Genomic DNA, 54487 nt, shown 5'->3' on the forward strand with positions numbered 1-54487 from the left:
GTCCGTCAAAATTAAGAAGGCGTTCGCGGTCAAAACAAGACCGAGCAAGGAGTCTTGGGCGATTTCTCTCTTACGCAAACGCAAATTGAAAATATACCGCCAAAATCAAAGAGAGAAACAAATTTCCTTTGTTTTGATATGTAAACTGTCGAACAAGGAGCAGATTGATCCTCGTCAAATGGCTAGTCAAAACAGCCACACCTTCCTCCTTTTGCTCGTTTCCTGTTTTATAAGCGTGAAAGCAGTGGGAGAAGAATCGGGTAGCTCGGAAAGCGCTTCTGGTGTTAATTTACCATCGTTTACTTACGAGATATACAAGTAAGATTTGTAAAGTTATTTTCCGAAAGAGTCGGAATAAATACATTTTTTTCAGGTTAGATTGCTGTTTTTAGACTAAACGTCGTCCAATAAATTTTTGTTGCAGCCTACTAATCTATACAATTTCGAAGGAAAATATTCAGATGCTTCACCGTCCCCGAAGGGTCTCCACTCATCGAAGCGTGTACTGTAGCCAATGTAGTGAATTTTCATTCTCTTGTTGGGTTTGTCAACCTCCGTGACTTCAACATCATACAATTTTGTATCTTTTCTCTGTGAAATGACCTTTTTAACAGGGGTGTATGCTGAGTATTCGTTGCAGAATCGCTTTGGTTCTCTTATCTCTCTCTTTCGCTTGTCCGCCATTTTGAAGATTTGCTCAGGAGGGCATCTGGGTTAGCGGCCGCGCCAGGCTGGAACCGACCAAAACAAATGTCCATCGCAGTGGGGAAACAGTTGGATATGATTTATTTATTTATTTATTTATTTATTTATTCGACTAATGTGGAGGAGTCGTTACTACCTTCATCGGGTTCAAAGCTTAACTTGGTTTATAAATTTTACCACATATGTGGTAAAAACTCTCAACGATGAGGCATGCTCCGCCATGATATGGATTGTAACTTCATATTATTCTGAAACTAATGACTTAATAAATGCATCTCTTCAAATGGAAAAAAATCGAAATTTAGTATACCCACCCGGGCTCGCCCTCCCGACATATTGGACACGACGGAATTAAAGATGCATGAGAAATCAACAGACGCAAATCAGGAACTCCAAATAAGTGATTAGCTGCTATTAAAATGGCGACTAGATTGCGTAGTGAAGTACAAATGACAAATTATATTTGAATAGAAATTTTTTATTCTTCACACACATAGAATACTTGATTCATCAAAAGATTTATTAACATAAGAATAACATTATCAAGTATATTAACTTATATTGTGCTAATATCAATATTCATTTTCATCAGCGCAGAAACTAAAATGTTACAAAAATCTAACTGAAAAAAACAACAACAAATAGGAAAAGAAAAACATCTAATAATGAAATAATATATATGCTAAACATTTGTCAAAAATACAAAATATATTGTAATATACAAAACTATATCAATTAAAAATATACATAATTCACAAAAGATCCAAATCCGCATCACTTGGCCTGAACTATCTGAAATCAACATGAAGTCAAGACCATCTCTCCATAAAACAACGTTTGTCTTGTTTAGTTGTGAAAAGAACAAAAAGATTCTCATCGGTGCAGTTGGTACTAACCCCGAGGTACATCGCCTGATTGGTACTCGAGGTGTATTTGTATGTAAATTTTCCGGCGCTATTTTTCTCCTCTTTGAATAAAAAGTCATCGCTGGTTGTTGTGTCGCACGCTGACTGTTCCTACAAAACAACAAAATTTAGCACCAAAATGTATTTTTAATGAAATGGATTTCGTTGACCTGCGGATTATAATCAGGAACAGCAATATCCTCTCAGATGAGCTGTACTCTACGCAATTTCAGAAGTCTGCGTTTGCTTTTAGAGACATAAAAATTGTTATTGATATTGTACCACAACTTGCTTATCATCATCATCATCATCATCGTAGTTGTCGTCGTGATTATCAGTTTAATTCATAGTATTTATTTGATTTATAATTTTTTCTTTTTCCATAACCTTACGTTAATTTGCTTATAAGTAGAGCAAGAAAATAAGGGAAAAACAAGGACTTGCGCGATTAAAATAAATCTAAACGATCAACCTAAGTCGGTTTTCTTTTCCGCTTTTGCATTAGCGTACTAAATTTACCTCAAAAACTACGTTCGTCCCATTTATGACTTTCAACGAATATTTGTTGCTTCCGTCTTTAAATTGAATACACTTCTTGCCATTGTACTTTACAATCTGAAATCCTGCAATGGAATAAACATATTAATGAAAAAAAAGAATTTGGAAGGACTTTGACTATCCGCTAATGTTATCATCATATAATCAGACAGTCGTTGAAGGAAACATCATCGTTTTTCGTGCAGATGATGTTCTGTAAATAAATAATCGCTAATACTTTGTATTTTGCAAATCTGTTTTTTATTCGTTATATGTTCTACTTTTTAGCGTAGATATATATATATATATATATATATATATATATATATATATGTATATATATATATATATATATATATATATATATATATATATATATAAGCGAAATACGCAACGTAGGATCCAGGACAGTGCTCTACAATGAAGGAGCGATTATAGAAGCAAATAGACTACTCAAGTTACGCACATATGGATTTTAATACAGCCTGTTTCGTAGACCAACAAAAGTTGATCCACTCATCAGTCAAACTCCAAACACAATGAGGCATCGTGACGGTTAACTCTAACTCAGCAACGTGATCACATGACATTGTTTAAAAAAATTCAAATCTTGAAAACCATGCGCGCGCCGATAATAGCGTTAAGAATACTTAAGTATATATTTTCGCCGATGTCTACAATTGGATATTATTACACTTCGCTTTTTTAAAGAGGCTTCATGTGGATAAGACAAGATAATAAATTTCTCAGTGAGGCAAAAATTGGCACGTTTTGTGGCATTGGAATATGCTCTAGCCCTAGCAATAATTTTCCATGAAATCGAATAGTCTTCCCTCTTCTCCTTGAGTTTCCACAGGTACTTGCTCAGCTCTGTGTCATTTCGTCGTCTCTCGTGGTTGAACGACATTCGGTGGTTGCGCCATCTAGTCTTAAAATCTGTCGCTGTGAGGCCAACGCACGTTTCAGTTTCCTCCCTGGTAGCGACTGTGGCTTGGTAGACAACCTCGCTTTGCAAACATTCCCCTCCTAAAGGGCATTCGTTTTCGTTCCTGCAGTTGCACAATCTTTGGGGGCGGCTAACATGTCACGCAATTTGTGTTTGTGGGAAAAATATTTTATCACTTGTAAACCGCAAATGACAAGTTTAAACAAAAGAAATAAGCTGACATCAGGTTGCAGACCTGTCTTGAAATCCTGTTAAAGAACGTAACGTTACGATAGCGCGTGCAGTATGTTGCGCGCACATGTACACATTGTTCTGTCTTTTAAATTTCGGTGGATTGTAACCGTTATTTCTGGCAGTTGCCTGACGATTGCTTCGCAAGAGGCATGAAACTCAGAGTCGCAGTAAAAGTTCAAGTAACCTAAATCTTGAAGTATAATTATATTTATTAAAAACTGGATCATTGGATAATGCAATTCAAGACTTTTTATTGGCTTAGCCATTATGGTATATGAGCCAATATACCATAATCTACAAATATGGTAGGCGTACGCGTCAGCTAAAAATCAAAAGGGAGCTAAAAAATCCGGTTTCTTCTTACAAAATAATAATTCCTTGGGGGCGTTTTTAATAAAACAATTATTCCACTCGCGCTTGTTGGATATGAGATGATTATAGCCAACGAGGCGCGTCGCGCCGAGTTGGCTATCTATCATCTCATATCCAACGCGCGCTCGTGGAATAATTGTTAAATATACAAGTTAAAAGGCCTCGAGCCAACAGTGACGCCGCGCCAGAAGGATCCAAAAGGATTCGCAGTCCAAACCTCGATAAATAATAGGAAAAATATTGTAGTACACGAGGACGGACAACTTCGAGCTAAGAAAGACATATACTCAAATAAAAAGTCTAAGAAAGTTTAATAAAAACGTTTCGGTCCGAAACCTTCATCAGTTGTCGATGATAGCGATAGTGCGTGCAGTATGTTGCGCGCGCATGTACACATTGTTCTGTCTTTTAAATTTCGGTGGATTGTAACCGTTATTTCTATATATATATATATATTTAGGAAAATATTGTAGTACACGAGAACGGACAACTTCGAGCTAAGAAAGACATATATTCAAATAAAAAGTCTAAGAAAGTTTAATAAAATACGTTTCGGTCCGAGACCTTCATCAGTTAGGACTGATGAAGGTCTCGGACCGAAACGTATTTTATTAAACTTTCTTAGACTTTCTATTTGAGTATATGTCTTTCTTAGTTGGAAGTTGTCCGTCCTCGTGTACTACAATATTTTTCCTACTATCTATCGAGGTTTGGACTGTGAATCCCTTTGGATCCTTCTGGCGCGGCATCACTGTTGGCTCGAGGCCTTTTAACTTGTTATATATATATATATACACATATATATTGCAAAATTTCGAATTTTTCCCAAGCTACATTTGTTGCCTTCTGCGAGAGACCAAGAAATCAGGACAGCTTTGGCCGTTAGTGACCTTACACGGCAGAATTGACGATTATGTGTTTGGAAAGTATTTAAGAGAGTCTACCATATCTAAGTCCTCTTCTTCTTTGCAAATTCTTGAACAATGAAAACGAGACGAATGTATAATCCTTAGATCTAATTTTTTCAACTAGTATATAATATAACCATGTAATATACCCACTTGTCTTTTGGTCGAAAGTGCCTCTGCCATTGCAGCGAACCGTACATTGCTCCTTTCCGTTTACAACTTGACACTGGTTTGTGTAAATCTTTATCAGATTTCCTCCACTTGAGCATGTCTCTCTTTTAAAAGACGAACCTATGCTCCTTACCAGTGAAATGTGGCTCGATTGTGTTATTTCGCGTGACAGCACAATTACAAATGCAATCTAGAAAGAGATAAATTGAAGACTCCGGGTTAGAGAACAGCTCGAGTACCTTTTACGGTCGCCACGGGGAACGTGCCAGTTGCATAAACTTTGTGTTAGAGGATCTTGATGATGTATCAAATGCGTAAATTTGATAAAAAATAGTTTGTGCATTCACCGCACTGTGAGTAGCTTTATTGTCTGCTTGACTGAGTTAGCTTATAAAAAGGATTTTTCTATCAACTGCTGCTTAACTTTGATCTATTAATATTTGTTCATTATGTGGGTTGTTGCTTCCTGGCGTCGCCCTTTTCTGATTACGCAGTTTTTTTGAAAATACCACTGTTGGTCTCTGTTCTTTTTTGCTTCTTTTTAAGTGCCTTCAGTTTACCTTCCATGATCTGGTAACTGACACCCTGATATTTCACGTGTCATTTACCTCATCATCGACTATTACTGTTTAATATGAGGAAGTTTATGTGAAAGTGCTGACAGCTGAGTGTTCAAACGTGACTGCACTATTCTAGAATGCTCTTTCCTAGGAGAACTTGGAATTGTTTCACTGTCATCGGTTTTACCCATAAAGGTAATCGTTATCTTGCATAATGCGAAACTGAATATAGCTGAAAGAACATACATGTTATTTTAGATTTAAACCTTTCGACTACGAGGGCGCCATCGCTTAAAGTGGGAGCAAAGATCTAGAAAGATCCCGTTGGTGTGACAAAAGTTCAATTGTAGACTTAAATCTAAAATTACGTCTATCTGCTTCGAACTCCATAGCAGTGTAAGCAACCAGAATTCGTGTCATTCTTGAGGCTTAAAATTTGGATCGAAATGACCAGAAACTTGGCAAGATATATTTCCATCGAGGTAAAAAAGATTTTAAACTATTCATAAAGCCATCACGTAAGAAGGGGGGGGGGGGGGGGAACGTTTGGCTGATCCTCTCTGAAAATGTCAGATCAATGCGTCATCAAGTGTCTAATCGTGACAAATCTAACTTTGATTGTAGAAGGCTTGTGTTCAACTAACGTCAAAGTAAATGTAACTGAATTATCACAGTAGAAAAGAGAATTTTAAACAGCCTTTCTTTGTAAGGTAGCAAGGGTTTTAATTTACTCTGCGTTATTACCCTTCGAAATAAGGTGTTTGGTCTTTTTTTTTGCCAAGGAAATTAATTAGGGGCAATTATTGAATTATCAATGCATCATCAAGAATCTAATCGCGACAAATCCAACGTTCCTTGAAGAAGACTTGTGTTCAACTGGTGTCAAAGCAAATAACGACTTACCGCTGTAGAAAAGAGAGTTTTAAACAGCCTTTCTTTATAAACTAGGAAGGTTTTTTATTCTCTCTCTGTTATTACCCTTCGAAATATGGTGTTTGTTTTTTCCTTTTGCTACGGAAATGAATTAAGAGGTTATGATTGAATGGCCAAACATTGGTCTTTTCAACGTGCAACTACAGGATCAGCCACGTAGGCAGAGGAACATCAAAAAAGAACTAAAAAGAACTAAATAAGATTTGTGAATTCTGAATCAGCGAATCTTTTTACAATTTACTCTAACGAGATTTCCAATACATAAGTTAAAACAGAATTAGAAACTACCTGAAAAGAACTTTTATTTAAAAAATAGCGTAGAAATGCTGTTGGAAAAAATAGCAAGAGAGCTCTGTGAACTGGGGCCGGCACACATTCAAATCGGTAAAGTGCACTAAGCAAACTCCTTCCTTTGCTGCTCAAGTTGTTAAACGATTATCTAAGCCTTTGTTTCCGAAAACACTGAAAGAAAGAACAACTAATTTCCCTGTGACCAATGTTTTAATTTTCATTCAGGAGAACTTTTAGAACAAAATTTGTGATAAAGTTTGCGAACTAATATGTACACGTGTCCAAGTTAATTGGCGATGCTTTGAGCGTCATGGGTAGTTAATGGTAATTCAATTTTGAAAGTTTTAGCTACTCTATGAAATAAACGTCAACAAATACTTTTTTTACTTACTAAAATAATCTGTTTGACGTCCATTTTACTCCACCTTCAGGAATCGATCAGAGATCTTACTTGTAACAAACCAAAGTTTGGGAATGGAAAATTTAAAGACTACACCCATTTTTATACTGTTTGGAAGCCACGTACTTTAGAGAGTCCTAATGGCTTGACTCATGCCAAAAAAATGTTAAAGAACGGATGGTGTACATATGTAGAAGGCGTGTGGACTGAAAGTAAAACCGTGAGGATAAACACTTTGCTAAATCGCCTCTTTCCTAATAAACTTTTACCGTGCTTTGACCACTTCCTAAGTGTTTTAGAGAATAATACCGAATATGCACAGCTATTTTATTCAATAACTGAATTTTTCCGAGTTTGAAAATGCTTACATTTCGTCATCTGAAAACTTTTTTTTTTTATAGTACACACAGTTTTCTACGGTAATACAGCTGAAAGGACGTAAACAGCCTTTTTGTTTTGTCGTATTCAAATTCAGTTACTTTTCGTGACTAATCACACGGCCCGCATTTAGTTTATTTCTATCGGGTGAGGGAAATCCGTTGATTGAATGGGTTGGCCAAATTATTTTTTCTATAAAACACGTCACACTGAGATATTAACCAACACAAGAAATGACAGAGCGCCTAGCGAACTGATTAAACAACAGACTTATGCTTGCCCCTACAGGAAATTACATGAATATTTAGTCCGATGAAGCTTCGGATGAAAGAAAGAAATGCAAAAAAAATAGGAACAAAAAAAAGAAAAAAATTAAAAGCAATAATTGAAAAATGCAAAACAAAACAAAACAAAACAAAACAAAGCAAAACAAACGCATATGGCGGGGATAAGTGAGGGATTAGTGAAAGCAAAACCCACTCAAGTTTTATTCAATTATGATCCTACTTAAAATATTAAATTAATTGCCTCTTCAAAATGTTTGAAGTAGCCCCGACAACACGGGTCAAAAAATATGTAACCTGCTCTTGATAATTTGCCATTCAATAAATTTTCAAACCTTTAATTTCCACGATAACTAAGATAATTTAGAAATCAATGCCTTTTTTATGTGAATGATTTGTTGGCATACATGGCAATAGGTGTCATTTCCCTGTTAATTAATATCTTCTGGTGAGGTCGCACGGAAGTTGTTTCCTTTGCCTTGCCCGTGCAACAACAGGGAGTATGATCAACAACCCCTACTTCGTTCCCGAGTGGGTGATGGGCAGTGTGGGTATGCTTTGACTTGACGGACTCAAATATCTCTGTTGTTCTCCTTGATTCTCTGCTGCAGAGGTCTTAGTCACACCCTTGTATTCGTTATGACACCCATGGGGAATTTATAAATTACATTATCTTGTTTAGACGGGTCAACAGCACATTTGGTTGTAGTAAATGCGATATTAGCGTCGTCTTCGACTTGAAAACAGTGCGTATGCCTGACTGTTGTAGGCAGCCGTAGACGTATCGATATATTGTAAAAACCGCTTTGAAATCGGTCGAGTGTTGAGTATTTCTGGGCGCGTTCCTGGTCTTTGTCGATCGCCGATCCCTAAAAAGGAGAAGGATCAGGATAATCATTAGAAGAGAAGATATCAGATGAGAGATATTCGTCGCCTTTGAGATGGCAGAGAGTTTTTCTAGGAGAGCTTTGCATTCTAAAGGTTAAAAGATGGTGTCGTTCCAAACTACATATTTCATATATCATAAGAACTTCTTTTGGTGAAACGGAAATATAACCACTACAAAAAGTTAATATCTTTCTATTTCAACAATTGCATGCTTTCAAGATAATATCTGGGACCATAGCAAAACCAGCAAAGAGAGTGTGGCGACAGGAATACTAATGAGCAGGAAAATAGTACTGCGTTTGAAACCTCATATATCGCCCGGCCGTACTTATGGCCGCAACGTTCGTTGTGTGTGGGAGGTATAAGGCTTGCGAAAAATCACTCACCTCTCTCTTTTGCTGCCTTCACGTGCCATGTTGAAGGCCAGGCCGAAGAAACCTTGTGCATGCATTTGGTTACTAATAAGAGAAACTTATAAAACTATAATCGTGCAAACCCATTTTCAAGCTACGGTCAGGAAAAAAAACATTTTTAAGACGTTGACTTTTTTGCGTCGCTTTAAAGATTGCAGTTTAATGTCTCCCATGGATTTCTAGAGAATTGTTGCGCAGGGAAATCCTTGTTATTTAGCTTATTCGTGCTATTCTAACACTGTTTTTCTTTTCGTTTTAAAATTTGGTTCACCTTGAGAATTTAATAACCTTGACCTTACTCTTCCTAGTGCTTACCAAAGCTTCGGTAGATCTGGGCATGTTTAGAGATAGTGGGATCATGTAATTGAGCCTTTGGGAAAAATCCTGAAATCCAATTATTCGACACGAGCGACATGGTTTCATTTGCACGTGGACAAGAGATTAGGTTTAGCTTTGGTATTAAGGAATTTTAATTCCTTAAATCGCTTCAGTTCTATCGGTCTTGTTCCTAGATAAGAAATTAGGCTTAAGTTGTAGTTCAACCTGTATCTTAAAAAGAAAACCGACTGTGTAAGGAACGTGTATAGGCAAGGAATTCCTTCCGTCAACCACACCTGTGATGTTGGTCAGCTTTACCATCATCTTATCCTCTGCGCAAAACCTTCGCAATTCCGTAAACGTGATTTGCTCAGCTTTTCTCCTTGAGGCCTGTAATTAACAAATTAAGTACAATAGGAAATAATTGAGTGGAAATCCACAGATTCACGGTTTTCTTTATGCGTGCGATCCATGACCAGCCTTATTTGTTGACGTGATTGGAAGATTGTTTAAAACAACAGTAACTAAAAAATCAGAAAGCTTTCAACGATTATGAAGCATCGAACCATAATTGCAATTTTTCCCGCGCAGGATAGGAAACAATTCCTGAAAATTGAAACATTGATTCAAATGTAGCGAAATGTCAGATGTCTCAATTGAAGTTTTCATAACACTCTTTTCAGTGTATTGATATTCCTAATCTATTCCAAAAAGTGATCAAAAAGCTATAGTAGTTCATTTAGACGTAAACACAATCTTGAAACAAGTAATTTTGTCCTTGAAATGTTTGCTGTTTAAGTACAATAAGAATAAGAATTATTTTTTAGGGCTAGAGTCGTCATTTGTGATTAAGGGAAGCAAGCGATATCAGGTCACACGCATCCTCGTCATGTCCATTATACTTTAACTGAAATACAACGATAATCAATAGAAATTAAAATGTTTTTTTATTCAGAACTGAAAACACAGATATTTTCAGCCTAGTGTCCACATGGAAATTTCTAATCTCCTATTTCTAATTTCTAATCTCACACCCACGAGCCGAAGGAAGCGTCCGCAGGAGGTTAATCGTCCAGGATTGTTGGAGAAAATGATGAACACGATGGTAGAAGTTAAAAATGAAAGTAATTTTTTAAACAAACCGCCGTGCTAATCCATTCTATGAGGCATGCAAGGCTTGACTAAAAAAAGAGTTAAGGCGTCCTTCACCTTCATGGAAGCCCTCTTGTTGCTGGATAAGCCGAGTGCCTCGCCGCGCTGCGGTAGGTGACGTGTGCAACAAATTAAAAGCAAAGATAAATCTCGAAAAGTGTACAAACAGGAAGATATATTGCCAAGACTATACTTCAAAACATGATTCCATGTCTATATTAGTCAGTATCAGAAACTTCTTCGCTGTTCGTGAGCTCCGCGTATTGCCCTCCAGTGTTCTCGACCTTAACGTGGGCGAGGGATAATAATGAGCTTTTGCACTAAGGTAACAATGCAAAATATCCACGATAAGGAAGATTGTTGGTCAAACAAAATACAAACCATAGAAACCTCGTTAACCAACAATATAATTCAAAAGGAGAAAAATTTTGGATATGTTGAAGGTGGCGACGAGGGGCATGTAAATATAAAGGAATCTGTTCAACTTATTAAAGTATGACCATTGACTCGAGAAAAACTTAAAAAATTCAATGTACTCTAAGTTCCATTGATCACCGAAAGACTGCATCACTTAGAAAGAGTTTATTCGCTATGGGGAAAGCAGCGATTAGCAATAATGATTACGGGCACAATTATCATTATTCCTACACAGCCTATTTACAAAAAAAAAAATTAAGGCTATTATTTCTGCGGTTCAGCTCAATGACTTTTACAATCCAAGAGGTTCCACTGCATTTTCAAAGGTAAGTTCCTTGGGGGTTCCGAGCCAATGCATTCATTTAATATGTTTCGTGACCCATAGCCACACTGCTTTGTAAATCGACCATTGCGACAGACGTGCAGGACCCCAGGGGCGAAATTCCCTGTCTTCAAATCCAACGTTCTTCGGATCCGATCGAGAAAAAGTGGTTCTAGAACGCGAAGTAAAGACTTACTCCAAACCTTGTAGAGAAGAATAGCATAAATCGTTAAATTTCGTGTGTTTTAGGGATTACCAAGAAATAAAGTTAACGTGGTATAATGTAATGCTTCCATCGGAAGTAACTTTCTATAAAACTGGCCGCGGATTTTTAAGTAAATTAAGATAAAAGGGTTAAGAATAAGAGAAAGTGAAAAGCAGAACTTTCATATCTGAGGAAGTACGCCCCACAAATGCCGACCATTAAAAAAAAGTGTTTAAGTAATTATACAGTTGGATTATCGTATTAGTAGTTTTCGTTTTTCGAAAAAAGGCTCTTGAGCCGCAAACATTTGTTCCAGTTCCGTTAGTCTGTTAAAAAATGCTCGGAGGTGTTTGCTGTATGGAAGTTTTCGGGCATTTTATTGATTTTACTATTGCAAGTCATGGCCTTAACGCTATTTAACAATGTATACCTTTAAAACTCAATAAGGATAAATATGATTCAACGCTCCCATATAGCCGCGAAACGCAAAAAAGGAAAAAAAAAAAAAAAAAAAAAAAGAAAAATTATTTCCCTAACGCAGCTGCATTGAAGTCGACTGGGTCACTATGACTCGGCTGATCATTTCTCGCAGATATTAACATTTCGCGGCCGTATTGATGGAGGATTTTTCAGCGGTAATGAGCGATTCTTACTGAAATATTGTTAAAAGAGCACGAAAATGTTTTGATTTGTTGAGGAGTTGGGGGTAAAAGCCACGCTTACATTTACCGAGTTCAGAGGATGACGCTAATAGTCTGGATAACTGGATTTTTAACTCTTCTTTATTCTGAGTAACACAAGCCTCTTTCATGTAGTCAACAATCTAAATACTTAAATACTACTATTACAACTTCTCTTATTGCTGACTTCTACAAACATTAACTGGCACACGGACTCCATCGATAAAGATGAAGGAGCATATAGACCGAATGACTTCTGAAGACCAAACACCACTTAAGATTTCCGCAAATGAAAAAACCAGAATAATGATACATAAGTTTGATGGATGTTATCGCTTGCCTGCTTTACCCATTCAGTAAAGAAAACGATACGAAACAGTGCGATAGTATTGGCAGAGTGAAAAGGCGAGGGAGGTTTTGCCTTTCTTTACACTAGTATAATTTCTCCGGTAATTACAAAGACGAGCGCTCTGATTAGTCGATGATTGCGTCAACTTACTAGGGACCTTAAGAAACCACGACGGCGACGGCGTCGGCAACGAGGACGTGGAAAAACAAGAGATCTAATTGGCAGAACAATAGCTCAGCACGTGCGTTTGAAACTTTGTACATTTCTTAGCCGTCCTATGCAAAACAACAACGTGAAATCACCAAAATTTGCGTCGTCTGCGAACTGAAACCGCGACGGCATATTATTTTAATTCCCATTTGGAACTCAACGGCTACTTTATACGTCATGCTGAAGTTGAGCTGTGGCGCTGTACATGTATGAGACAGTAAGCTCCTGCAGCCATTTTTGAAATTCTAACTAAGAGTAGAAATTCATTTTTTAATCGAAGTCTTCCTTGGCGTCGCCGTCGTGGTTTCTCAAGGTCCCTACTACTTTACCCTTATCGTCATAAAAGTCAAATAAAGTGAACAAAGCCCATTTGCAATTCCTTGCTCACTTGAAATGAGCTGTTAATCCTCTGATTATGTGACTGTTGCTCGCATCATGTGATGCACGGGTGGCCCTCATTCTTACTTTCAAAATGGCGGCGCACGTCTTCGTTGGGAAAAATGTTTTATCTTCAGCCAAAATGCCATGCCGTTGTTATTTGAACTTTCCTGCAATACGTAACAAAGAAATAATTTTTTTTCCAGTTTTAAAAAATGAGAGTATGCTGAAATCAGTCATCCGGCCACAATTTTAGCATTGTCTTCAAAAAGTTCCTAGTCCTTCTTAGTTTGCGAAGGCGCTAAACAGAGATAACGGTCATATTAAAAGAACAAAACTATCTTTTGATTCTGTAACCACGAAGCGATGACCACTATGTCCACGGCGCTTCTATGAACATGGGTAGTTATATAAGTAAAATGGACCCTAGAACCCGAACCGCGTTCGGGATAAAAAAATAATGAAATTTTGTACAAGAACAAATTTATGTCGGAACTTTTATATGATCGTTTACAAAGAAAGGTATTTAGTAGCATTTTTGTAGAGTCAAGTAGAAAAGGACAGTTGAATTCGAATCTGCTGAGACATTTCATTCACTTGCTGACGATTTGGTGACGTAAGATGGACCTTTACAGAACCGAAATCTAAATGTTTCGCGCCGAACAGAGCTCCGAAATGACTTTTGGATAAGTATGCTCATGACTGGACACAAATTAGCTTGTGAATTCCAAAGAGTTCTTTTCCCTAATAAAATTAGAAACACTTCCCATACATTTCCTGTTAAGAGAGGATCAATATTCAGCCCAAAAAATTCCTAGTTCACATCACGGAAGTCGATTCGACTTCTTCTGGCAAAGTTTAAAAGAAAAACGTAAATAACATTTCCCTGTGCACGATGACAATGCAACTGGTCGTCTAGTTATCGAGAAAGTTATTTATTGTTGAATGATTAGGGCATCGACTTCGTTGTCGAGTTTTGTGTGAACATAATTGGATTCTTTCTTGTAATAGCTAAACAATGCAATGGCATCTCTCCCCTTTTTATCTGTAACGGCTGTGCCCAGAGAGCTTCAGGCATTTGTGCGTCAGAAGCTGGGAATCTGACAGTTTACAGAGTTGGCAAAAAGGTTCGCACTAACAGACACCATTTGCTTGAGATGCATACTTCTTTCACAAATTGTGGGCCTTATACCTTTTCTTTTTCATTTATTTAAATGAGAATATCTGGCCTTGAGACGTAAAATACTATTAGCAACGATAGAATTATCATATGAGTGAGGTCAAGAAGACTTATTTGCCTGCACTTAAGGGAATAATAATCGACATTTCCGCCATTATGAGAGAGGTATACAATTTGTCCGAAGGGCCATCAGCCACGGAACAAGAAAAAAGGCATAATAAATGAATTGGAAGGATCTCAGAAAAATTTTGGCCGTTTGTAAACAGTTCTTGGATAACGAAAACAATGGCGAAAACAATAGAGCGGCTTCGGGACACCGGCTCTGTTTGAGAGTAGTATGAGGTTACACGGAAATCTTTCCAATATTTTTAATTCCTTTTGCTTTCCTTAAAGTAGTCGGTTCCATCCGTTGATCGATTCTAAAACTTGATCCATAATTATGGTACTTAACTACAGTTATAGAATAATCAGCAAAACTCATCTTTAGATTTCCACTCTCCCCTGAACTTGCACGTCTACACAAAGAAATTATTGGCACGAAATACAAGGTAAGCACTTGAAATTGTTGAAATATTTCTGTATTTGGCGATTTTAGCTTTCCAAAGATGTGAAAAGTAGGCAAAGTAGGTCATTGATTCAAAGAGGGGGAAATGGGGCTTGAATTCTTGAATTTTTACATGCTTGAATTCTTTTCCTGGTCTTATGAAGGGTTGCTAAGTACAGTACATGTAAGTGCAGTTCATGCAAATTGCAACCACTTGTAGGTCTTCGCTACTGGTTTCCTTCATGTGTTAAATTGTGACTACATTTTTTCGGTAACGAGATTACATAAAAACTGCAGTTTTGAAATTTTATATTCTCTTGTCGGTCACTAGAGTGTAATCAGTTAAGTGGAAATAAAAACATTAGTGTTGAGTTAATGCCCCGAGAAAGAAGTGTTTTCATCTTAGTTGAAGATGCGGATATGAACAATCAACAGTATTTACTGAACAGTACTGTTCCTGCATCGCCACAGTTTCGGGAGCCATTGCGGTCGTGACATGATCAACTTGAACTTTGCGTAACGAAGATGTTCCGCGACTTGACCATCTTAAAACTTTCAGGGCATATATAGACGTGGTATTTGATGGTGCACGTGGGAAATGCTTTTCTGAAGAGGTCACTGTGACCAAATACAAAACTGAGAAGGAAACAAACTAGTCAAGTTTCTTTTAAGTGAGCGTTCAGGGGAAACAGATAAAAAGAGTCATGAAACCCTCACGCTGGAAAACCTTTCACCACATATGCACATTCGTTATTCGGTTTTATATAATGATTAAATTATCTTAAAGCAATGATCCTCGCGTGTAAACTGTAATTTAAGCAATTTCAGAAAAGACGCCTGATAAAATACAGGCTTGGACAGCTTTCGAACCCAGGCCTCCCAGATACAGGTTGGGCGCTATTATCAACTGAGCTACGGAACAACTCGTTTATTTCGTTAAAAAATTTTAAAACGAGACAAATTTGACCTCTTTCTACAACTTGACACTGGTTTGTGTAAATATTTAACAGATTTCCTTTACTTAAGCACGTCTCTCTTTTAAAGTACGAACCTATGCTCCTTACCTGTAGAATGTGGCTCAATTGTGTTTTTTTGTGAAACAGCACAAATACGATAATATGGAATGCAATATGGAAGAAATAAATGGAAGACTCCGGGTTAGAGAACAGCTCGAGTACCTTTTACGGATGCTGAATAAGTCAGTTGTATAAACTTTGTTTTAGAGGAACTTGATGATGTATCAGTAGTAGTTTGTGCAGTCACCGTACTGTCTGCTTGACTGACTTAGCTTCTGAAAGGCTTTTCTATTATCTACTGCTTAACTTGGGACGGGGTTCTAAGATATTCCTTTTATTTAGCTGATCAAGATCTTCTTTAATCCCGATCTATTTGTTCATTTTGCGGTTTGATGCTTCATCCTTATTGGCGTCGCCTTATCTGATTACGATATTTTTGTCTCACTATAGTGGGAAAACATCCTTTCTTTTCTTCTCTTTTCTTTCCCCCTCTTTTTCTCTCAGTTGAGATCGACAAACTTTCAACAAGAGTGTAAAATTCAGTACATATGATATCATCGAAAAATCGCCAGTTCTGTTCAAATTCAGGAACCTGAAGTCAAAAAGGAGATAATCAAAAATGTCGGCCAGTCTTGCGTAATGGTTATATCTGAAACGAAACTGAATATAGCTGAAAGTATGTATATAAATACATGTTATTTTGGATTTAAACCTTCCGATCACGAGCACGCGAACGCTGAAAGTGGGTGCAAAGATCAAGAAAGATCTTGTTAGTGTGACAAGGGTTCAATTGTAGAGTTAAATCTAACATCACGTCTATCTGCTAGGAAGTTCACAGCAGTGAAAGAACCGGAATTCGTGTCATTTTTGAGGCTTTAAACCATAATAAAAATGATCAAAAACTTTTACAGGAAAGCTATCGGCAAGATATTTGTTCTTCGAGGTAAAAAAAGGGTTTTTTAAAACTATTCATAAAGCCTTCGCATAGGAAAGGGGAACGTTTGGCTGATCCTTTTTGAAAATGTTAGATCAATGTGTCATCAAGAAGCTAATCATGACAAATCTAACGTTCTTTTAAGAAGGCGTGATGTCAAAGTGAATATAACTGAATTATCGCACTAGCGGAGAGAATTTTAAACAGCCTTTCTTTATAAACTAGGATGCTTTTTCACTCTCTCTCTGTTATCACCCTTTGAAGCAAGGTGCTTGTTTTTGTTTTTGCCGGGAAAATTAATTAGGGCAATTATTGAATTATCAATGCGTCTTCAAGAATCTAATCGTGACAATTCGAACTTTCCTTGAAGAAGGCTTGTGTTCAACAAGATGTCAAAGTAAATGTAACTGAATTACTGCAGTAGAAAAGAGAATTTTAAACGGTCCTTCTCTAGGAAGGTTTTTTATTCTCTCTCTGTTATTACCCATCGAAAGAAGTTGTTTGTTTTTTGTTTCTGCTAAGAAAATTAATTAAAGGCATTTCTGAATGACCAAGCCTGGATCTTTAAAATGTGCAACTACAAAATCAGCCAAGTAGGAAGAGAAAAGTCGAAAACCAAATAAGGTTTATGAACTTTGTTCGAAAAAGGAAGCTCTGAATCAACGAGTCTTTTTACATTTTACATTAACATGAATTCAAAGATAATAGTTAAAACATAATTGGAATCTACCTTATACAACCTTTTATCTAAAAAAATTGCGTTAAAGAGGCTGTTTGAAAAAAAGAAAAAAAAGCAAGGGAGCTTCGAGAACTGGAGGCACACCTCCACATCGCTGAAGTGCGAAAAATCCTTCCTTTGCTGCTCAAATTGCTTAATGATTATCTCAGCCTTTGTTTTCGAAAACACCAAATGAAGAAAGAGCAACTAACTCCCTCGTCACCAATGAAATTTTCTTTTCATCCATTGAATTGCTAGAACTAAATCTGTGATAAAGTTTGTGAACTGATAGTTCTATTTTTGTTTAATTTCCTAGAATACGTTCAAGGCTGAAGTAGATTTCCAACAGATTTTTCAAATGTTTTGTCATGTGTCATCCACAGTTACTAGAAACCAGTTAAAAGTCGGTATCACAAGAAGACTTATGAGAGGTTTGATCTAACTGCAACTGTCTCTTTAACGTTTTTCAGATGCAAAAACACCTTCAACCTTCTAAAGAACAGAGGTTACTCCCACAGTTTCTCATGCAGCTTACTGCTCAGCACCATTCATTTTGGAACCGAACTCACGCAGCAGCGGGTAACTCAGGCCATTATGTTTTCCTTGCTATGGAAAGGATTGCGGGCGCACTGAATCAGCTAAGGCTGGAAACTGAGCCTACAATCCATTCTGTAATCATTAGCTCCGTGAATGCTGATATATTACTTGGATCATCGCCATGGCTGCTAGGTTCCCAGGACTAGAATACCTTTAAAGTTATCAAGCGTCAAGTAGCCCCAAGATGTGAAGGGGACTGAAATGATGCATTTGGAGAATTTTCAATGGAAATGATCGTTAGGGTTTTACGAATCTGCTCAGCTAATCTAAGGCTAGTATGTAAATGTGTTTGGTATTCTTATTTAGAAAAGAAAGACCCAGGACGAATTTCTCATTCAGGGAAAATATAATGCCAGATATATATCGTCGATTGGATAGAGAACTCCTCATTTCTTTTAAATCTGTTTCAGTTGTACCTTCAGCCTTTTCTTGCCTCTCTAGAGTTAGTTGTATTAAGCTGCACATTACGGTTATCAGGCTTAAAAATCTTCATGGCAGCTTCTTCAAATTGTTCAACTTTAACCGTCACTATTGCAGGTCATCAAAATAGAGGCGTATATGGTACCTTTCCTTTCATTACAAAAATAGCATTTCCGATATTTTCTACTGCTATGCTTTCTACCCTGAGGGTCTCAGCTCTGGGAATTAAATTCTTCTCAGCCATCCTTTCGTCGGTCCTTACTGTAAATGAGTTACGGCGCGTAAGTTGCAGTGGGGACCGAGAAAACTTTGCTAATAAGATAATTTGGATATATCAACAAAGTTGAAATGGTAAATTGGCCACCGTAATGATTACAAACGCTGACGTTTCGAGCGTTAGCCCTTCGTCGGAGCGAATAGAGGAATTGTGGGTTGTGTGTGCTTTTAAAGGCAGAAAATGGAGCTACGTTATTGGTGGGTGCATGGCAACGAGAAAAACATGAATAAATTAGTGAAATGAAAAGCGTGCATTGATCCCTGCGGGATTGAGACTGCCGGTTTGAAAGATGAGCTTTTGTTCAAGATTTTTACGGCTTTCCGTGCCACCTAAGTGCAAGGAAAGACCGCAGATTGCCATATGTTGCTTAGAATGATTAGGTAAATTAAAATGTCTAGCGACTGGTTTAGATGTGTCCTTGTCATTCCTTTCCACGTCTCGAAGGTGTTCTCGGAATCGGTCACCTAGTCTTCTGCCTGTTTCGCCGATGTATATCTTTTTGCAATAAGTGCAAGTTATGCAATAGATTACATTAGCGGAGGTGCACGTGAAGTGATCGGTGATCTTAATGGATCGTTTAGGTCCCGATATTTTATCAGTGTTGTGAATGAAAGGACACGTTTTGCATCGTGCACGAGCGCATTTAAAAGTGCCTGGTTGCTCATTAGTCTGAAATGAACTTCTGACCAAAAAATTGCCTAAGTTTTTGTCGCGTTTGAATGAAATGAGCGGAGGCTGCGAAAAGATAGGGCTTGTCTCTGGATCGTTTTGAAGTAATTTGAAGTTTTTAAGAATGATGGATTTAACTGAGTGGTTGTGAGGGTGAAACGTGAGAGTGAATGGAATGCGGTCGGAATCTTCCTTATGCGACGTTTGTAGTGCTGAATGTCGATCAATAAGTTGAGCGCGGTGGTAACCCGCTTGAACGAAGGAAACAGGGTAACCACGTTTATCGAAGAACTGGCACATTGACTCTGATTTGTGGTGAAAATCAGAGTCATTACTACATAAACGACGAAGTCTTAGAAACTGAGAAAAAGGAATGGAATTCTTAACGTGAGATGGATGAGAAGACGAATATAACAAGTAATTATGCGAGTCTGTATGTTTGTAATACACACTAGTGCATAAACCGTTACCTTCAATTGAAACTTTGACGTCTAAAAAGGATAAAGAATTGTCAGAAATTTCCCAAGTATATTTCAGAGCCGGGTGAAAAGAGACGTATATAAAAAGATAATTTTGCTTCACGTTTACCTTATTCATTAAGGGAGCAACCTTTCAAAACATTTTCGTTAAAATCTGTATCAAAATTACACTATGGTTTGATAACTTGTTGAGACGCTACGATGTGTAGATGTGCTTGTAAAATCGATTGTTCGGCGCATGAAAATATGCGTATACCGAGAAATTCACAACCTCACCTCGAAAGTTGGACGCAGTGTACGAGCAAATTTACTGTTGTATGTAACTTATCGTTCTGGCTATGATCATTATTATGGCTGCAGTTACACTGTCTAAACGCGGTTACATTTATTTCTTCGACAAAACGAAAACAAAGCGGTATAAAACAATTGTGACTTAATCACGCAGAAATTAACCTAATCTAAACTTAAACCGGACGCAAAGTAAATTAAACTGACACAGAACTAAACGTGAACTAAAGAAAAAAATTAACCAAACCCAAAATTAAAAAGAGCAAAATTTTATATCTTGCAAATCAAACAAAGGAAGCACACAATATAAAACTAACTAACAAAGCTCAGAGAAGAAGCAATTACGAAATGACTTGTAATCCTGGCGCCAACGATGGTAACGTGTTGAATTTTTTCTTGATGATCAACGTTTTCTTCGGTTTTAGTTACCTTGACAATGGTTTCATAATGGCACCTTAGATGTGTTACTGATACAAATATTTTTCAGTTATTACCGCGTCGATCGAAGTTGACATGCACTATCTCTGCGATGCGCATTGAAAAGTTTTTCTCTGACAGTTTCTTCGAGATTAGATAATCTTGTTAGGTAGAATTGTTTCTTCAGTAAACTGAAATCCAAAAATTACTTGAAGTATTGATTGGTTGATTTATTTTCCTTAAAATATTTACAATATTTACAATTATATTTATATTTGGCGGATAAATTCATTTAGAAACCACGGGGCCTATGACTATGAATTTCCCCTTTAACTAGGAATAAAAATACAGTTTACATGCTTGACGATTATTGAAAGAGTATAATTAAGATAAAAAGGAAAAAAGAGGCAAAAAGGCAAAGAAATAATATAAATACATGAATAAATAAATAAACGAATAAGTGTTAAAAAAGATACAAAAGTTCAAACACGCACACAATGCAAAAAACATGTAGACTGTACATGCTTAAAGGAAATCAGGAAAGGAGAAACGCTTACAGTCTAGATTTAAAAAAAGAGATAGTAGGGACATTTTGTATATCAAGGGAATTGTAGTTTCCTTAATTATCTAAAAACAGCTCTGGTGCATGAAATCTTAAGCCTAATTTTTAGCGATACATTAACTTCGCAATTTGAACAAAAAAATAACGGTAAACTTCAATATTTGGAAAGTTTTAGAAGTGCGATCAGTGTGAGAAAAGAGTGGCTTCTCTCCAAATTGTTTCCAACATTATAAGCATTGGATATTAAAACATGGTTTTGTTTTATGTTGTGGCAAGGAAAAGAATTGAGGAGTATTTGCAATTCTATTTGGAGAGGAATGTATTCCATCCTTCGATTCGAAAAATCATCGCCGCAAGAAACTGCACAGATTTGAAATACGTATTTGTAATGCATATCATTAAGCATCAGTCACGTTACTGATATCGCTTTCATGGCCTCATGCAAATGTACTAAAAGATAAGTTAAGTTCAACGATCCTTACATATAAAGAAGGCACGAAAAATATAAAAAGTGATTTAAAACGAGCACGTTCTCCCTTGTATGTCTGCCACTAGATGCCACACTACTGCTAAAGTCATGGAACCCCAGTTTTTCATGATCAAGCTGTACTCGTACGTCCTTCGTCATCAACAAATGATACCACTACAAAACTAATTAACATGGTGATATTTACAGATGTCCTTTAGTAAAGTGTGAATAACAACATTTTTCTGAAAAATTTAAAGGTCTGTTTCAGATCCAGCAATGTTATTGGTTTCTTTTTGCCTGTTCGGTTTGCTTAAATCGTAAATTCTGATTTTTTCCACAGCTCTGCAAATTAGAAAGATGGCTATGGAGGTGACACTGAGAAAATTAATGCAAATTTAACGATAGTAAGAGAAAGAATGACGGTTATGTGGGAAAGATAATGAAAGTATGATACCGAGATTTACAATCAACAAACCTGTTCATTCGCAATTCAAATTCACATGAAGGTGAAAAGGAGACAAAAGAGGTTACCCTCTCAAGTTTGCCTCCTAAAAGAATTTAAATTTAAATTCTAAATTACTTCTGATTGAAATTCATAATAAAACATTTCATAAATATTAGTAAAATGTCATCTGAATCTGTTCTTGAAAACTTTCAGAGTTTTTGTCTCCGGAACGTCTTCAGGTAAATTATTCCATTGATTTAACTATATTTACAAAGAAAGAATACCTAAAACTATTTAGCTTTGCGGGCAATCCTACGCCTTGCTGGCAGCAATCATCAAAAGATTTATCAAAAAGCTTATGCCCTTTGATTATCTCGACCCCGGTTATCCCAAAAACGTCTTACAAGGGCTTAAGAGTTATTAAAATTCGGCTGACACATATTAACTATTTGTCAGTTCATTACGTTGATATAGTGCAAATGCTCCACTTTGATCTGGCCGCCAAAGTAAGAATGCCCGCAGAATGAAAATCAAGATTGAACCTTTTCTTCTCAGAAAGAGTCTAACATAGCTTGTGTTGGAGATCAACGGTGTCTTTTCTTTTTCGTCTTACAAAATGTAAAATTCACCAGAGCAATTTCTTCGCTGAAATAGATTTTTTTGGCAAGAGAGAATTGCTAAGCAACGTTTAGCTTCAAGCTTTCACTTCTCCCTCTCTACGCCAGCTAAAGGTGGATTCGCCTTCCTTCATATTTATTTGTTATTGCTTTTGTCGTTCCAGTTTGGTGTAGACCTTTTGAAATCGTCTTCGAACAAGAAAGTCTTGACGGTTACAGTTTTTGATCTGAGCATCCAGTAGGAACAATTTACAATTTACAATTAACCTGCTGATAAAGGTAAAAAAAACGTTAATGGAGATACCTTAAATTTTATGAGCGAATTAGAAAAGAACTATGATTTACCAACGGCACAGCGACAGAGTGGATCTTCGTCCAGTAGCTCCAGGGCATAATGGAATTCGGAGTATTAGTTTTAATTGGAAAGGGAGAAGCAAAAAAAGGAAAAACCTTAGGGAACCCTCGTAGCTGACGGCGATGAAGGCAGACAACCGAAAATTCACTCATCATATTTTAAATAGCCAAGTGGTAGCTTTGGCCACTGGGTTTTCATCTTGGCTATTGTTTGTGTAATGTATTAGATCATCGAATACGATATCCACATAGAGGTTTTCAATTTTAAGCGTGCGAAATGTACACCAGAGAATGTTATTTATGGTCGATTCCGGTAAAGGTATTATCTGATTTTATAACCCACCATTAGTTTTGGCGCGATTTTATTGGTTACTTTACGTCACGTGGTGCAAAATCACAGGATAGTTATCACGCATTGTAACCCACCATTAATTTTGGCGCGATTTTATTGGTTACTTTACATCACGTGATGCAAATTCACAGGACAATTATCACGCAATAACCCCCGTCCGCGTCGATATTTGTCCCCCGATTTTTTCCGTGAAAAAGAAACATAGTCAACACAAGAGTTTCAACTTTTCCGTTCTCCTATATATTTACATGGAAGGAAACCAAATTGTTTTTTTTTTGCTCGCTTGCGTCAATCACGCGCATTCGCCATCAGATCACCACTGGCCTTTTCACTGTGTTTACGCGCAGTTTAATTGCGACGTGAAAATTTATGGGAGGGTTATAAAATGGATAAACCCCGTTCTGGCTTGCTGGTATGTCGGCTGATAAAATCCTTGGCTGAGAAAGTGTCCTCAAAATTTCATAATTGCCCTCGAAGCTTGGCTTTTCGACCAAATATTCATTTTTCGGACAATCTCTCAGCCGAGGACATTATCAGCCGACATACCAGCCGCCCGAAGAGGTTTATTTACTAAATATCCGGTTTCTTTTTTCCAAAACGAATCATGAAATGTAGCAATTCTTTTAACTGGCTTTCAGCCGGCGAAGCTGGTTACTCTGGCAAAAGACGTGTGGTCACATAAAAAGATATTAAAATAGTTCTTTTCGTTTATTGTTGTTATTCTTGTTTTTAAAAGAGGCCTTCAGGAAGATGACTATTTTTTTTTGACTATCCTATTTTTGGTCAGCCTCACATTTGGTTAGTTGCATCACCATGTTTATTGCAAATGTTTACAATTGATGTCTACAAGCTACTCATACGCATGTAAGAGCGATCTTCGCAGTGAGGAACACTAATTAAGCAATAGTGAAATTAAGACCTGAAAAAATTCAGGCCTGTACGGGATTCGAACCCATGACCCCTGCAATGCAAGTGCAGTGCTCTACGAACTGAGCTAACAAGCCAACTGCGAGCTGGTCATGATTGCGATTCGAAATAAACCCGTGAGATGATGAGTCAAATGCTAAGAATATATTTGAACTACGGTAAAAGAAACGCATGTAAGAACGATCTTCGCAGTGAGGAACACTATTTAAGCAATAGTGGAATTAAGACCTGAAAAAATTTAGGCCTGTACGTGATTCGAACCCATGACCTCTTGGATGCCATAATAAACCCGTGAGATGATGAGTCAAATGCTAAGAATATATGAAAATCATATATTTGAACTGCGGCGCCGGTTAAAGAAATACATATATGAACGATCTTCACAGTTAGGAACACTATTTAAGCAATAGTGAAATTAGGACCTAAAAAATTCAGGCCTGTACGGGATTCGAACCCATGACCTCTAGGATGCAAGTGCAGTGCTCTACCAACCGAGCTAACAAGCCAACTGGGAGCTGGTCACAATGGTTTATTACGATTCACCATTATGACCATTTTTTCAGATTAATCTCAGGTTAATTTCGATCTCGATAAGTATTTTAATTTGGTAATTTTCTGTGCAAATGGATCGTCATAACAAACTCTATTAACTATTCAAATGATACAGAAGTTGTTAATTTTTGTCTTTCAATAGAGTCTGGAAAAGATGACAATTCTTAAGGGCCACGTTATCTTTTACTGCTTTATCAACCTCACAATGGGTAAGTGCATCTAATGTGTTGATGATAACAATTTCACGACCACTTGATAAGTGCCTTGAATATTGTATCTGAGTTTTGAGAGCTAATGAAGGAAAGCTTTTCTTTTCCTTGGAATTTTACCATTATACTATTTACTATACAACTGAATGTTCTTCATAAGAACTTTCTTTGGGAAGATTCATCCATTCACACACCTCTATAAACCTCAGTGTCTTTATCATTCACATGCCACAATGAGATATTTTTTTTAAATTTCCTCTCTCAACTCATTTCTAGGATAAGTCACCAACTTTCCATCGGTGCAAGGCTTGAGGAGAAAATTTTTCTGTAGATTGTGAGCGTAATGTCGTGATGAGTGATGGCAAAGAAAAGGAGTGTGTGTGTTTGGTAACGGCGATGACTGTATTCGGCGAGGGTGTAATATGTCCGAAATATGTTCGATATAATGTAGCCTCAATGCGAAAAGAGTAAAGGGATTTGTGTTGTTGCGATGTGTGATACACCAAATTGTAGACCCGAGGTCCCAACAAGAAAATAATCATTGCTTTAAAAGAAGGAATGCTTGTGAGGTATTAGAGCAACTGCAACATGAAAAGCTTTGAAACGTGTTACTTTTTGTATTTTATATTTGGCAGATTTAAAGGACTTTTTCGAAGAATCTGAGCCCTCGTACGTGTAAGGTTTTAACTATAATATAAAAACCACCCAATGACCACTGCTATTAAAACTTAATGCATTTTTGTTTTTCACCTTATTCGATGGCTTGACATGTCATGAGCTCGGGTATTTTGCGCTGCGCTGAAAACCGTTCCGCCATTAATTTTCGTAATCACGGCCAACTTATATTCGGTCAGCGGTCACTCCCATTGTGACGTAGATTACTAAAAAAACACTTTTCTATTTATACGGAAACCTTGTGAAATTTAGTGAAATAGCCTTTGTCTTAGTGTTATAAAAAGCACTATATACGATATACGAATAGATTTACCGTGTCTAAATAAAAATAGAGTTCAAGTTCAAGTTCAAGTTCAACATTACATAATATGACATTACATTAGATAGCTACTCTATATTTAAAATAGAGCCTATTAAAAAAACTATTTTTAAAACGCTGGGTATTAACCCTAGGGAGTTGACTACTAGGAACTTGCAGGCGCGCCGAGCTTTCTTTCGTTTTAGGGACAGAAGGGTACAGAGGGTGACCGGGCATACTGGAGATCTTCTTGAATAGTGAGCGATCAACCTCTTCTAATACACTATATATATCAATTTGGTACGAAATATATTTGCGTTTAAAGCAGCGCTGTAGAAAATTCTGGACCGTTGTTAATTCAGGTATTGAGGAGGCGTATATGGATAGACCATGCGTTAGTTTAGGTAAAACAATTGATCTAAAATCTTAATCTACATCTAGTTGTTCATATCCCTCTTTGCGCAAACTCCTTATCACATAAAGACACTTATTGGCCTCCCGCAGCTTACCCTTAATATGCTCATTAAACCTGTGATTACTCTGTAAAGTAACCCCTAACACTTTTAGACAAGAAACTTGCGTTATATTGTTCACAGGGTCTATATCACGAGCAACCTTCTTACAAAGTATTACTTCATTACATTTTTTGGGATTACATACCATGGTATTATCTTGGGTCCAACTGAAAAACTGATTGACAACCTCTTGAGAAAGATCAATTTCATTTTTACATACTTTGACTAGTAAGGTAGTGTCGTCAGCATATTTAACTATGCTGGTAAGGTCACTATCTCTAATGGCTAAATCGTTGATAAACAAATTGAAAAGATGAGGCCCACTGACACTACCCTGGGTTGTTCCTTTGTTCACATAATGCCATTTGTAGATAAGACCTTTAAATTTTAGTCTTTGTTTCCTATCCATTAGAAAACTTAAGTTCCAGTCGACAAGATAAGGATTGAGAGGAAGAGCCTTTAGCTTTTGCCCTACTAACGAGTGTTTCACATTATCGAAGGCTTTCGAAAAATCCATCGCAAAAAGCCTAACAAAATTACAATCCCTATCATCAAGTGCCACTAAGTAATTATGCTGTATTTGAATCAAGGCGTCTGTACAGCTGCAGCCCTCCCTGTAGGCATATTGTGTGACCGTCAGATTTTCCTCAAAAACTTTCTTACTCTAATGATGGTATACAGTTCCTATTAAACGTTTCCTACAAAAAAGAGTACAAACGATTTCTTGAGCAACATCATCCACTTTTAAGGTCAGTAGCTTTGAGCATTATCGTTGACTCAACATATAAATGATTCAATCATTCATTTCGCTTCAATGGAGCAAAACAAGAGCGCTCTAGCTCAATAGGCAGAGATAGCTCTCGGTAATTTTCCCATAAATCAGTCCTCGCTTTACTGAGGGCGTCTTTAAGCTGCACTTGCTGAAGTACACCTACGACTCATAGGTGAGACTGAAATTGAATGACATAGTTACGTTACGTATAGTAATTCCTGGCAATAGTCTTTGGTATCAATATGTAGGACTTATCGAGTGAACTTTACTTATAAAAGAACACGGTTCCTACAATAAGCGAAAAGGACAAGAGCGACTGTGTGTGGGCAGAAAAATGGGTATATCACATGCCTTTTGACGGCTCTGCAAAGTGTTGATTTGGTGCTCTACTTATTGAAAAGCTAGCAACCAAAATAATAATATGTAATAAAATAATAAAATATAATAATAAAATAATAATATTATTACAATCTATTATTACAATTACAATCTACTTTAATCTATGTAAACATGATCTAAAATTTAAAAGTGAAATAGAAAAAATAAAGAAATTCTGCTTTACATAGATGCCGTGTGCGTTTTGTCGATTACGACGAAGAAATTGCGACAACCATTTCGAAAAGATTGAAGTGATTTTGCTTGCCGCAATTCATGGGACAAGCTATTCCAGATAACCGCACCGTTATAGTTAAAGCTATTTTCCAGGAAATTGGTGGGGGGAAAAGGAACAGCTAGTTTGTTTTCAGAGTTCCTTAGATTACAAGGAGAATCATATGTAGTGAAAAGAGAACCAAGATAGTCGGGCGCAAGACCATGGTGGCCACTTGTATTTGTCGCTGAGTATCTAACCGTCTCCAGTTAGGTTGACCAAAAAGAGGATCAGCGCTTGTGTCATAACTGGAGAAGGTCAGAATACGGGCAGCCCGGTTTTGCAACTTTTGGAGCTTATTTGAAAGACACTTGTTACAATGCCCCCAGACCTCGCTGCAGTAATTAAATTACGGTTGAACTAAGACATTGAAAACGGACTCAAGCGTGGTTCGATTAACAAAAGGCCTACAACGTTTAATTGCTCCAATGCCCGATGCGATTTTCTTAGCTATTTTTTCAATGTACATATTCCATGAAAGGTTTTCGTCTATATGCACACCCAGAGATTTAACTGAGCTAACTTGTTTAATTATGTCACCACCTATGATTAGTTTAGGGGAAGTATCGTAAGTACCTATCCTTTGCCGCGATCCAATTAACATGAATTCAGTTTTAGATGAATTTAGGTAAATTTGTTTGCAGTGAGCCATGTATTAACATTGGATAGGTCGTGATTCATAACATCATTGATCATTTCTATGTTGTTACTGGCAAAGGCCAGGTGAGTATCGTCGGCATACATACGTGCAACTGAATTGGACAGGCAATTAGGAATATCATTTATGTGTAGAACAAAAAGCAAAGGCCCTAGAATTGTTCCTTGCGGAATTTCACAAGCGAGAACTTGACTAATTGAGAGCGAACCATTTACGAAACATTGTTGATTGCGATTATCTAGGTATGACCTAAACCATTCATAAGCGATACCGCGGATACCATATTCGAATAATTTAGACACAAGAATTGTATGGTCAACGGTATCAAAAGCCTTTTTTAGGTCGAGAAAAACAACTGCATTTAGACTGCCTCTATCAATGTTGAAGGCCCAATTGTTTGTGGCCTCCAACAAGGCAGTAACAGTCGAATGGAGCGAACGAAAACCAGATAGCCTTGTAAGTATTTTTATGTAAATTTTCTTGTTTTAGCATGTATTTTTGCTTAAAAGCAATCAAGACCTATTATTATTATTATTAAATATAATTAAATATCAATATAACTTAAATATAGTTCCTGTGAAACAGTGGATTAAAGGAGCACTCTTATGAAACCGCCCTATAATTTGAAAACCCGAAAAATTCAGTTATTTCATTATAATATGAATTTTTAGCGATTAGTAAAGCCTTTTCAATAATAATTTTAGTTTAAAGTCAATTCTAGGGCGAGAAATTACGATTTGAAAACCGCTCCGCCATTAATTTTCGTAATCTCAAGAAGACTGGCAAGTGCTCGTGGCTAATTTTCAAAAAAAGTGTTAATATATACGATCTATATACGATCCAGCTGAAGACTCAAAAAATCTCAGAACACCACTGCTAAGATTTATTGACGAAATACACAGTCCGGTGTTGAAACTCATGAAGTTATTCGGCTTGTACCATGGAGATACAAGTTTGGAAACGTCTGGCCACTACTTTTGGCCTCAGTTGTTGGCCTCTCTATCCAGCCGATAAGTGGTAACAAAAGGTACTGTGCTAGATACTGGATAGCGATTTGTCCAGTGGATAGCGTTATTCACTCTTCGAACAACAGGGGTTAGGCATGATGCGCGATGATTGTTGGGTTGTGGTTTAATGTTTTGATAGCCTTTGTTGCTATTTTTTGTCAAGCTGATATGTAAACGTTCATCTTGTTCAGCTTATGGTGCGTGTTTGTTAACTGCACTCAACGCGACTCTTTGTCTGTTTGTACTTTGTATTCCCTTCGCCGACGCAAGAAAGTCCCGATTTGGTTATTTCCTGATGAAGTTAACCGCCATCAAAATTACTGCCAGCAGAAAAGGTAAAACAATTCAGGATCTATCTTGATAGATATTGCAGGATATTTGTACTCTATTTACGCATTATTTGTATTCCGCTTTGTGCAGTAGGATAATGAATTCAAACTAATCTTTTGAAAGTCATCTTTTGGAGACGAACAAATATTGAAAATCTGCATGATTTAATTTGTGACATTAAAACGTAGATGAATATAGACAAGCAATGGGAAACATCATTAATCTATCTACGATCTTCCAAGATACGGTCACAATAACTCTTTTCTAAAAGAAAGATAGCGTCAAATAAAAAAGTACGAATTACACGAGTTTGTTTTAGGGGCAGATAATTTATCAAATGGAGAAACCTTGACTGTGCTCTGTTCTGTTGTAAAACACACAGGAAGTGGACGGTGCACGAAACTGAAGTGTTGTTTCACAGTGGTAACCAGAGGTCACCATGATGAGCGGAACTTCGATGGACCTTAGCGTAATCACAGTCGCTATAACACCGTCATGATTCGTAAAAAATTCAATAGTTTTGCCGGTTTGGTTATATTATTACAAATTTTTGTCGGCTCGCTTGTTCCGAAATTTTACTATCAGTTAAAGAAATAGTGCTATAGAGAAGTCCGCAAAATGGTTGGACATGGTACAAATTGGCTGATGGCGTGAGAGCTTTAGCTCAGCTCCATGCTCTGTACTCTGATAGAGCACCCTCTTTCAACCAATAAAAGCGCGCGTTATATTCGAACTTTGAACTTTTCATAAAAGCATTTTGGTTTGCCAACATCTATTGAGAAACTTACGGATTATTAGGCATATAATTAATCCTTGATATTCCGTGAAATAATTTCACACAGTATTTAAATTTTCTAATCATTTTCTCTGCATCAGTGTAAAAAGAAACTGTAATGTTTCTCGATTGGCCAAAAAGTGACTGTCTCTCTATTCACGAAATTTTACTCTTTAAAGGAACTTTCTTTTCTGCTCGTCTTGCCTCCTTTTTAGATGGGGTTCTCTAACCTGAAACTTAATTGCAAAAAAATTAATTGCGGGGAACGAATGTAACGTCTACGATGAACGACCTCATTTTCCCTCGGACTTTCTACTTAGAGAAAATTAATCGGACAATACCACCTAGGAGAAACGATACCTCTGTTCAAGGCAAGCTTTACTATATATATAAGACAACTGACTCCTATCAAGAAGTAGGAATCGAAATTAGGAGGGTACTACGCCCTTGTCTAAGGATGAAAGAAGGACATAAAACATAAAGCTGGAAATTAGATACTATTTCTGAAGAACAAATTTTCAACAATGTCAACATGTAAACAAAAAGGAAACAATTTACTTCTTGCTGGTTTTCCAAATTCAAATGTCACGTTATCTCCAATCGGTATAAAGGGAGCCCACTGAGAAAGTTTTGTAAATCCGTTATATCTCATCCACTTCATGGCCTGGTGAAGAGATTCGCTGGCACTCTCTCTATTAACGAGGTGTTCGTAGAAACGAGTCATAAATTGTTTTGTTGCTTTGTCCTCTATGGCCCATAATGCAACCAGCACCGAGCGAGCACCAGATCCTAAGAAAGCTCGAGCGATTCCAATAACTCCCTCGGATCTGATCTGTCCATTTTCGCTGTGGCCAGCTTAGTACAACCAGTTTGGCTCAGACTTTAGCTTCTGAAATATCAGACATTGTTAACAGATAGTCTCTTTCTTGCGGTGTGGGGTCAAACCTCCCATGCGCGCGAACCGGGGACAGTGCAACTTCTCCTCTCTCGGCATCTCTGTGTGCAGCAAAATGAATCAGGCTCACCGAACGTATTTTGTCAAGAACTGCCTGCTTCGTTGCCTCGCGTCCTAACAAAGGTGTAACACCAACTAGACGGCCAACCAGCTCAGCTTCCTCTCTAGCACAGGACAACGCCGGCCACTTCGCGAGATCGCCTTTGTACATCACCCAGCCAACCTCAGGATCACCCACTATTAGTGCATCGGTCTGACTATGATAGTCCGTTGGACTCTCCTGGATAATCCTGAGTGTCACCAAAGAGGGAACTATGCGGATTCGATGAGTTTCCGATAAGCATTTCTCTCCCTTTTCACTGAGTGCTGCAAACGGAACTCTGTATAACCTCTTATGAGGAACGATGATGATTTCGGGCTTCTCAAGTAAATTAGTCCCCGGGGCAATGCAGATTTTGTGACATAAAGAAAGACTTGAAATTTCTTCCTCTTCGTCGTCTTCCTCTAAAAGCCGCGAACCTGCGGAGATCTCTTGCTCGGAGGAATTACGTTGCTGCTCATTAACATGTAAAGATCCATCTTCGCACTCCTCGTCCTTTAAAACTCCAAAACCCCGAAAAGCCTTCGATAAAAACTCATTCAAATCTAGATCTGACCCTATCCCAAAATCGTTTTCGTCTAGTTTTACTCTTCTGAATTATGAGGGTCTGCTGGCTTTCAAGATCAACATACGCACGTGGCCATCAATATGGTGGAGATACGAAATGTACAGAAATACACAACCACTCTCCTTCTCAATAATTTTTTCAATTCTAGTCCATGACTATGAATTGAATGAGGTATCTGTTGTAAAACAATACTGATCAAACATCAAGGCTGACAAGCCGCTAGCTCGTCCTAATTCTTCGATGTTCAGAGCTTGGCGAAAATTTCCGGCAAAGGAAAGTAAATTGTTTAACAGCTCAAAGGGAAGGGTACCGTGCTCCTCTAGAAATGATGTTTTGAAGTCATCCTTATCATCAAGAAATGTATGCAATTCTTCATATTGTTGAATGCATTGAAAAGCGTATTGATAACTTTCTTTGAAAGCTCCCTCGAAAAACTTTGAAAGTGAGTAGCTAAGAAGGCTTCATAACCTTGCTAAACGTTGTCCAATATGTTTGGATAAGAGCACTGCCCTCTCATAATATTCGTCAGCAACTTTGAATTCACGCAACGATCGACAAACATCTCCAAGGTTGATATAATTCCATGCTTGATTTGATTTCAATTTTGGTGGTAAGAGCGTTTTCGGAATATTCTCTGGCCTTTGGGTATTCACCAAGCGACTTTAGCAATGTCCCGGGATTTCCGTATGATGCCACTAATCCTGCTCGGTTCCCAATTTCAAGACAGAGGGCTTGCGAAACCACATAAAAGGAATATGTTCACATTTGACTTTTAAAAGATTTATGATAAGGTTTCAATAAAAACGCGTTATGGACTATTGAACAGAGGACGTAACAGAGAACAAAACACAACGCAGAGTCAGATAAATACCAAATTTTGCTTCGGTGTTTTGATGACTCAGTGAAAGTTTTCCCATTTTTTCAGAATAAATGAAAAATTTTACAACTGCTCACTACCTATAACCTTGAAAATTTGTGAAGTAACATCGACGCGTCGGTTTTTGTAACAAAGCATTAAGTTCCTTTTATGTCGATTGTTCAACAAATCGACAATGGTTTAGCGTTGTCTGTACTCTTATCGACAACGACAACTTGGCCAATCAGATTGCGACATTGCTTCAACTTGTGGTAAGGAAATAAATTTCACTTTTAATGCAAACACAGTCTGCCGACTGGCGTTATCATTAGTATCATCGTCATTATCATCGTCTTCATCATCATCGTTATCTTTGTCATTGTTACTGCTTGTGCTTTGATGCCGACCTGTTAAAACGAGAGAGCACTTAAATTTGATTTGTTATTTTTCATTCATTAATTTTCGGCATCAGTGGTCAAACTTTGGTGGCTATCGTAATTAAGTAAAGGGCTTTGAACAGAACGAGATTCAAGTCACCGAAGAAAATGATTTTTCATTCAATTACAAAGCTCGCGCGGGTAAGTTTACTTTCACCACTTCATGTTATTAGAGCTGTTGAACTTTAAGAAAAGTTTATAAACCATCTTAAGTTGGAAGCTGCAATGTTACCAGCCGATCAATTTTAACAGGATCCGGTTCCAAAACATCTGCACTGGTAAGCTTTGCTGGTCAGCCAACATGTGCTGCGACAGAGCTGACAACTTCCACCTGTGTAACCCAGCTCAATAGAGCTGCAAAATAATTAAGTGAAGACTTAAATAACAATTTTAACATGCTGCTTGCGATTAGTACAAATTTTTCGAATAGGTTTATGAGAGACTTAATGCGGGAGGTTTTAATTGGACTTCGGCATTCAGCTGGCTTTGCTCTCTGAGTTCTGCTATTGAGGTTTGAAATGAAGCCTGCTCGTGGTTAATTCAACCTTGTCTCAGTCGCGGTCAGTTCAGTTATGCGAGTTGCACTTGTTATCATTTTTCATAATACATATTTGCGGTTATTTTGATTGTGTTCTTTTGATTAGGTGACTGGCTTTCTAGCTTTGTTAACTGAGGTCTAGGTCAGCTTGCTTACGGATCAGTTTTCAAAAGAATCTTTTTCAATAAAAGCCCTTTTTTGCGGTTTCGAAGTGTAGCGATAAGCAATCGATAATTACCGATCCTTGCAGTTCTTCCAGGCTTTTCCAGTGAACCACCGACTCCATCGGGAACACCTGCTCCATGTTTAACAGCAGTTACCTAAAAATTAGATCAACAAATATATACAGTCAAAACCCAGTGTGTGCACCCTGAAATAGGATCGAAAAATTGATCGCAAATCACACTGAAGTCTACCTTTACTCCTATTGCCTGATCTGCACTCACAAACAGGAAACCTTACTTGATCTACTCTCCCATACATTAACCTTGAGTTGCTGCATATATACTTCGAAGAGTAAGTGTTTTATTTCTTTAACTTGAAAGCGTGGAGTAAACTTTAAAGGCAAGATTTTAAATCAAGCCAGCATAAAGCCCTTTTTCAAAATGGTTAACGATTGAATGGCTTGTTCTAGCGCCTCCCATGGTTCCTTATTTTTTCGTCTTGGATTTTTACGCAATTATTTCAATTACGGTGGTGTGCATTTCGGCCTTGTTGAGCAGATTACAATTAATTCAAGAGGAAGTTATAAACATCAGAGTACTTAGCCTGTAATGATCCCTGAAAAAGGAATTACCTTCAACAACTGAAACATTTAAGATGGTGACGGTAGCAACGATCAAAACAAGTTAAATAACATCCACAACGATAAGCCTGTCAAAAACGATATATAGAATTCGGAGTCAGTAGTTATAACTTTGATTCTATAATAGATAATAACGGTCTCTGCTACTCATTAGTGCTGTCTTTGATTTTCGTCTTAAACTGGAGTTAATAATTTTTGAAGCAGAAACAAGGAAGGTAGCATGTTCCCCTAGCACAACTAAAACAAGCTTGTGACCAGACCATACAGCTGCTAAATTACATGTGATAAAAAACTATAACATGACGATAAGTCCCAATTCTTACCATGTTGTTTCACTGCTGATAGTTGCAACTTTGAAGCCTCGGTATCGCTGGTCGAAAATGAAAAATCGATTTTTTTCTGAGCTTTTGTTACACTAATGCAAGGTAAATAAGGAAAGAATATTCATACGGGTTCGTAACTTTAAGGGTTCGAAACTGACTTTCTTTAATGATATGGGTTTCGAAACGCGACAAAAACGAGACTGAAATTTATTGCTAAGTATCACATTAATATAGACTCAGTACATACCCTCGAGGTTTCACCTTAATGCGTTTTGAAATTGTTTTTCAAGCGCGTCTTTTGAAATATTGACATCATTAGGAAATTCCAAGACAACAAAACCACAAAGTAGAGATTAATCTATCGAGCCAAACCGTTCTTTCGTTTTATAAGTGCTTTTATTCGATAATAAGAGATTATAAAATGAGATACGGTTTGTAAAAGCATCAGGATTTTTTCGTGATTTTTGTCCGGAAACGTTTCTTCCACATTTTTATGATAATGAAATTACATATCAGACAATATCTAATTTGGTACGTTCGCAAGGGAAGTGGCGTGTGTGACTTCAACGCATACCAGACCAAACTCTTGAGACAGACGTAAATTCTGTTTTCAACAATCTCGGTTTTCAAGTATATCTGGTATGTAATATAGGGTTCTACAGGTTATTAATCATTGCTTTACAATCACACGACACGTGATATGATAAAGACTGTTTATGGTTATCAATTTTTGGTTTTTACGGTTTTGAATGGGTTTTCTGAAATTTATTAATAAAGTATTATGAAAAAGAGATGCAAACGATTATAGTCGGATATTGCACTTTCTTTCTAAAAGATACGTTGTTACATCCGCGCATTTATCCCCAGATGAAAACGATAAATCCACGAGACAGGAGTTTTCTTGCGATTTATCACCCAAAATAATCTCTTTACAGTGATATATAGTCCCAGCGATATATCGTCTCAGCGGTATGTTGGTCCAACGGAATATCTCTACAACGCTATGCCATTGGTGTACATCCTCATGGTATATCGCTCCAGTGAAATATCGCGGCAGCAATTTATCTTATAACAATGAAAGCTTTCACTGCTTTATTGGTAAAATTTATTTTACTCAGCTAGGCATCAAAATTGATTTAAAAAGTGCAACTCTACAAAGTCAAACAGGAAAGCCATAAATGTAAATTAAGACTCGGAAAAATAACGCAACTCGCGAAATATATGCGCATGCTATGTGTTAAACCATCCAATAAGGGTATATATATCCTGCGAGTTTCGTTTTTTCCCGAACTCAGTACGAGAAATGAACAGAATGTCCGTTCGTATTATATGTCAAACTGTGAAAACAGGATTTTGCCTTCACAAATAAACGGACGGACGGGAACAACTCTATAAACTTCCTCTGGGAAAAGGCTTTCCTGGGGGCACTCGCTGGCTGCGGGGAGGCTGGGATCTATTACGGCTGTTGACTACGACTGACAACGACAAGGTTGGCTCCAACGTAGATTTATTCTGCAAACGCTACTGAACCTTTTTACCAGAACTGACCTGGCTTGCTTGACCAAAGAAAGCTCTACCAAACAGCTCTATTTAAGCCTAATGTACAAAGGATTAGGTAATGCTATGAATTATGTCTTTCACGTAATCTACTACAACGATTGGCTTGGGAGGAATTCGCCTTTTACAAGGTTAATCCCCTTCGAAAAGTTCTGGTAGATAACAACTACAGAAAAGGATATGATAGGTGACGGTTACAGTTTGACACTAATTACAGATATGACGTAAGAACAATTGATTAATTATGGTCAATTGAATGAGAACTGGTACTGTTCACGCTTTTCTGAGCGCAGCAAGATTTCACAGTTTCTACGTTGAATTTTATAGATTTTTAGCGCTGGCATAAAAACTCGATAACTTACAACATGGACACCTATTAGTAGAGAAGCTATTTTTCAGTGAATTTCTGTAGCTCTTATGCAATAATCGGTTACAAGGTTTTCTGTCCAGGCTTCTTCAAGGCTTTGATGACAACATGGAGACCTCAGAGTAAGCCATTTTTCAGTGATTTGCTGAAGCCCAAGCATAATTGGGTGCATCAACCAGCATGAAAGACGTGCCAGCTTGAATAGTCCCTTAATTGTATTTGAGAAGGCTAAATTTATGGTAAAGTTGTGTAGAAAACTAAGATGTCCGATCCTACCAAGACTAATGAGGCAAAGAGAGAATAGCTGCAATTTGCTAATTTCCAATATCCGACCATTTTGTATCTGACAATTTATGATAATTTTTAAAGAGTTTTGCTTTCTGTTTATTTTAATTTTCTTACTATAGCCAGCACAACGCTATGCTCAGAGTTTTAACTCTCGACTACATAAAATGTTAAACGAAAGTTGATAACCTCAAAAGCTATTTCTTTTTTCAAACGATCATTAACATTCTATGAATTTAACCGATGACTCTTATTGTCAAATTTCATTCAGCGTGAGCCAATTAAAACTCTACAGATAAGATAAAAATTAACTCATAGACGACAAATTTGTTGTTTAGAGCTTTCAAGAGAAGCTTTACATGAGGTGTATGGCTAAGTTTGTTTGTAATGATGTGCGCGCCGGTGTGTATCATGTCTGTTGGCGCAAAAGTTAGGAGTTGAAGTTCACCGCAATACTCTATCTTGATATTAGGGACTTTAAGCAGTCACGACTGCAACGCCACGGAAGACGTCGATTAAAAAATGAGTTTCTACTTTTAGTCAGAATTTCGAAAATGGCTGCATGTGTTTACCGTCTCATAGGGCGCCAGACCTCAAACTCAACATAACGCATAAAAGTAGCGTTGACTTCCAAACGTAATTATAAATTAAAATAATTTGCCACCGCGGTTTCGCTTCGAAGACGACGCAGATTTTGTGATTTCACGTTGTTGTTTTGCAAAGGACGGCTAAGAAATGTACAGTTTTAAAACGCACGTGCTGGGCTATTGTTCTGCCAATTAGATCTATTGTTATTCCACGTTCTCGTTGCCGTAGCCGTCGTGGTTTGCTTGAAGTCCCTAATGGCTTGATGAAAGACGCGCTAAACACCGTTTGATTGCATACGAATCTTCTTCCACGCTGCTTGCTTCACCACTGTCGACGTGTCGACGAAATTGGCACCACACTATAAATTTTGTGTTCACTCACGAGCTGAGTCAAATGCAACTCATGTATGCTGTTTGGTTTACATGCTCAGTGATTGTCTCAAAAATGAAACTGAGAAAGGAAGCAAAGCGGCATATACTGAAAAGCCAACAGCAATTTTGAATTGGATATGTTAAAAATACAGTTACATTCAAACGGATTCTTCAGTTGTAAGAGAGTCTCAATGGAATGAACCGTTAGCTGCAAAATGGCAAAACAATTGTATGAACACTCTATTGTCAACTTTCCAAAATTTTTTCCTAATACACTCTCATTGTTTTGATCGCCCTCGACCAAAGAGGCAATACAATTTCAGTGAAAAAGTCTAAGCTCATCTGTATCAATAACAGAGTATTGAAATTGTGGTGAAGTATTTATTCTCTTTATTTACTTCCAGTTTGTTAATTGGTAGGTGATTCCAAGATGTGGTTCCATTATGGGCTATCGTTTTGCTAGTTGGTTACATGATGGTCGGAGAACCGCCCCACAGCACAACCGGAGAAAGTGACTTGAATCAAGAGGAGTAGACAAAAATGGAGAAAACACCTGAAGGCTCAATCACGAAAAAGGACAAAAAACGACGAAAAAGGACAACTGAAAAAGATATTGTTGAAGAGGCACCATTGAGTGAAACAGATGATGACGCTATTCAAGAACAAGAATTTGTTAAAGCCAGTTTTCAAGATGGAGATGCACGAAGCAAAATACAAATAAAGCGGAAAACCAATACACTTAGCAGACGAAGACGAAGAAGGTATAATATACCACATATCCTCTATTCCGACGACAAAGTACATCTGTCCGACGACAAAGAAGTTTTTTCCGGAGAAGAAGAACTTCTGGTGATGTCCCTCCCGCTTCCTGTACATTTATTTATCTATTTATTTTTTGCATTACTATGTGAATTGATAGGTTGGTTCGTTGCTATGGGCCAGGGGCGAGTGTTTTTCAACAGCGAGTCGAGTTGAGTTTTGGAGTATCGCGAGCGAATAAAGTGATTAAAATATACAAATATCGAACCAGCCGAGTACAATTGTCGTTCGCCAACGACAGGTGATATGAGTCATTTTGAAAGAGTAGTTGAAAAAATCCAAACAGACGAAGAGAACGGTGATGAAGAAATAGAAGGCAAACAAACACCGCAAGATGGAGAAGTGGAAGAAGAAGAAATACAACAAGAGGGAAAAATGGAAGAGGAAGAAATAAAACAAGAGGGAGAAAACAAAGACCACCAAACACAGCAAGAAAGGAAAAGAAACACAGCAAAATGGATAAAACAAAGAAAACGAACTGAATGAGAAACTCAGCTAGACTAATCAAAATATGGCAAGATTTAAAATGGAAGAACCCCGACTCATATATTCAAAACTGTATTTTATCAAATGACCCATCCAGTCTCGCTCGAGCAATCCCATAGAAAACCATTGGAAAAGCTGACGTGTGCGGGGCCGGAAGGATTGACGTGAGCTGGTTCCGAAAAAGCCGTTTGTCACTTTTCGACGTGCAACAAGGCTCCAAGTGCTATATAATGTTAAAGTTCTCAAATTAACATGAACATTCATACTCGTTTGGGAAAAATTAATGATAAAATCGCTAAAGACCATTAGAGTACGTTAGCAGACGACGGATATTACCAGATATCATTAAATTGATGTAAAAAGGAAGCTTAAAGTAATTTTATTCAATGAAGTAGTTTCTTATGATCTTTGTCCTTTTTTTTCTGATTTGAGTAAAATTTCAAGATGGAAAGTTTAGTTTGTGAATACCACATAGGATGTAGTAGTTAAACTGTTTTCAGCGTAGTTCACCGAACACTATCTTGACATTGTACATATTTATAGAGCTTTTCTCGTGGTTGGCATTTCAGAAAAGAGAAAAACTAAGGGCACAGATAAAAGAATGTTCAACTAAAATAATCAAGCACCCATATGAACCAGCTATTTGCTGAACTGGGCTACCCTGTCTAAATATTCGAAATAAAGAAATAAATAAAAACAAGTATGCCCCAAAATGGTGACCTTGGATTTCGAAAAGTCAAGCCACAACTCAAAATTGACATTTATAGGAAAGTAACATAATCACTTTAGGCTGAGCTGGTTCGTTTAATTTTAAAACAGAGCTCATAATATAAACTGTTTTCCGGTTCCTATCAGAGTACATTACAATAAAACAGACTGAATGAAGAGGTCGATAAAAGACCCTCTAGTTGAAAAACGTCATAAAAAAGAGGAAAAATTTTCGACGTGCATGAACACATATACTCGTTTCGGGAAAGTTAACGATAAAATCGATAAAGACCATTAGAGTACATTAGCGGACGACGGATATTACCAGATATCATTAAACTGATGTAAAAATATCTCTTTCGTTTGAAGATTTTGATTAACATGACAACGAAAGACTTTTGCAATTAACGCGCACGTCTCAAACATTAATTCATTTTTCTGTTTGCTCAGTCAACTACAAATATATTGATTACGTACCATATTTCCGTTTGAAAAACGTCTTGAAAACGATGAAAATTTTTCGACGTGCAACAAGGCTCCAAGTGCTATATAATGTTAAAGTTCTCAAATTAACATGAACATTTATACTCGTTTGGGAAAAATTAATGATAAAATCGCTAAAGACCATTAGAGTACGTTAGCAGGCGACGGATATTACCAGATATCATTAGATTGATGTAAAAAGGAAGCTTAAAGTAATTTTATTCAATGAAGTAGTTTCTTATGATCTTTGTCCTTTTTTTTCTGATTTGAGTAAAAAAATTTCAAGATGGAAAGTTTAGTTTGCAAAGACCACATAGGATGTAGTAGTATTTTTTACCACAGTTAAGTTTGCAGTCACCCTTTTAAATTCTGTCCAAGGTGAACATATAGAGTCACGAATGCGTATGTTTGATGACTGGATTTACGGGTAACTGCTATATTGTTAAAGTATGGAAAATTGAGGAAGACCTGCAGTAATTGGTAGATATTGACTCACGTATTCCTACTTTGTAACCTAATGTCGTCTTGAACGGGCTTGCAGGCTTGACTAGAAATGGCCAGAAATACGAAATGTAAGCTAGCCAGAAAAAAAAAATTAACCACAAGTAACGTAGAGTAGAATTATAAACAAAAGAAATGGTAGAAAAGATTAAAAAAAAATAGACAACCTGAGGCTAGGTTCAGCTAAGCGAGAAGAAGGAATGGTATCATAAACACTCGTCCAACGGAGCAGAGCTAGCTGCCTGTTGGTTCAACTGAATTACACGTTGTGAGTAATTCTTAACTAAACTAACCTATTTTACGAGATGTTTGAAAAGTTGTGATGAAGATTTTCATTTGAAGGAATTTGGCAGCTGCATGGAGCATTTACGTCGCAAGGTTTGCCTCCGCCCAAAGATTAACACAGAACGATTCATGACCACATTTGTAAATAGACTAATTTTTGAACACAACCTGTTATAATTACATAATTTAATTTTGGCCATAGTATATTATTGTAATTTTTCATTACACAGTTTTTCGTTTATGTAACCTAGGATATGTATCTTTTATCTTATGGTTTATTAAAGACTTCAAAAACGAAAAAGTGACTATAGGGGAAGGTGTAAGTACTGTTCCAACAATTGCTGGATAAGCAGCGAGCTTTTCTGTTCAGTCCTTTTTAACAGAATCCAATGTTCAAACCTCATGCTGATTGGGAACTATAGCACAGAACAATTATCGCAGTTTTTAAACCAAGGTAGATGACATTGTTTTCTGTCTAATATTAATAGCATTTACTCCTCTTGGGTGGATTATAATTCTATTAGCTGCGTGAATTTCGTTAATGAGTACAATGCTTTATTACATCGATAGTAAAGGCTGGAGTGCTTGTAGATTTGGGCAAACTTGAATGTCCCGCTGCAAGGCTTCGCTAAGGCTTTGTTAACAACTTGGACATCACAAAGCAGATAAGCTTTTTTTTAGCGATTTCTAAAGCCTCTAAGCAAAATTGGGTGCATCAACCAGAATGAGAGACATGCCTGCTTGAATAGCCGCCAAATTTGGTTTGAGAATATTATTGTTATGGTAGAAACTAATGACTTACGCAAAAAATAGTTGTAATTTGTTTACTGGGTAACACTCCGTCATTCTGTACTTACACTTTTTAATAGTTTGTTACTAGATTTTCTGTTCAGGCTTCTTGAAGTCTTTGATGACGACATGGGCACCTCAGAGTGGTTAGGTTATTTTTCAGTGATTTTCTGAAGCTCTTATGCAAAATTGGGAGTGTCAACCAGAATGAAAGACATGCCTGCTTGAATAGCCGCCAAATTAGATTTGAGAAGATTGTTGTTAGGGCAAAGACTAATGACTTAAGCAAAGAATAGGTGGTTTGCACGTTACGTCATTGCCGCCGTGTTGGTGGACGTAAACAATAGACATCTCAGATACGATGAATATATGAAGTTCATATATTTTGAACTGCGGTTATAGATACGTATGATACACGATCCTCGCAGTAGAGAGCACCATTTATGCAATAGAGAAAATTAGACCTGAAAAAAATCAGGCCTGTACGGGATTCGAACCACTGACCTCTGCAGTACTAGTGCAGCGCTCTACCAATTGAGCTAACAAGCCAACTGGGAGCAGGCCGTTAAGTTGACACACGTGTGCCCGTCTATCGCGCCCTATTTAGGTTGAAATTTTCAACAACTAGTGGTCACATGATAAAAGCTTATTGACTGACTTTGGTATGGCCGGACGGGAAAATATTTGGCTCTTGATCATGAAGCACGGACCTCGCTGCACTCGGTCCGTTCGTCATGACCTCGAACCAAATGCTTTCCCGTCCGGCTAGACCAAACTCAGTCAATAAATACATAGTATTAAGCGGTCAACTTTTATTGTGCGGCCACCCACGGGGAATGGCGGGATGACCGCTTGATACACATTAGGACCTACTCAAAGGAGACCAGGTCCGCTTAACCGTGAGGTGACCAATCAATCACTTTTAGTGACAGAGGGGGAACAGTTCGGGACTATGACAACCAACTGCTTATACATGTACAGGGCGACCGCTTGATACGGTAAAAAAAAATTTGTACTGTTAAGAAAACAACTGTTCAAACCAGGCCTCGTCCAATTTAATTGTTACCCAGAATACCACGTGGTCTAAGCAAGAGAGGTTTTATAGCCGCTAATCTTCATATCTTTTAGATATGACGTAATATGTAAATGCACTTCTTTTTACCCTACGTACCTGACGCAATGGAAGAAACAAGCAAATCTTACTAAATTTGATCTGAGAACACACCACTTTGGGGCGTAGACAGAATGATGAGGGTTGAAAAATCTGTATAATATGTCAACCGGTTCGAAACATTATCCCTAACAAATGTTAAGAAACTGCTTTTTTTTCAGATTAAAAGTTTTGTCCAGAAAAAAGTTTGAAGAAGCTTCCTAACGGGGCACTGAAAAGAAAAACATGGTTTGTTGTTCATACCCCCCTTACAAACTGGTATCGATGAAAAACGAGTCGCTAGTATTCTCCTGAACTACTGACGCTTTATTTTGCGGGTGCTTTTGATCTATTTATTTCTAATACACTCCTTGATTTAAACTTTTGAGGTAGTTATCGCAAAAATCTATTATTTTTGAGTACCAAACGAACTGATCCTAAACTTGAAGCAAATTACTTGGTTTTGCGGCTGGCCATGGCTACATATTCGTAAAGTCTAAAATTGTACCAACGTAATATAAGATTACGACTTATCAATTTGTTTATCTACTTCCATTACTTTCCTCAAAAGTTAGGAGGAAGTCCGAGAAAATTTATCAATGGAAGGAATAATGAACACAGCCTGATATCATCAAAATCTAAACTTAAATTGATTAAGAATGATATTTGACTAGCACGATGAGAAATGAACTTTTTCGGCACGCCTCACAAATAAATAGTCTAGCAAACTCGTTGAGTTGTTAGAGGTGTTAGTTATCCAATAAACGGAGACTTTACGGATCAAGGTTTATGAAACTAATCGTTGGCTTCAAAATGTTGTCATACTGCGGTGTGATTACTTGCCGTTGTTTGCCGAACGTGATATCATACTTGTTGATTTAAATAACGCGTCATTCATAGCAACTGCTGAATAAATAGATATTGCTAGAATCTCTTTCTATTTGAAAAGAAACATTTATTACGGTATTGAGGAGGTTGTTGTTGCTGCAGTTGATCCCACATAATCAAAGTCCTGTTAGGAAAACTAATTTTATAATGATGGTGAATTTTACTTTCAATGACTTCCACGAGATGACACGATTGGTGCCCTGCGCTGCCTCAACACAAGGAAACCGATTCTTATTTTTTCTTTCAGCTTTAAACTCTCTCCTTGCCATTTCAGCGTCTCTGGGAAATGCTGTGGTCTTTTTTGCCTTGCGAAAGATTTCTTCTCTTCAACCAGCATCCAAACTCATGTATCAATGCCTGGTGGTTACCGATTTTTGTGTTGGCGTTTTTGCCCAACCTCTGTTTGCCTTCCAGTTGTTTTCAGTTACAAGTCGGCGATTGCAGCTTTGTTACATTCTTGTAACCATCAATAACATCCTCGGTAAAGTTCTAAGTGGAGTCTCCTTGTTCATTTTAACTGCAATAAGTTTAGACAGACTTTGTGCTCTTTGCTTGAGATTGAATTACAAGTATGTAATAACTTTCAGACGAACACGCACGATGATTATTTGGATTTGGCTTTTAAACATTTCCCTCGCCAACCTGAGACGGTTTTGGAAGCATGCTTTGATTACCGACTTAATGTCCGCTTTCATTTTTTCCGCACTTACAATCTCAGCTATGTCCTACTTGACGATCTTCCTTAAACTACGCAAACATTGTCATGAGGTGCAAGGCACTAATCAAGATAACCAATCGAACGTACGCAGGAGTGCTTTCAACATTGCCAAGTACAAAAGGACAGTCTTCACGGGGTTGTACGTACAGATAGCTCTGGTGACCTGCTACCTTCCATTTGGAAGTACAATCGTTTTAACGGGCACTCGCGGTTACAACCCATCGTCTAACGTAGCTGTTCGACTGGCAATCACTCTTACCTTACTTAATTCATCTTTAAATCCAATTTTGTACTGCTGGAGATTAAGAGGAGTTAGACAAGGGGTTAAACAGGCAGTGAGAAAGATTGTAGGCCACCTAAGGCAATTATCTCAGTAGATTTGCATTTGGCAATCTTTATAAATACGTATGATACACGATCCTCGCAGTAGATAGCGCTATTTATGCAATTTTTAGCGCAGTTCATCGAAGACTAACTTGACATTGTACATATTTATATGGCTTTTCTCATGGTTGGCATTTCAGAAAAGAGAAAAACTAGGGGCTCAGATTATGGAATGTTCAACTAAAATAATCAAGAACGTCACACGTATGCCCGAAAATGGCGACTTTGGATTTCGAAGAAAGGCATTAGTAAAGTTGAGGCTATTTTCTTGGGAAATATTTAAGGGTCAACTAAGCCAAAACTCAAAAATGACATTTGTAGAAGAGTAAAAAAATCACTTTAAGCTGAGCTGGTGCGTTTAATTTGAAAACAGAGCAGATGATATAAACTGTTTTCCAGTTCCTATCAGAGAGAAATGACAATTAAATTGACTGAATGAAGAGGTTGATGAAAAACCCTTTTGTTGAAAAACGTCTTGAAACCGATGAAAATTTTTCGACGTGCAACAAGGCTCCAAGTGCTATATAATGTTAAAGTTCTCAAATGAACATGAACATTTATACTCGTTTGGGAAAAATTAATGATAAAATCGCTAAAGACCATTAGAGTACGTTAGCAGACGACGGATATTACCAGATATCATTAAATTGATGTAAAAAGGAAGCTTAAAGTAATTTTATTCAATGAAGTAGTTTCTTATGATCTTTGTCCTTTTTTTTTCTGATTTGGGTAAAATTTCAAGATGGAAAGTTTAGTTTGCGAAGACCACATAGGATGTAGTAGTTAAACTGTTTTCAGCGTAGTTCACCGAACACTATCTTGACATTGTACATATTTATAGAGCTTTTCTCGTGGTTGGCATTTCAGAAAAGAGAAAAACTAAGGGCACAGATAAAAGAATGTTCAACTAAAATAATCAAGAACCCATATGAACCAGCTATTTGTTGAACTGGGCTACCCTGTCTAAATATTCGTAATAAAGAAATAAATAAAAACACGTATGCCCCAAAATGGTGACCTTGGATTTCGAAAAGTCAAGCCACAACTCAAAATTGACATTTATAGGAAAGTAACATAATCACTTTAGGCTGAGCTGGTTCGTTTAATTTTAAAACAGAGCTCATAATATAAACTGTTTTCCGGTTCCTATCAGAGTACATTACAATAAAATAGACTGAATGAAGAGTTCGATAAAAGACCCTCTAGTTGAAAAACGTCATAAAAAAGAGGAAAAATTTTCGACGTGCATGAACACATATACTCGTTTCGGGAAAGTTAACGATAAAATCGATAAAGACCATTAGAGTACATTAGCGTACGACGGATATTACGAGATGTCATTAAACTGATGTAAAAATATCTCTTTCGTTTCAAGATTTTGATTGACATGACAACGAAAGATTTTTGCAATTAATGCGCACGTCTCAAACATTAATTCATTTTTCTGTTTGCTCAGCCAACTACAAATATATTGATTACGTACCATATTTTCTCAAAGCTTAAATTATCAGGAGGCAAGAATAAATTACAAAACTCCTTCAATTTTTATGATGAAAGCTTTCCAAAGGACAAGAATTCAAAAGTTGCAGCGCAACTAATGTTTTTCTTGAAGGAGCAAAACAAAAATGGATGTCGAAGGTAAACCAAGTCTTTAAGAACCCTTTTTTGGCATTTGATCAAAATATGACAAGAAAATTCGATCGATAATCAATGGTTTGTTTAATTAAACGCTCTTTCTAATGATGAGGCAAAATTTTTGTTATCGGAGACACCGTTAGAGAGTGCTTATCTTTTTTTTTTTTAAATTCGATGTGTTCAGGATACAACTGTCGCAAGTTCCGGTTAAGTGTATATGCCATACAGGTCAATTTAGTGATTTTCGCCTAGGCCGCTGTCGTTGGGAAGTTACCAGCAATTACTATTTACCTTCGAGCAGGCGCAGAGACAAAATCACGCGTCAAAAGTTTAATTGCCGACTATTTTTAGTTACATTGAAAGAAATAAGCTAAATGGGGAGGGGGGAAGGGGTGCAAATGTCAGTTGTCAATTAAAAATTTCGGCCATTTATTTTTTTCTCAGTTTGTGAGCGGGTGGTATTCTACGAATCCTGCAATTTGATTGGTTCTGAGAGCGGGCAGTATTCTCTCCATCCGGCCCTCTCACATAACATAACATAACGTTTATTCAGGAAGCTACAACGCAACTATAAAAAATACATCCTGAAAAGGAAAAATCGTGAGGTTACCTCTACATAAAAACAATTTCCCTGACTAAAAACATACAAAAGATAAAATTTAATGGCTACAGATTCAATAAATATTCAATAAATATTCAAATAAATTTCAAGTCTACTCTTAAAAACAGACAATGATTCGGCGTGTACGAGTGGCAAGCTATTCCATTTCCCCAAAATGCGAATGAAGAAAGAATATTTATAAAAATTACAAACCGCTCTTTTCAGGTAAAGTTTATAGTCGTGGTTAGCTTTTGTACGCTTATTGGCAAACACAAAGAAATCTGGGAAAGAAAGGTGATCAATACCAAAAACTATTTTGGCCCGATTTATACTGGAGACGGATCATCCGTCGAGGATCATCCGTCTAGTATAAATACGTGAAGAAATATGAGACGAACTATCGGTGTGTCGTGTGACTCGTCCCGTGTTTTATACTGGACGAGTTTTCTGAACGGATTTCCGAGAAAGCACAACGAAAAGGCTTGGGCCCTAGTCAAATGCTTTAGTGCGGCATTAGCGGCAAATTTCAAAATGGCGGCAATGACACAAGTGTTTTTTCTCCTCTGCTAACACAAGCGCAAGGTATTTCATTTCTGTATTCGTCCATATACGTTGTTCTTTTGACTTTCTGGGCTTGTACGAACCATCATTTGACTTGTCCGCCATCTTGAATTGATAGTTTATTGAAAACAACCGCTGGCTTCTTGTAACGAGGTGTAGTTTTCGTGGATAGTTCGTCTTCTTCCCGCATTTATACGCAGCGACGGATCATCTGTCTTGACGAGTTATCCGCGATAATTCGTCTGACAAGACGGACTATCGCGATAGCTTGTCTGGATGGATGATCGGACTGGTTGCCCGCGTTTATATACAGACGGATTATCAGACGAGCTACCGTTCCTTGCCCAAGCTCGTCCTAGACGGATAATCCGTCTCTAGTATAAATCAGGTCATTGAACCAGAGATAGAAACTCTCTCCGCTTTTCTAGTGTTTGCCATTTTAGTAAGCTACAACGGTGTTCGTAACTCATTTCGCCTCGTTTCTGCCTTAAAGCTAGTCGCGAAGCTCTTGGTTGAACCTTTTCTACAGTCGTAATATCCTTAATCATATACGGACTCCAAACAGGAGCCGCTTACTCAAGTATGGGCTTGACCAGTGACTTATAGAGCTGCAAAAACACGTACTGGCTATTAGTTCCAATGGACCGCTTTACGGCTTTATGTTACCTAGTACTATATTTGCCTTATTTACCGTTGCAGATACATGCATGCCCCAGGACACGTCTGAAGAGATGGTTACTCCGAGGTCCTTAGTGTTCTCTACCATCCTAAATTCCTCCCCCCCCCCCCCCCCAAGCGAGCAAATTGGTTTAGTTTTATCCTTTCTATGTGTAATACGCATGACCTCGCATTTATCCGGATTGAAATGCATCTGCCATTTATTTGCCCATATGCTCAATCGATCTAGATCACTCTGCAGAGCAGGGATATCAACATCTGGCGAACTGATTGTACAGTAGATTTTAGTATCATCCGCATAAATCTTAACAGTAGATGTCAAATCTGTTGAGATGTCATTTATGTAGATGATAAACAAAATAGGGCCAAGAATTGTTTCTTGGGGCACCCCGGACTTCACTGACGTCCAATCCAAACACTTTCCTCTAATAACAACGCGTTGCATTCTGTTTGTCAAAAAATGTTTAAACCACTGCAGTAAAGGCCCATCTATGCCGTACCTATTCAGCTTAAGCAATAAACGCTGGTGTGGTACACCACCAAAAGCTTTGGACATGTCTAGAAAGATAACGTCAGTAGGTTTAGAAAAATTTCTAGCTTTAGCCCAGTCATCGTAACAAACTAACTACTGCAATAGAGTGGATTTACCGCTGAGGTACACGAATTGATCTGGGTTGAAAAAGTTTTGATCAGACCAACAATCAACGACTCGATTCCTCACCACCTTCTCCGAAATTTTGCATAGAATACACGTTCGTGAAATCTGACGATAGTTCTCTCTAAGATTCCTATTCCCTATTTTTGTACACTGGTGTAATATTGGCATTTTTCCACATTTTTGGTAGCTGACCCAACGAAAACGATGTATTCAAAAGTAACGCTAACGGAGATGATAATACCTGACTACATTCTTTCAGAATCCGTGGCGATATGCCGTCTGGCCCTGGGGATTTATAGATATTTAAATTTTTCAGATTTTTTCGACCTCTTCAGTAACGTAATCGAAAACTGGAATGTTAGCTTGGTCCTCAACAGTAAATACAGACGAACAATAATGGTTCATGCTATTTGCAATACTAATATAGTCATTTAGAAACTTATCGTTTACTTTCAAGGATATTAGATCGCTTGATCCTTTTCTCTTGGATTTTACGTAATTCCAAAAAGGCTTGGGGCTAGTGTTTGATTTTAGCTCCTCAGTCAAGTTGTTTATATACCGCCATCGCGCGGAGTTACATTTTTTTTTTAGCTCAGTGACCCCGGCCAGTCAGACTCCTTAGACGATTATTTAGCCCTCTTGTAGAGTAGTTTCTTTCTTCGGCAAAGTTTGCAAAGGTTGTTGTCAATCCATGATGCATTTGTGGATCTCATAACTTGATGTTTTGGAATACATTCGTCAACAGCCGATAATAGGGAGCTTAAGATACAGACGTTTTCGGGGCGACGGCGACGTGACAACCCAGGTAGACTGAGCCAGAGGTTGCTGTTTTCGTGCCATAATTTAAGTTGTTAAGATTCTGATGACGGCCGGCCTTTGCGACTTCGTCGAGTTTAATTAATTGTTGCGCTTTATAAATTAAGGCTTTTTTGTCGTAGCATGGCTACGTTTGAAGAATTCCGCCATCCCCTCGTCCTTTACTACGACGCTAATCTTATTAGCGATGAAGAGTTCTTGGTTTTGTATGAAATGTCTCCGTCTAAAAACCTCAATTTTCCATATGAAAATGTTCATAGATCTGAGGTGTACGTTTTCGAGGTGCATCTACGAATTGATAGAGGGAATGGAAGCAAGAAAAAATTCCCTTTTATGTTAAGAATTCAAGTACTGTACGCGTACGTGCCCAAAACTTACCTCGACGATTTGGACTTAACTGTTGCTTCGGTCACTTTAACCAAAAGAGAAAACAAAAGGTCTCTTGAGTTGGCCGAGACATCATGTGATGATTTGTGCGAAATGTTATAATGCAATCACTTTAATACAAGTAACAAAATTGGCAGTATATAAAAAAAGACAAACAAGATCAACTCACGTTTTCACCACGACGGCAAACTCACTGATCTCACGTCGCCGACGTGAGGGCGACGGCGGGGCCGCATGCGCAGTCAATCTCGCCCCAATCTTAATCGGTCTCCACGTCGCCGTCGCCCCGTAAACGTCTGTATCTTAAGCTCCCTAATAGTAGAACGGGGAACGGGGAACGGGTGCACAGCGGTAACCCACCTGAGAATTCAAAATAGCGGAGTAAACGATGGTTACAAACACTGATTTTATCGCTAGGTCGCCGCTTGCAGCGGAATTAGACGACTCGCTTTTATTTAACTATTGTCCAGGCGAAGCCACGGAGCCTAGTATTCCGAAGCGAGAATTCGAAGTCAACGTTTCTGCAATGGCTGCCAACATTTGTTCTGACGTCTCTCTTTGTTTATTCTTTCCTGAAATCTGCATCTTTTGGCAAAGTTTGGGTATGTTGGTTGTTTGCATTGCCTAACAGCACTTCTTGCAGATAAGTGGCAAGGAGGTAATATCTTGTATTGACAGAAATGAGCTAGGAAACGTAATAACCAGCCTAGTTATTAAAATTACTACATGCAGATATCTGCTTACCTTACCGCAAAAAAACCTTAGGAACATATCTTTGTATCGACCCATAAACTTCCATGTAAACAATAGAGAAATCAAACATTGACAGAACTTTTAATAACATTTAATTTAACAGGAAAACATCAGTTATGTCTTCAAGAATGTAGGTGTATGAATTCACATTCATGCAAATGCTTACAGTAATATTTACACTGCATTGATTATATTCAAGAGAAAGTGATTCCCATAATGGGCGTGAAAGTCATTCAGCTGTTTGCTTTACAACATTATTGATATTGCTAGGTTGTAACGGTGAAGATATTGGAGGTAAACTTCATTATCTTGCAGTACAATTACCTTATGAATTCAAGAATAAATGCCGCGAGCTTGTAGTTCTGAGTGGATTGTTCAAATGCTGTACATGAATTGTAAGATACTCACCTCTCCGAGGATTTGATTTCTTTGCAACCTGTAATGTGTGCCAGACAAAAACTAAATTTTATGAGGCACTCAACATTTCAAAGTAAAATCCTTCGACGAAACCTACACTTACCGTCCGTGCTTTTTGCTCCAACAATCGCGTTCGAAGAGCAAGTGCTCAAAACTAGTTGCCAGACCCTTTTAGTTCCCTTTACTCCGCCATTTTGAATTCTCAGGCGGGTTACCGCTGTACACCCGTTCCCATTCTCCGTTCCCCGTTCCCCGTTCCCCGTTCCCCGTTCCTAATTTTAGTAACATCCAGACCAAACAAGGTCGATGTTGTCTTCAAGAAATGGCAGCGGGCGGCATCCGTTTCGCTTGTGTCATTTTGCAGAATATCTCAAGCTTCGTCGCAATTTTTCATAAATATATCCCATTTTACCGGCTAGGCAGAATTTTTAAGCAGACTTCGGTCACAACCTTTTGGCGATGAATAATATTTATTCTTTCTTCTCTCTCGCTCTCAAATCACTTTGGTTTTTCGGCAAAAATTGATTTCGAGATGAATTTTGTGGTACTAAATTTTTTTATAAAAAGATTGAAACGCAGCCTAAAAACGATTTGTTATTTGACAATCCTTCACAAAAAGTAACTCAGAAAGTTAAAACGAGAGGTAGTTGCAGTTAACGATTACGTTAATCAATGTGACTCTCAATCGTTAATATCTGAATTCTTCAACACAATTTGTTCGTTTGTGAATTTGTGCATTTCTACCCTAAATTTTACAGCAGTAACCGATGGAACTCGATGAATAAAAGTCGCATTAAATCCCCTTGTGTCTAGCTGGAAAGAGTCTCACTGACTTCAGCTTTTCGGCGGAAGAAAAACCGATTTACACACACAATTACAAGAAAACGAACAAGCAGACTGACAACTCCAAAGCACACATCTGCATTCACTTACAATTTGACTTTCCGCGACATTTTAAAACGGAGCAGAGGTAAATCTTCGAAGTTTAATCGTCGTTGGAAATAAACAATACCTTCGTAAGATCTCCTAGTGTTTTTCTTTTTACGAGTGTAGCGTAGTTGGATCTATCAAAGACACGCTTTTCACAACACACCAGGTTTTAATCCTCTATTGAAGATATTGAAGATCCTCTATTGAAGATGGCATTCCTTTCACTGAGCACATGTTCACCTCCAAATAAGGAAATACCAAATATGGACATACACTACAACAAGAATATCGTCGCATAGTCATTTAATCTAAGACGTCAATCGGGCACAGTTTTTCCCAATTTTACCAATACGGACCTTCGGCTGGTCAATAACATACATTTATCAGTTCTCAGTTATATTTTAGGCCATTTGTCAGTTGTCAATTAAAATGACTGTTAATGATTAACTTGACGAGTTAATTATTACTTTCCGACCCTATATTTGGCTAAACAGGCACATACAGCTTAAACTCGAAAATTAGGTCGAAAATTAATAAAAGAAGAAGTCCTTTTTCTCGATTCTGGAATAAAATAATTCCAAGATCTTCCAAGTGACTTTCAGGTAGTGGATACAGGGAGTTGTGGTGCTAGGCTTTTCTTTACTGACTACTCTAAAGGTTTTGATATGATTGACCACAATGTGCTGATTGACGAGCTAAGGAACATGCATGTGCACCCTGTTCCAGTTAACTGGATAATTGCCTTTCTGTGTAACAGGACTCAGGCTGTGAGGATTGAGAACATTATATCTGAGTGGAAAACTCTCAAGGGCGGTATACCACAGGGCACTAGGTTAGGAGTCATTTTGCTTACAATCATGAGAAATAATTTATTGTGCTCATGGAAACTTAGATTAAAGTTTGTTGATGATACCACAGCCCTTGAAATAATCCCCATGAACAGTGCCAGGCTACTCAATTTTGTTACAAACGATATCTATGCCTTTTCTGAAGATCACAAAATGAAATTGAACCCTACTAAATGCAAGGAAATGCTAATTAATTTTATGAGTTATCATAATTTTATTGTGAATCCTATTGTAATTGGTAGTAAAGCGGTTGAGAGAGTCACGACATATGAGTTACTGGGCGTTAATGTAAGCAATGATCTGAAATGGAACCATCATGTAGAAGCTATAGTGCAAAAGGGAAACAGAAGGCTTTACTCTTTAAGGGTCCTTAAGCAATGTGGTGCAGCTCCAACTTCACTGGCTAAGGTTTATACAACCATTGTTCATCCTGTTCTAGAATATGCTGCCCCTGTCTGGCAGAATATACCAGTTTTTCTATCTTATAAGATTGAGAGCGTTAAGAAAAGGGCTATGCGCATCATTTTTTCTTTGATGAATTACACCGAGGCATTAAATGTCCTTAATTTAACAGCTCCGGC

General features: G+C 37.6%; 2 protein-coding genes, 2 long non-coding RNA genes and 1 other non-coding gene across 12 annotated transcripts; 2 read left to right on the plus strand and 3 right to left on the minus strand.

Moving 5' to 3' along the window:
- Positions 1 to 1168: 1168 nt before the first annotated feature.
- LOC148727078 (uncharacterized) lies at positions 1169 to 7116 on the minus strand. Its single transcript, XM_088728710.1, has 4 exons — positions 6954 to 7116; positions 4761 to 4968; positions 2130 to 2233; positions 1169 to 1721 (listed from the first exon to the last, which is right to left on the minus strand). Exons 1-4 carry the CDS (start codon positions 6975 to 6977, stop codon positions 1515 to 1517), a joined length of 543 nt encoding a protein of 180 aa, XP_088584836.1. The 5' UTR covers positions 6978 to 7116; the 3' UTR covers positions 1169 to 1514.
- A 17109-nt stretch (positions 7117 to 24225) lies between these two features.
- Positions 24226 to 24298, minus strand: Trnaa-ugc (transfer RNA alanine (anticodon UGC)). The gene has a single exon. It is a non-coding gene; the product is annotated as a tRNA-Ala (tRNA).
- Positions 24299 to 33143: 8845 nt separating this feature from the next.
- Positions 33144 to 42849, minus strand: LOC148727079 (uncharacterized). Of its 8 annotated transcripts, none has more exons than XR_015989859.1 (4): positions 41404 to 42165; positions 34912 to 34988; positions 34354 to 34435; positions 33144 to 33547 (listed from the first exon to the last, which is right to left on the minus strand). It is a non-coding gene; the product is annotated as an uncharacterized LOC148727079 (long non-coding RNA). The 8 variants fall into 8 exon arrangements; XR_015989860.1 differs by lacking the exon at positions 41404 to 42165 and adding an exon at positions 35244 to 36999; XR_015989865.1 differs by having other exon boundaries at positions 33414 to 33931; positions 34354 to 34988; positions 41404 to 41454; positions 41702 to 42849.
- LOC148727080 (uncharacterized) lies at positions 36999 to 40416 on the plus strand. Its single transcript, XR_015989867.1, has 2 exons — positions 36999 to 37289; positions 38831 to 40416. It is a non-coding gene; the product is annotated as an uncharacterized LOC148727080 (long non-coding RNA).
- A 1051-nt stretch (positions 42850 to 43900) lies between the features above and the next one.
- On the plus strand, positions 43901 to 46371 carry LOC148727081 (histamine H2 receptor-like). Its single transcript, XM_088728232.1, has one exon. The coding sequence runs from the start codon at positions 44668 to 44670 to the stop codon at positions 45613 to 45615; it is 948 nt and encodes a 315-aa protein (XP_088584358.1). The 5' UTR covers positions 43901 to 44667; the 3' UTR covers positions 45616 to 46371.
- The last annotated feature ends 8116 nt before the right edge of the window (positions 46372 to 54487 follow it).

This window comes from Stylophora pistillata, chromosome 7 (genome assembly GCF_964205215.1).
Source record: "Stylophora pistillata chromosome 7, jaStyPist1.2, whole genome shotgun sequence".
In the NCBI taxonomy this organism is placed as follows: domain Eukaryota; kingdom Metazoa; phylum Cnidaria; class Anthozoa; order Scleractinia; family Pocilloporidae; genus Stylophora; species Stylophora pistillata.

Coding starts and splice junctions, on each gene's coding strand:
- LOC148727078 (XM_088728710.1), bottom strand. CDS start 6,977: ATGGACGTCAAACAGATTATTTTA. Junction 4,969..6,953: donor ACGTCAAACAGATTATTTTA/GTAAGTAAAAAA, acceptor ATCTCTTTCTAG/ATTGCATTTGTAATTGTGCT. Junction 1,722..2,129: donor GGACGAACGTAGTTTTTGAG/GTAAATTTAGTA, acceptor GTTGTTTTGTAG/GAACAGTCAGCGTGCGACAC.
- LOC148727081 (XM_088728232.1), top strand. CDS start 44,668: ATGATGGTGAATTTTACTTTCAATGACTTCCACGAGATGACACGATTG.